Genomic DNA, 72,089 nt, shown 5'->3' on the forward strand with positions numbered 1-72,089 from the left:
GAAATCTCCTTTCTCCTTCTGGCTGTTTGTATTTAGTGGCTCCTTCTTGTGACTATGACTCTAACTAATTTTGCCTTGCCAATTTCTAGTATTTATAACTATCCAAAACTAGTTAGAAAGATGGACATATTGTTGAGAACAATAGATTTTGTTGGCAGTCTGTTATCTCTATTCTAGCTTTTAGTGGCCTAGAAGAGGTTAGAAGGGTCAAGTGGCAAAGACATTATTCTGCTTAGCGAAGGCATCTGGCAAATGTAACTGCTGTCACTTACAGAAAAACTATTGTTTTACCGTGAGAAAATTACTGTTGAACTATTAATTGAAATTTGGCAATTGAAGATCAAATCCACGCTATGCCTGCATGAAGCCACTACAAGTGGGATTCTTAGAAGTAGTAGATAGCTTCCATTACCTAAGTAATCAAGTCAGCAGTGGTGGAGGAAGTTCTGAAAGAGTAGTTGAGAGATTAAGTACAGGCTGCACAAACTTTAGAGAATTACTACTTTTGTTGGTGGCAAAGGGCCTCTCCCTAAGAGTGAAAGGCAGATTGTATGATGCCTATGTATGTACAGCCTAGCTACATGGCAATGAAATATGGGCTATGACTACAGAGGATATGTGAAGGCTTGAAAGAGATTAAGCCAGTATGTTCCACTGGATGGGTAATGTCAGTGTGCATTACATGCACACTGGAATTAAGAGAAAAATTGGGTATAAGAAATATCAGTTGTAGTGTTCAAGAGAGAAGACTATGCTGGTATGGCCATGTGATGTTTATGGATGAGGATAGCTGCATAAAGAAGTGCCAATCTCTAATTGTGGAGGGACCCTCTGGAGGGGGAAGATGTGGAATGAAGTAGTAAGAAAAGGTTTTCAGATGTTGGGCCTCACAGAGGAGATGACAAGGAAATGCAACTCCTGGTAGTTTGCTGTGCTTGAGAAGATACATCAAGCTAAGTAAAACTGTAGCTGTCCATATATACAAGTATGCCCTCTATGTTCCTCTCTCAGCCAAGAGGTCCTTCCCTTGAGGGCTTGTGAGGACTGGTGTCACACAGAAAGCACTTGTGCTGGTGTCACATAAAAGCCTCCCATTCCAGTGCAAAGTAAATGCGCCTCTGCCAGTGTCATATAGAAACGTCTGTAGCATACGACTTGAGGGAAATTCCTCTCTCTCTGTTATATATACACAAATACGGACGTAGTAGATAGCAGCTAGCCATAGGCCACCCTTTTGGACCCTGTTGTATCCACTACTCTGATTGGCTGGTATTGGCGCAGTTTGTCTCTTGCTCTATTGCGCACCAATATCCAACCCAATCTCCAACACAGCCTTCTGACAAGGTCATGTGAAACAGTCTCTTCCAAACTTCTGGTGAGCCGACAGCACAGTATAAAACACTAGCTTCACACAGTCTCGAAGTCTTTCAGTTCCAAACCTTTTGAGGTCTAGCCACTGACCACACAGGACACAGCTAGTTCCAGCAACAACACAATAGCAGCCACATGGAGACTTATCAACACTCTTCCAACAGCATACGGCAATCTCTTTCTTCGTCGCCTTCATCTTCTTAACATTGTCAACATCATCTCTCTGTGTACACAGCAACCAGCAACACTCGCACAGGTTCTATCTCAACACTGTTCGTGAATTACTTCCCCTTGGTTAACAGCAAATACAACCTGCGAGAGCCTCCTGTACCAAGTGACCCCAGCAGTAGCATTGTAGCCACAACTTCTTATATAACATGTGCCTCAACCAGCTCTGCATTACTGCCACAACTTCTTGTTATAGCACTTCAGCTATTGTGTACCTTGACTACGAACTGGTATTTATCATCCTTGTGTCTGAAGATTCTTCTAACATCCTATTATAGACTCTTTCAATGCTCTGTACTTAATGCACACACATACACTTTGTATACATGACGGCCTGTCTATTATTATGTATATATGATGCATACACACATGTTAACATATAAATATAATCTTCTCTTAAACATTCTATCTGGTTGTGTCTCTCTTTTCCTTCTGGCATTTATATGCATTTATTCTTTTCGTATTTATTGTATGTACTGTGCGATGTACTAAAGGAGCTATTCTCGTCACCACCCCTTGCACGGTTGTTTACACATCCATGCTGGGGCCATATAAAAGAGCCCATGCTGGTGCCATGTAAAAAGCACTTAGTACACTTTGTAAAGTGGTTGGCGTTAGAAAGGGCAATCAGCCATGCTGAAATAGACAAATGGAACCTGGGTAGCTAGTTCGTGTCAAACCGTCCAACCCATGCCAGCATGGAAAATGGCCATTAAATGATGATGTATATAAGTATATATGAATATAAGTACAAATACATATATATGTTTTTCTTAGCATACTTTTCTTGGCTTAAGGATTCTTAGACGGTTATATATATATATATATATATATTCATATATATATATTCATATATGTATATTCATATATGTATGTGTGTATGTATATGAGTATATATATATTATATATATATATATACATATATATAAATATGCATATATATATATATATATAAATATACATACATATATATATAAATATAATATATATATATATAAATATAATATATATATATATACACATACATAAAAGTAAATATATATATATATATATATATAAATATATATATACATATATATATATATATACTCATATACTACATAGATACACACACACATATATTCATATATGTATGTGTGTGTATCTATGTATGAGTATATATATATATATAATATACATACATATATATAAATATGCATATATATATATAAATATACATACATATATATATAAATATACATATATATATATATACATATACTCATATACTACATAGATACACACACATACATATATATATATATAAATATATATATATATATAAATATAATATATATAAATGTATATTTATTTATATATATATATATATATATATATATATATATATATATATATATATGTGTGTGTGTGTGTGTATGCATATTTAAACGGAGGGAGATAGGTCTCTATATTCTCTCGACAGGAAATTATAAATTCGTCAGCGAATAATAAATAACTATCATCTATGATAAACTGTCTTAAGCTTTTTAATTTTGGACTGTCAATTCCTTGCATCTCTCCCTTCTTACTCTTTGCATTGACTGTAGTTTAACAACACGATGACGGTGGGATAACGTTTTTCTCATTATATCTCATATACGTTGGCATGTCGTGCCAATATCCTCTCTACCACTGTCACTTCAATACGTCACAACCACTTCGAAAAATCGCTGTTTGTCTGAAAGCGACTGAGTTAATGTTTGGCTAATTACATTGTATTTTAAATTTCTTCCTTCTAGTTCTGAGATGAGAAGGAGAAGCAACAAACAAACGTTGTATAATGATAAGACTTGCTGAACACTGAACAGATGTCGGAAAGTGTTGAAGAGAAAACAAGAAATGTGGCCGATAACTTCCGGTATCTGCCATCTTCTCGGTTAGGAAAATAATAGGAGAGTCGCTCGAAGCAAAATAGAAGTAGCAGCTTGGATATTTGAGCGTAAAAAAGAAGCATTAGAAGATACGTTTGAGAAATGAGGTGAGACTTCATCTATCGAAGAAAGCTGCACAAGTGAACGTATTCTCTTTACACGGGGTGAAAGTATTTTCTTAAAAGGAGACAGAATATGGCTGGCAACGGACTACACATGTCATATGGAAATGATAAACCTCCATCCTCGACCGGCAGTGGCGAAGCTGACATAGCTAATGATCCTGCCAGTAGTGGATTCTTTACGAACGATTTTAAAAAGTAAGTTTTTTTCAAGTATTATATACCATAATTTGATATGATTGTTTTACATTTTACTCGATTATAAGGTGCCATGTTTTGTCGTGGTGACAAGGGAAAAAATGGGAGGGTCGACCAGAACTGATGTTTCTTATTCTTATGGCTGTAAGCTTAATTAAATCAGTTGGACCAAGGAAATAAATTTTGTTACGGGAATCGCATGAACGATGTTTGGGTTAGCTTTCAATGTAGTGCTACCCGAAGTAGATATGGAAGTTATGAAGTTATTGTCCCCCTAAAGCCTGTTCTGTATCCTTTTTGCCACCTGATGGCTTTAGAAGTCTGCTAAACTGTAAACAATGATTTTCAATAGTACTTAGTGTTTGTGTGTGTATATATATATAATAATAAATATTAATTTAATATTATATATATATATATATATATAGGATGGGTGTTTCTTTTTTATGTATAGTTATATATAAAAAAATTAAAACATTAATTAAAGGATTACAGATTTATTTTCACAGGGAAAAGGTTCTCAGTGACTTTCAAGTTTCGACTTTTCGTCAGTCTAACGAAGGTAACTGAGCTAAAGCCTTCGAAGTCACTGTCAACATTTTTCCGTGTGCATATCCATATTTCCCCCCTCGTAATTTAAAAACATTTTTTAGGGAGAACCTTTTTCTTCTTATAATTCACAAGACATAATTCCACAGTATTTTTGTGTCATAAAATTAATTTTAGCTACCAAACCTATTAAACTGACATCTCCAGTTTCAAATGAACCGAAGAAAAAAAAAAAATAATGTTTAAATGTTCCAAGCTGTAACCGTATGTCTCTCTCCAAATCTAAACTATTGATGTCACTAAATATCATGAATTGTGACTTCATTGATTTCCTATACAGGAACATGATATCAGATTGGAAAGAAATGGGAATGTGACGCCTATACCTTTTTCAAAGTCATTAAGGATGGAAGTGAAATGGCTACAGTTGGGAATCGAAACCAAATTGTCCTCAGCTTAAAGGCTTTACATTCCACTAGTTTTCCTAATAGCCATATGTATTGAAATTGGTTCTTTGGAATGACTATAAAAAAAAAAAGAAAAAAAACTTTGTTGAATTAATATTAATCCGGTTTATTTCTTAAAGTGGGGAAACATATTGTGGCATTATAACCAACAGTATTCGTTCAATCAATAGAAATCGATTTGATTGGCAATGCTTTTTCTCGACTAGGGTCGAATTAAATGGGTATCAGCTGTTATCAGTGTATTAACTGTATATATGTTATTAATTTCCTGGCAATACTTTGCGATCACTTAACACTGCCTCTATTCCTACATCTGCTTGAGTTATTATAAAAGAAATGAAATATTTAATTGATGCGTAAACTACAACAACAATAATGCGATTTATGTGTGCATATGTTGTACACATACAGATCTAATTCTCAACATATACATCACATAAACAGTTATGACTGAATCACTCCTGTCTAAGTAGCTCTTACATCGTCCCATATCTCTTCCTTCTCAACTGTTTTACTCCGCCTTCTTTCTATTTCACGTTTTAACTATCCCCTCCATTTGTTTGTAATCTGTAACCCCCCACCCCCCACCGAACAGATTCAGTTTCGATTCTGGGTTGAAACTAGTTATGCCTCCTAACGCCCTTCAAAGATTGCTCCCATTTCCTTCAAGCGATGAATCTGACACCGTGTTCTTGTATAAAAACTAATACCTAGCACCAGTGGAGTAGTGGTAATTTGCTGACAGTCCAAGTTTGTTGCCAGATTTTGATTTCTGGTTAATATCCCTTACATAGTTAATATTGGGGTAACCTTGACTGTCACACAAAATCTTGGCCCTTTTTTTTTTTATGTAAGAAACTATTAACCTCCTTCCCAATAAGTACAGACTGGATAATGTAGCTGTAGATATATATGAAAACAAAAGATGGTCACAGCTTGTATGCTTTTCATCACTTTCTCTATTAGGACTGGCGAATCCTAATAACGTTACAACTTAGGTTTGTTTATCATTTATTGAATAGATGTACTCTTACCCTGCAGACATAATTTGTTCAAATAGGTTCAAATGTTTCTCTTATATTTATAATCCACTGTTCATAAAGGAAATAATAAACTGTGTGATATACTCCTTTTGATGAGGTAGTGGAGATCTAAATTTCAGCAATGGGAAAGAAAATTGTGTGTAAATGAAATGAAGATTGAACTGGGGATTGAAACTGCACTGTAGAGATGCTGCTTACAAAATTGTTTTGGTTGAGATATGAGGCTGGGCTGAAAAGTTAACAGGCCGATTATGAAGGAGTGATGCTAGAGCTGTGAAATCTTGCATGCATTAATTTTAACTCTTATGAAAAACTGCATTATTTCTCTCCAGATAAACTGACATTTGACTCTTCAAAGAAAACTTCTAAAGTAACTAGTAGCAACTTCTCTTGAAAATGGACAAAATTTGGCATCGTGGTGTTATCAAGTACCTGCAGAAATAGGGTTTAGCCCACAAAGGCATTCATGCTAACATGGTTGCTACATTAGGGGATGATGCACCAGATTTATCAACAGTACAAAAGTGGACAACTGAATTTAGGAAATGAAAGGAGAGTCTTGAAGATGACACAAGGTCTGGACTCCTGCAACTACCACTACCGAGGAAAACATTGTGTTCACCACATGGTAATGGATGACAGGTGATTGACTATAAATCAAATAGCCAATGCTATTAGCATGTCCTGTGGGAGAGTTGAGAATATTCTGCACGACAAACTTGGCATGATGAAGGTTTGTGTTTGGTGGGTGCCATGTCTTCTAACACCTGATCAAAAGCACACCAGGGTTATCACCTCATGGGAAAATCTGACATTATTTCATCTATATTCAGTTGGTTTCCTTAAACTTTTCCCTAACTCAGGTTGAGTGTTGGCTTCATTACTTTGAGTCAGAGACAAAGAGACAGTCCACACCTACTCCAAAGAAGGCCAAGGTTGTTTCATCTGCAGGGAAGGTGATGACCTCAGTTTTTGGGAAGCAAAAAGAATAGTATTTATTGACCATCTTCAAAAGGGCCACGCCATCAATTGAGAGTACTGTACCAACTTGCTGAGGTAGTTACGACGGACTATCAGGACCAGATGCTTAGGAAAATTGACAAAAAGGGCCTTGTTTTATCAGGACAGTGTACCAGCACACAAGTCCTTAGCTTCAATGGCTGCAGTGTGTGACTGTAGGTTTGAACTGGTTGATCACCCTTCCTAATCTTCTGATTTTGCCCCATCTAATTATTATCTATTCCCCAATATCAAAAAAAGAATACACCTGATTGTGAACCAGTATTGCAGTGATGATGACATCATATCTGCTCTGGATAACTTTTTTGAACAAACGGGATGAAAGCTTCTTCATCAATGGAATCCAAGCACTGCAACACCATTGGAAGAAGTGTGTGGTCTGCAAGGGGGATTATGTTGAAAAATAAACCTCATTTGGTCACATTCCATGGGAGTATCTTGGTCAGCCTATGAACTTTTCAGCCAACTCTCATATGCTGGAAATGAGGATTCTGCAAAGTGGGTAGAGATTTGTGATGGATGAAAAGGGTTCACTGCACTATGGGAAGGGGTATGTTGTCTGCTGTGCTATGTGCAATGGCATCCTTCATGGTTCAGTTGATGGGCTTGCACAGGCTGCAATGCTGAGTAAATGCCATTCAGTTGACAGTAGATTTTCTTCAAAGTGTTCTAGGTTGTGTTTTTGCCTGAAGTATTGCAATGCAGTTGTTAGTGGACAATATAAGGAACTTGGGATTGTGAATAATTCATGACTAAAAGGATGGTTTCAGTCATCTAGCTGGCTATTTCTAATGGGTCTTAGGTGCTGTCAGGGTAGTTAGCATAGAACTAGCAAAGTTCTAAACAGTCAACTGATTTGAAGTATTATAGTGTCTGAGATGTAGCAAGGTGCTTTATACATGTGTGTTGAGTAGTCTTGATTATAAGTTGGGTGACCTGATAAGTGCAAAGATAGTGATGGTTTGGTAGAGGTTGGGTTTGGAGGTGAGAAAGAGATCAAGGATGTTTGGAGTTTCTGTGTGTTGACTATAGATGCAAGTAGATGATGAAACTAGTTGATGTAGAGATTTGAAGATTATAAAAGATCCAGTTTCTGCACAGGTAGCATCAGTATGAGAAAAGTGTGAGAGCCACAAGGAATTGTGAGTATTAATGTCACCAAGAATGACCACTACAGAGAATAGTGAAGTAAGACAGATATTTTTGATATAAAAAAATGTATGAGGAGGGTTAATCTTAGTTTTAGGCTACTTGAGAATTGTAGATGGTTTTGGTGTATCATGAAGTTACAATAATACCCTTCCAGGAAACTGATCTGAGTAATTGCAGCAGAGTGAAGTCTGCTAAAGGCACACAATAATGTCTTGTAATCAATTTAACCTACAGTCTCTTTTTCTGTAATCAGTTCGTTTTTTTTTTTTTTTTTTGTTATTGTTAAATCAGTTGAAAAGAGCAGTGTCTGTGACCATTGCAGTTCCCCAGGAGCTGGTGAGATTGATATGTTCAGTACTCAGTTTGAACATCTGTAAAGTGACGTCTGTAGATAAAGCATATGCAAGGAGGGAAATGTGGAGGTACGTGGCCTAGTGGTTAGAGCAGCGGACTCGCAGTCGAGGGATCACGGGTTTGAATCTCAGACCAGGCAATGTGTGTGCTTATGAGCGAAACACGTAAGCCCCATGCAGCTCTGGCAGAAGGTAATGGCAAACTTCTGCTGACTCTTTCGCCACAACTTTCTCTCACTCTTTCCTCCTGCATCTTGCAGCTCCCCTGCGACGGACCAGTGTCCCATCCAGGTGGGGAACCTATACGCCAAGGAAACTGGAAACCGGCCCTTACGAGCCAGGCGTGGCTCAAGAAGGAAAAGGAGGGAAGTCCTGAGGATTGACATTTAGGAAGCAAAGATTTTGGGATAATGATCAGTGTGAAATGTAGATGGCAAAAAAGTATGTGATGAAATAGATGGACCTGGGTAGAAGTAGCAGGAAGCTAGGAGAGTTAAGTTTATAATCAAAGGAAATCATTATTTCTTGACTTTATATAATCTTCCAAAGAGGTGAAATTGTCACAAATAATAGTGGAAGAGCTGGATATTCTAGTGGCAGTTAGTTCTATGTTTTAGAATACACAATTCAGATTTAACCAGGTTTGACTATCCTATCTCTTATTCAACTAAAATTAATAAAGCCAATACCAGTATATACTTAGATCAGTTCAATCAACTGAATAAAGTAATTTCTAACACACAATTTGCAATTCATGGTTATAAACCAATAAAGGAGCCTCAACCTGCTAGCCAACCCTTAACTCACACCTTTAGTGTCTTTTGGTAGCTACGTTTCTGACCCACACCATCTGTGTCATAGATACAACATTACTTTCATGTTACTACTTCAAAAAAAAAATACCTACAGAACAAAGGCCATACTTATCCACAGAACTTACATCTAAAACCACATTAGACAATATAGTCTTAGAAATATAAGAAAAACAAATGGTCACTTCTTGAATGCATTTGATCATAGGTCTGCTTTGTCAGGGCTGACCTGTGGCAAAACAACATTAACTCATAATAAATATATACCAACTTGTGCAGATCAACCTTGTTTTATCACCTTGTCATTTTCTTTATGGAGCCTAATTTTCTAATCTGTAGTATCACTATTTCATTTTGAGAATTATCTCTTATATATTTGTATGTGTGTGTATATGCAGCATGCATGCATGTTTATGTACACAGACAGACATGTACACAGCTACTCATTTATGAAAGAAATGCATTCTTAATTCAACTCTCTTATTGCAGACATGAAGATCTCAAAGCTATGCTGGATGGCAACAAAGATAACCTGAAGTTGGAGGCAATGAAGCGTATTATAGGGGTATGATGAAAAAAGTTTTTTGCCTTTAAACTTATCAGATCTGTAATTTTAGCTGTCATATCTTTCTTTCTATATCATTCATTTAAAAAAAAAACTGATTAGGATTGGTTGGCTAAGTAATACAAGTGCTCAGGTGACCAGGCTATTTTGTGTTTAACAGAATACACTACAGTGATTCAAAATTAATTGGCTTTCTGTCTCTTTGTTCACCATTATATTTAGTTTGAAATGCTTGCTGGGAATATACACAATATATTAGTATTGCCTTTGGTAAAAAAGAACCTTCATATCTCAGCTAGCCGTAGCTCTTGAAAAATCTGTTACCATCAAATAGTAAATATATATTTTAGTACAATATTTTCAAGACAATAAATTAACTGAATTTAGAATCAAAAGTCAAAAACTCATTCTACATGATAAATATGAGTTGCAGGGAAAAAAAGAACTGTATATATATTTCTTACTTTCTGTTGCTTTTCTTTCTTTTTTTTCAGTAAATTTCACATTTTGATTACTTATTACAATATTACATGTTGTGGCCACATTTTTGTAGGATCTGTTATTATTGCCCTATTGTAACAGAAATTTATTGACATCTTTCACTACTTTAATGTGTTAATTAGATATATATGTGTGTGTGTTTGTGTTTACCCCCCCATTACCACTTGACAACCAGTGTTGGTGTGTTTACATTCCTGTAACTTAGTGTTTCAGCAAAAGAGACCAGTAGAATAAGTACCAGGCTTTATAAGTAAGTCCTGGGGTTGATTTGTTTGACTAAAACCCTTCAAGGTGGTGATCCAGCTTGGCTGCAGTCTAATGAGTGAAACAAATAAAAGATAAAGTTTAGGAAAATAAAACTAAAAATCAATTAGGAGTGGCTGTGTGGTAAGTAGCTTGCTTCCCAATCACATAGTTCCAAGTTCAGTCCCACCATGAGGCACCTTGGTCAAGTATCTTCTATATCCTCGGGCTGACCAAAGCCTTGTGAGTGGATTTGGTAGATGGAAACTGTAAAAAGCCCATCGTGTATATATATGTGTGTGTGTATATGTATGTCTGTATTTGTGTATCTGTTTGTCCCCCTCCCCATCATCTCCTGACAACTGATGTTGGTATGTTTATGTCCCCGTAACTTAGCGGTTTGGCAAAAGAGACTGATAGAATAAGTACTGGGCTTACAAAGAATAAGTCCTGAGGTTGATTTGTTCAACTAAAGGTGGTGCTCCAGCATGGTTGCAGTCAAGTAACTGAAACAAGTAAAAGAGTAATATTTAGAAACCTTGGTTACCTATCAGTATCAATAAACATGCAGGATTCCACTTCAGAATAAGTATTTCTTACAAAGGAACAAAGCCACAAATTTCTGCAAGAGTGTTGATTAAATTGACTGTATGTTAGTGATTGTACATATCTTATCATTAGGAGCAAAAGGCAAAGTTGGCTCCAATAAGATTTGAATGCAGAATATAAAGAATCTACTAAATACTGCAGTGTTCTGTGCTTCCTCCATAATTTACTGATTCTGCTTCAGAATAATGCTTACATATGATCTGCCTGAGATTAATTCAATCATAAAGTGAGAAGGTCATATCAAACTCTCAAGACCATGTTAGTGAGGATATTATGGGATAACTAGTTTATTCTTATCATTAAATCTATGTACTTTCTTGTAAAATGAGAAGTCTTTATAGATAAGAATTGCAGTTATTTATTTTATCTATAGCTGTGTCATTGATTTAATCTTTACTTCATTTGTTTTTTAAAAAGAAAAATTACTTCCCCATACTGGCATTGTTTGACCTAGTTTATTTATTTAATGTAATGCAATGAAGGCTAAGAGAAGTTTGGAAATAATTATATTTGTGAAATCTTTGATTTGGTCAGTTTAGGCATTTGATAATAACTCTCATTTGCATAACTTCTTTATTTTCTGGCATAAAAAGTAGGTTTTTTTCCCACCCTGCAAGACTTATCTATAATTAGAACTGAGGGTTGAAGTGGAATTAATGCATATCAGATATTAGAGATGTGGTACATTGGAATCCAAAGACCCAGTGGTCAGTTTTGCAATAGTGCTAAGAATAAATAGCAATCTTTGGTTGTAATTCTGTAGATATGAAAAATACTTCTACATTACATGTGCTATTGTTGTTGCTTTAATATTAGTTTCATTTTCTCTGCTTAAGGTTAATTTTTGTAGAAGTGAGTTACAGCCAATCAAGTGTAGCTTTTTTTTTTTGCTCTTAAAAGGTTAAACAATGGAATAAGTTAATTTGCCTCTTAGTTGGAGAAAGAAAACAAAAACCTAGTCATGACTGATGGAAGTTTTATGTTGACCCAGATGATCAGCTGTATTGTCAATACTTAGTATAAAATCAGTATTCTCACACTCTTACTTTACCTGCTCATACCATATCTCAGGATATATATTACACTGTTGATTGTTGTATTGAGGTAAATCCATTTTATTTCAGATGGTTGCCAAAGGAAAAGATGCTTCAGATTTGTTCCCAGCTGTTGTCAAAAATGTGGTGTCAAAAAATCTTGAGGTGAGTTAAAAAGAACATATGTGTTTGTAAATGTGTGTATATAATAATTAACATTAAATTGATGAATATTTATTTAAATTACCATTCAATACTTGCTTTATATCGACACCAGGAAATGGTAGACTGTATCACAAATTTTTGTAAAATTTTCATGTTTAACATTTTAGAGAAAATTATTTCTCAAGAATTCTGGCAGTTTGCTATTAAAAGAAAAACATGTAATTCTTAAACATACTATTGACAAAAATGGAACATGTAAGTGAAATGTGGACTCTGCATGGTGCAGAGTTCACATATCACTACTTGCTAAGGCATACAACTTTGAATAAGCCTCTTAAGTTCTCATGCATGGGAGAACCTTACTAGTGTTACTGGTACAGTGAAATACTGTTCATTCTGTAAGACAGATACATCAACAAAGTTGGACTGTTTTTTTTTCTGTTCTGTGTGCTAGATGATACAGCCCACAACCAGTGACAAATGATGATGAATTTGAAATATTTCATATTTTTCTTTCATCTTTTCTAGAATCTGTAAGCAGTATCCTTACATATAGTAGAATGTATATACTATACCAAATTCTTTACTTTTGATGTCTTGTATTCGAAAGATACCATACCAGGCATTATATGCTATCTTTTTATTGTTGTTTAGCTCCTGATCAGCTCTGATTGAGCTGATGTATGATCAAAGGCTTTTAGCCATGACCATCCTTCAAAAAAAAATTTTTTTTATTTCACCCTACATTATTCAATATGCCCTTCCTTTTTTTTTTTTTAAAAGAGCAGTGTTATCTGATGGAGATTCAGCTACTATTTCTAGTGGGTCAATTAGCTATGTAGAGTAGTCATAAGTAAAGTGCAGCCAACAGGACTTTCTGAATGCCAGATCTAATGAAAAATTACCATGGATTTATTTAGTAGTGTGGTTTGCCTGGTGATAAGCCATTTCTCATGCAGCCTGCTTCTTGAAAAAGGTTGCCCATGCCTAATGTAGAGGATTCCATATTGGTTTACAATATTTTATTATAAGGAACTCCTTTGGAATATTTTCCCCATGTGTTCTCATTCTAACTTTTAACTTTTCTAGTATCAATATTCTGGTACACCCACCCACCACCATCACTGCAAGTTGGGATTGAAAACCTTTCGCTTCACATTTTCTTTCAAATTTTAGCAATCTAGAACCTACGTGTTTTTCTAACTAACCACATCTTTTAAGATGAAGATAAAGAAAAGTCAAAAGATTTAGCTCAAGTTATTTTAGTTCAACTATTAATTACAGTTCGGTGATTACTTTGGATCAATTGTCAATTATTGTATAATGGCTATACAGTTAAATTGCTCAACAATTGACCGTATGTTGTACCCCCAGTCAAAATAATTTAGTCACTGACTTGCATTTCAATGTAAGTCAGCTTACTTCAGCTTACCTAAATGACTAGAGTTTCCACTTCTACTTTATAGGTGATTAGTTAACAACAGGCTTGCTCAAATTATTTCATTTATGCTTATAAATAAACATATACGAAATAGTAAAATTACATCTTCTGATGCTTCCAAGACAATTATAACTCTCAATAGTAGTAGGATTTTTGGAAAAGATTATTTGTGAAGAAGGAAAAAAAATTGATGGCAATTAATTTGGAAATTTATTTTTAGAATAAGAAATAAAACTTAAGAAGGAAATTACAAGGTGATCATCACTAGTGTTGGTGCCATGAAAAATGCACCTAGTACACTGTAAAATGGTTGGCATTGGGAAAGGACACTCAGCTGTAGAAACCATGCAAAACTAGACATTGGAGCATGACCCAGTCTTCTGATTTATCAGGTCCTTTTAAACCATATAGCCCATGCCAGCATGGAAGCTGGGTGTTAAATGATGATTTAGCTAAGACTGGCTGTGAGGGTTGCCTTTCACCTTCAGAACCAAATTGTGCTTCAGTCCTGTGCTAGGTCCCATGCTACTAGTCCCATGCCAAGCATAAATCCATCCTCAACTGTTAGTTATGTAATATCAGCCACCATTTATGTGCACACATATGCACTACACATGCACACACACCTATAATTACTTCAAATGATTTAAACTTTTACAGTTTTGACTGACTTCCAGTCATTCTCCAAGTTCTACTCTTGGTCCAGTAACTGTAATTTAAAAAGCTTTACGTTGCTTTTCCTCTGAAAAGTATATTGGAGATGATTTCTAAATACATTGTCTACAAAATATAATAAGAATTTGCAAATTATTAGTATTATATATAATATTACTTTTATTTGTTTTTCATACAATAACACAAAAGTGCTCAGTATGTTTCTATGTTAGAAATATGTAGTGTCTGTTATAATTTGACAGCTATGGCTAGTTGTGAAGTTGATTGTACAAAATCCTTAATTATGTTTAAACTAATCCTATTTATTCACAAACAGTTACACACACACACACATTCACACCACCATCATCATGTTACATTTGTTTTTCTATGCTGGCTTGGGTTGGATGGGCTGTCGCAATTTATGTTAATGTGCATATATATAGCAACAGAGAAAAACCAGTCAACCTTGTGTATGTCTTACAGTACTAAAGAGAGAGAGAGTCCCTTCTATCATGTCATAGTTCATAGCTGAAGTTATTTCTTTTTAGATGGATAACATCCAATGGAGCTTGCAGAGTCCATATCTTGCTCTCATGTTCTATTTGTGGATTGGATTTAGCTATCAAGAAGTTCACATTGTCTGAATAAGTCTGCTGGGTACAAAGGTTGCTTTGTTCTGTAGGTAAATGAGGCTAGAGAGATTTTTTTATAGTGGTATCCTAAAAATGACATTGTATCCATAGCAGGAGAAGCTTAGTTACCAAGTGGGCTCAACCAAACAATAGAAAATATTTGTGAGTTTGGTGGTGGTGGGGTGGTTGAGAGTATCCCATCAAAAATAAATAGCTTGTACATTAGAACAAGCTGAAACCTTTGTGTAATTTTCATACAATGAAAAACTTGCAGAAAACATCAGACTGTATTTATAATCATAGCACATGACAGCAATTTATACTTTGCTAATTAATTACTAGCTTCATGTACTTATTCTTCTACATCTTCACATCTGGCATGATATGTTTAGGTGAGGAAGCAGTTGTCACATGGTATCAGTGACAATTGAGTGACAATGAATTTCTATGGTATGCATGACATTTTTATCTTTTTCATCAGAAGAGTCAAATGAGTAAAAATGAATGAATGAATAAATAAATAAATAAATAAATAAATAAAATTTTGTTCTAATGTTACAATAGTTAGCAGTGTGGAAAGACATACTCTTCAAGTTTTGAAGATATATATATATATCATGGAGATGCCATGATAGATCATTAGCCACTACACACATTTTTTTCTCTCCCTTGTTTCTCTCCTTTCTGTGTCCCTTTCTGTAGAAGAGCGTAGGCTCGAAACATAAAAGACTTTTTCTATTCCTGAGCATTATACTAATACATCTGTTTGTTTTGTACACCACCTGTTTTCGTCTTTTTTTTTTTTTTATAAACTCTCCCTATATATATATATCTATATATAAAATATTTGTAACTGGTTTATACAACTAAGAGTATTTTTGCCAATATGGCAAACAGAGCTAATAAACATACTGTTTTTTCATTAGTTTATCTGAGAAGGGAGGGGGTTACTTTAGATATTAAACTTGATGTTTTAAAATTGCTTGATGCAGAAATAAAACTTCTATTGCTAAAACATTAAACCTTACGATGTCTACAGTAGGAACAATACATGACAACAGAGAAAATTCTGCCAAGTGTTCAGGAAGCCACTTAACTGTCTGGACCATATTTTTCCATAGTTCTTAAAGTAGTCACCATCATCATCATTTAACGTCCACTTTCCATGCTAGCATGGGTTGGACGATTTTGACTGAGGGCTGGCAAACCAGATGGCTGCACCAGGCTCCAATCTTGATCTGGCAGAGTTTCTACAGCTGGATGCTCTTCCTAACGCCAACCACTCCAAGAGTGTAGTGGGTGCTTTTATGTGCCACCGGTATGAGGGCCAGTCAGGCGGTACTGGCAACGACCATGCTCAAATGGTGCTTTATATGTGCCACCTGCACAGGTGCCAGTAAGGCGACGCTGGTAACGATCACGCTCGAATGGTGCCTTTTATGTGCCACCTGCATGTAAGCCAGTTAGCTGCTCTGGCTGCCTTTTACGTGCCACCGGCATGTAAGCCAAAGTAGTACTTTAAGTAATTAAGTAATGCTTAATATGGAACAATTCTTGAGTGTATAGATCAAGGGTCAGAATTGACATAATATACCAATAAATATGATGGTAATTAAAAAAAAAAAGAGCCAAAAGTTTATCTGATGATTTGCCAAAAAAATGAAGGTGAAACTTATAATGAAAAATCCTTTTTGGCTTGTAATGATGAGTTTGAAAGGTTTAAGAAGTGCATAAATTTGCATAATAAAAAAAATGACTGTTGAAACTGCAAGTGCTGATACAGAGACAGCTACTAATTATCTTGGGTAATGTTAATGAGACTGCACTTTTGTTGAAGAGTATGTTTGCTAAATCTTTTATTTCTTGAGAAGAGTAATCACCATCAAGATTTAAAGCTTCTAAAAACCATCTGACACATTCTTTTGAAAGAAAATACCACAGGTGGTATTAACTCAAAGCCCTTACATGTGTATCATTCTGAAAATCTAAGGGCTTTTAAGGGTTACACAAAGTTTAATCCACCTCTGATTTGGCATTCAAATAAAAAGGCATGGATGACTTAGAGCCTTTTCAAAGAGTGATTTGCAAACCGTCATTTTATTTTTTTGTCCTTCAATAGAAAGGTACAGTGCTAGACATAATATTTCCAACAAAGCATTGTTTCTTTTAGACAATGCACCAAGCCACTCAGCAAGCAAGTTTTATTCAAGCAAAGAGTCTACATTAAAGTCTTGCAAAGAATGTAAGATTTGAAGAAGTTATAGATGATGATGTGATTGAGTTGCTAGAGCCTGAGAGAGAAAGTTGATCTAATGAGGAGCTGATGCTGTTAGAAAAAGAACAAGCTGAGAATACAAATGAGACAATGGAAGTTCTTCTTACACCACTTAAATTGACTACAAAAATTGACAAAGGGCTGGCACTTATAGAAGAAGTTCTGCAGGTTTTTGTTGATAATGATCCTAATCTTTATATATAAAACTGAAGTTGTGTGTGTGAGAGTCTGTCTCCTCCGATTTAGATTCCTAACTACTCCCACATTTTGTGGTGCAGTTTAACCAAAAGCGGGTATCTTATAGTCGTGATTCATATCGAGCCCTTCTGGGTATTAGTGCGCGTCTACGATGATAAAAAAATTTACCATCATTTTTTCGCATGTTTAATGCATTTTTTGCTTGGTTTATATAAGGGAAGTAACTCTCTAAAAATACTTATATAGTTATTTCCCTTACAAACCCGAGCAACGCTGGGCGATACTACTAGTCATGAATATAACATAAAAATTACAAGAATTTACAATGAGCTCGGTTCCTATGCTGAGCTGTGCAAAAGAGATGATGTGCCATAAGCAACAAACAACCTTGGGCAAGGTTTTCACCCCTCAAGCTGATGTTCATGATAATGAACAATAAGATAGTAAATATTTCCCTCATCCTCCTAGTAACACTCATTCCAGCACAACCCCTCACACAGTAGCCAACATCTTTTGTGGTAAGAACATACTCTTACGATATTACAATTCTTATTAATTCCCTAATTTATTCCTCTTGAAATGTTTTTGTGTTTTTATGTATCTATATTGTATTGTGTATATTTAGAAATAATTATATTTATTTATGTATGTTTGTGTTGCTTGTTCTTTGTTGTTTTCTTGTACTTTAAAAAAAATATCTATAGGAACACAATAACACTTGATAATATGAAAATCAATGGGAAAATTAATTTCATGAATGCATTATTTCCATAAAGTAAGGGATTCTTGTTCTCAAGTATGCTTTGAAAAAGTTAAAAAACAGAAGTTACAAATGAAAATAGATATTTCTTCAAATAAATCATATTAAATTTTGTTCATATATGTATGTTATTTTTTCAAGGTGAAGAAACTTGTCTATGTGTATTTAACCCGTTATGCAGAAGAACAACAAGATCTGGCATTGTTGTCAATAAGTACGTTCCAAAGAGCCCTGAAGGTAAAAACTAAATTTTGCTGTCATTAGTATAGGGTCAATGCCCATAGCCTTTCAGGGATTTTCATACCGAGAAGGAAGTGTTACTGAGTGAAGTTAGTGTTGCAAATTTTCAGTTTAAATTATTAGTTGTTTGAAGGATCATTGATTGGGATTCCAGTATTCTAGAGGGATGAATTTCTAGAAAGAATGATTGGAGAAGGTTAAGTATAGCATCTGGTTGATGAGACAACAGAAATGAGTTATTTGGATGGATGTAATTTATAAATTTAGCTTACCTGAAATATATTTTACAGTTTATAGTTTTTTGAATTACAGTAATCCCTCGCTATATTGTGGTTCACCTGTCATGGTTTATTAAGCTTACGATGATTCCTCTGTGGTGGTGTTTTGCATTTATAATAACATAAATATATACAAATTATAAAAATAATGAAAACGAAATATACAGTACAGTACTGTTTCTACTTTGCGGATTTTCACCTATCGCGGGTGGCTTTTGGAACATAACACCCGCGATAGTCGATGGGATTTATCATTTTTAAAGTAATTTCTAATTCAAAGATGAATTTCTGTAAGTTGATGACTGTAGAGTCAGTTTAATAGGGACGGGTTTCAGAGGGTGACATAGAGATGCAGGATTGAGTGAAATGTTTGAAGAGTAAAACAGCGGGTACAATGGGAAGAACCGGAGTTGCACAAAGCTTTACTGGTCCAAAGGTGCAAGATCCATTGTAGTAATGAAGGAATAGACAGAGAGGGCACATAGCATGTCAGATGGGTTGTAGTTGAGTGTATTTGTGAAAGTTTCTTCATGAATTTAAACAAGTTAGCAGTGTTGATAGACTCTTTTTCAGCTTGGGAGGGTTTGCAAGGTTATGGGTACTGTTCTTGTGCCTCTGACTATCTTATAAAATGTAAAATAGCTAATATGATGGTTAGCATATGATTTAGTTGAGTAAATGTTTTCACACAAGTATGTATCTTATGTATCTTAACATGGTAGTGTGTAGGATATTTTGTACTGTTGACTTTGTGATTAGTAGTTCACTCCTTTAGCCTTCATAGAAAGGAAGAAAAACAATAACATTAAAATAAACATTATACCAACCCTTACCTAAACATTTGATTTATAGTTGCTTAACGATGGCTTCTTTAATTTCAGGACCCTAACCAGCTAATCCGAGCCAGTGCTTTACGTGTCTTATCTAGTATCCGTGTTACAGTTATTGTTCCCATTATGATGTTAGCTATTAAAGAGGCTGTAATGGATATGTCACCTTATGTGCGCAAGACTGCAGCACATGCTATTCCTAAACTCTACAGGTGAGCAAGCAAGATTTTTCATTTTTATTTGAAATAAAAAATTTTAAGTACAAAAAGCCTGATTAATAATCAAAGGATTAACAAATGTTCTTGTTAGTGTTAATTAACTGAGTCACTGAAATTTCTTCTTAATTTTTAATATCTTTAAACTTTCTCTCTGTTATATATCACAACATCTGCTCTGTTAACAGTTTGGATCCAGAACAGAAAGACCAACTGATTGAAGTTATTGAGAAACTCTTGGCTGATAAGACCACAGTGAGTTATTGGCTTTTATCTGATTCAGTATAAGTTTTATTGTTTCTGGTTCATTTACCAGCAGAGTGCATCTGTATTTTATTTCACTGAATTTTGCATCTTCATTGACGAAGGACATCATGTATTGTTTTAAAAAATAGATATTATTTTAGACATCATACTGTTTATTGATTAAATTTTTTTTCATGTTATTTTTTCAGCTTGTTGCTGGAAGTGCTATTCAAGCCTTTGAGGAAGTTTGCCCAGAAAGGATAGACTTGATACACAAGAACTATCGAAAACTTTGTAATCTGCTGGTAGATGTTGAAGAATGGGGCCAGGTTGTCATCATCAACATGCTGACACGATATTGTCGGACACAGTTTACTAATCCAAATCAAACTGTAAGTATGATTTTTTTTGTTTTTTTATCAATTTCATTTCAGTTTATTTTATTTTTGGCTATTACAAAGATTTCACATTTTTATAATTAACTTCATTATTTGTGCTTGCTAATTAGATAAATAGAATTCTAAACACAGGTATCTGAGAGGAAAAGTTGATGTTACTGAAGTAGGTGCCTGTTTTATAGCGTATGAACATCTTGTTTGCTATAACAATTAATTACATACTGAGCAACTGCTATAGTATCTTAGCTCTGAACAAATGCTTCTAATCAAAATAACTTTGAAAATTCATCATTTTTATTAAGGTTGATATCAAGCTAGCTAAGTGGTTCAAATATTTTTAGTAAACTTCTGGAATGGAATATAAGAAGCAGAAACTTTCATGCAAATATTATAGATGATAAAAATAGCTGATAAATTGTTAATAAGGAAGACAATAAGCGTTCATAAATGCATTTCTAAATAATTAAAAAATAATTTGAAATATACAGAGACACTTTATTTCTTAATAACACTTAATAATTAATTTTGGACTAAAATCATCATCATCATCGTTTAATGTCTGCTTTCCATGCTGGCATGGGTTGGACGGTTTGACTGAGGGCTGGCGAACCAGAAGGCTGCACCAGGCTCCAATCTGATCTGGCAATGTTTCTACAGCTGGATGCCCTTCCTAATGTCAACCACTCTGAGAGTGTAGTGGGTGTTTTTATGTGCTACTGGCACGAGGGCCAGTCAGGTGGTACTGGCATCGGTCATGTTCAAATGGTGCTTTTTATGTGCACAGGAGCCAGTCCTGTGGCACTGGCAATGACCATGATAGAACAGCTGAGATTTACTTCTGTTCAATCAATATTTATCTAAAGAAATGCACTACTTTGTAATAATGAATTATTAAACATTCCTTTGTTAGAAGATATCATGTTTAGGAACTACATTTTACTTGAATAAATATTTTCTTGTCTGACCAGGAAACAAATGATGAATCTGAACAGCATTTTTATGATGATTCTGATAAAGAAGAGGAAAAAGAAGATAGTAAATCTGTGAAGAAAGTGTACAGCATGGATTCAGATCACCGCCTGTTGCTACGGCAAACTAAGCCCTTGCTCAATAGTAGGAATGCTGCGGTAGGTTACTCTTTTAATGAGTATTTTATCTTTTCTTTCACATCTTTATTGTATCACAAGCTAGCAACAGTAACTTTTTTCATCTCAGGAGGATCAGGATGACAACAAAATTATTGTAGTTGATATTTTTTTCATCTGAATTTTTGCAAATTTAAACAAAATAACAAGATGAAAAAAAAAAACTGAAAAAGTTAAGATTACAGATAAAGTAAAAACAAAATGACATAAGCAAATGGTATAAAATAATTTTTTATGAAAATAATTAAACGGGGGACAAGAGATTGTGTTCAGCAACAATAAACTTCTACATGAAGTCAACAAGGTCACAAAAACGTGATGGAAAGCATTTGAACTTTCAAGAATTTTACTCATACATCAGACATCAGCCGCACCTCAATATACTTTCCAGCATATTAATCTGTGGTAAAAGAAATGCATATATACATACTGATAAATATAAATGTGTGTGTGTATTTATATTAGTGTGTATATATTCTTCTATGTGTGTTCACACACACACACACACAATCATCATTGTTGTCATCATTTAACATCCATCTCCCACATTGACATTGGTTGGATGGTTTAACAGGATCTGACAAGCTAGAGGACTGCATCAAACAACAATGTCTGTCTTGACATTGTTTAGACTAATGGTATTATCAACTATGCAGCTATACCCGCACCAGAAAATTAAAGACCAGACTTGGTGAGATTTCGTGTTCTCATGAAACTTGGGTGGTGACAGCCATTATTCTGTTTTCAGAAATCAATAGATTACATACCAGTAATTATACTGCTTCCTGTTGGATGTTGTTAACTATATTTCTTCCCTCTTGTTCCAAAGAAAGAAAGTATTATTTATGCAGTCTCTTCTGTTTATATATTTCAACAGGTTGTAATGTCAGTTGCTCAGCTTTATTTCCACTGTGCTCCAAAAGCTGAGGTTGGAATTGTTGGCAAGGCATTGATTCGACTTTTGCGGAGTCACAAGTAAGAATTTGGTTGTTTCTATCACTGAAATTTATATTGAAATACTGATAGGTCACTGGATGAAGACTCAGAAGTACTAAATAAATAAGGTATTATAATTAAAGAACTGTGAATACTTATTATTTTACCTGGGCAGTGTTGTTGCCTGGATTGATTTAGGTAAAATGAAAGCAGTCTTTTGATATAGAGCAGCTGAATCATTAATGCTTGTGTAACACTGAGAAATGTCTTTTACTCACTATCAGGAAGGCTTTTGAAAATTTCAGCATATGCATATAAAAATCTTAATTTAGGTGTTTGTAGAAGTGACACATATTTTCAACAAGGTAAATTTGGATGAGCAAAATAATGCTTCTTTGAGTTACACCACACCTTGTGGTTGAGCCAAAACGGCAGCCTTTAAATGGTTGCTTGACATGCTAGATCTCGAAGCCAAATTTTACTCAAAGCATTAGCATTGTACAATAATGGAAGGATGCATATGTAAACATAGTCCAAGATAGACAACAACTGAATAAAAAGACAGATATAACATGTTCAGTTATAGATTTGTTCAGTCATAGCCAGCTTGGCACTAAATAACAACACTACTAATGGCAGAGTTTAAATTTGTATTTCATTTTGTAGTGTTTTAATCTCACATCATCTGTATCTTGTTTGTTGAAAATTGTTCTTTATTGACCAAGTAGAAGTCTCTGGAGAGGAAACACAGCAAAAATAAACACTTGTAAATTTAGTGATATCTTTCTGCCATTCTCTTTGATTACTAATCCCTTTGATTTATCATTTTTATGTTTCTACTTTCAGAGAGGTACAGTATGTGGTGCTAAGCAACATTGCCACAATGACCATATACAGAAAGGTAAAAAATTAACAGAATATTATTTCATTCTTCCATTCACATTGATAAAAATATCGCTAATTTTTCTCTTAAACATTAAATCAAATATTGAATATTTTTACAGTTCATAAAGAAAATGGATTTCTTTGTTGTCTAAACCACTAGGTTATATTTGTAACATTATCACTTGCAACTGATGCTTAATAATATGAAGTAATTGTTAGCAAATATCTCTTTGGGTACACTAATGGTATAGGACTAAAAATTGAATGAATGTGCAGTAACAAACCAAAGATCCATACCATTTCAGTTTGCTTCAATTTTGTCTGGGATTGCACTGAATACTTAATCTTGCAGTGTTTGTCTGTATTAGGTGCAGTCTTCATCCACTCTCCTGTTTCACATCATCATTAGTGCTGTATTCAATTAGTTGGTCTTGTCTGTGATGATAATCACAGATTTTGATGTAATTTTGAGTTATAACAAATACTTAATAAAAAAATGAAATAATGCATACTTAAAAAGAAAAAACCTTAGCACTGGTCTCTAGATATTAAGTTCGTGTTTCTTAAATTTAACCTAATAAATAAAAAAATGTATTATTGGCATAAATGGGAAAGTGCCAGGTTAAAATATTAGAGTTATTTCACTTAACACTTTTCTCTTTAAACATTGAATTTAGAGTAAATAACAGTTTATGATAACAGACATTGTAAAATAAGGTGAACTATCTGTAATTTATATCTTGGAAATATTTCTTGTACTTAAAGGAAATCACTATTTATTATGAGTTTTGTAGATTATGTAAGTGGATTAAACTACAAATAGTTACTATTAGGGAATTTTTCTGTTTATTAGGGAATTATTTTCTGTTAAAGGGTCTGTGGGGTTTAACATGCAGGATTGCTAAATACAAGGTTCATTATTCAAATCTTACTTTAGCTAGCCAGTTTGTTTTGTCACTCAGCAAGGCACATAAGCTGACAAAAAGTTTCCCCATTTTTATTGCGCAGATGTTAAAAATGGCCTTGAACTTTCAGAGGAAACTTGTATTTTGTGGTTTTGAAGAATAAAGTAACTATATAAGAAAATAAATATAACAAATATTTCTAAAACAAAGATAATTAAAAACCCAGAATTCAAAATGTTATTTATGATATTTAAAAAAATTTATTGTCTATATTTATCCAACAGGGAATGTTTGAGCCCTATCTAAAAAGTTTCTATGTGCGTTCAAATGACCCAACGCACGTTAAATTATTAAAGGTAAGACAAGAACTTAATATCTATTCACTTAAGTTTATTTTTGTTTTTAGAAATTATGATCAGTTTCTTATGGGTAACTGATAGCATATATGATATATAGCTATGAAATCACAGTTAAAGTTTGATTATATTGATTATATTGTTAGGAATTCGAACTTTGTGTAGCCATTATATTAATGAAACATATAATTTTATTTGTTTGCCTGACAATCAGTCTTCTCACTTCATTGTTGACTGGTTAATAGAAAGAAAGGCTCTAAAAACTGCTACTTGAAGAAAGATTTCACTCTTGCTACCATGGAAAAAATGGATGTTGAACATTGGATACAAAGCTTGTGGTATTTGCTTTGGCTTAAGTTCAAATCTCAATCCCACATAAGTCAATTTTGTCTTTCATATTTTTAGGGTCAATAAAGTATCAATTCAGGGTATTGGATTGTTAAAATTGTTAGAGCATCGGACAAGATGCTTTGTGTTACCTGTTCTCACTCTTTGTGTTCTGAGTTGAAATTTTGCCTCCTATCATTCACAGTAGGAAATAGGTCCTTTGAACCTGTTAATTGTGATAGAACTTCCAGTGTCAGTTGGATCAACATGTTTATTGGAGAAATGTCCCTGTCAAAAACATGTTGACCCTGCACTGAAACTAGACAAAAAAAAAAAAAAAAAATGGAGAAAAGTGAATTGTACAAAGTTACTTTCATATATCAGTAAATTATAAAGCTTAACTTTAGTGTTAAATCAAAGATAATACTTTAGCTATTTTGATATGAAGAATTTTTTTTACATTTCAAGAGGTAGGAGTATAGAAAATTCCAGCAAGATATATTTTTGATTTCAACATGTCATTTTGTTTTTCTGACATTTTAAGATGAAAGAATCATATAGCATTCTGTGTGTTAATATTTTTTAATAATGAATGGCTCATAAATTTTGACAGTTTTGAGTTAGAAATGTTAACTTATAAAAACCATATTCCTCACATACACACTTTTTAAATATAAACTTTTTCAGACAATCAAAATTTGTTATTTTCTTATTTTAATGTTATATTTCAGATTTCTGTTTGTAATTTTTGTACACACACACACACACACACACACACACACACACACACAAACATATGCATTTAAATATATATACATATGTATTAGTATGTGTGTACATATGTATATGTGTGTGTACACATACATATATAATTTTGGTTGTAAATATTTTTGCAGCTAGAAATCTTGACTAGTCTTGCCACAGAGACAAACATATCCACTATTCTTCGAGAGTTTCAGGTAAAGTTACTGCTGTTTTTTTTTCTATTTCTTTGAAAATTATTTTGCATAACTGTAAAAACTTCTGTAAATTTCTTTTTAGTAAAACACTAAACATCTATGAATTTTTTAAATATAAAATGGTTTTAAAGTACTTAGTAAACTGAAAGCCTTTTTACATAGTTAAGAGCTTTATTCATATTTTAAACAATTATTAATCATAACTTCAGAAGGCATTTGCCAAATCAAATAAACTGATGGGCATAAAAATAATTTCCACAAGCAGATTATTTCCATTTCACAGATGGAAATAATTTTTATTACATTGGTATTGATAACATCTGATTATTTTATTTATATCATGTTGTAAATGAAGTGTAAATTAAAACATTAAATTCTAATTGAGGTTTTATGTAATAAATTTATAGATTGTGCCAACTGAGGAAAAAGTATGGTGTGTTTTTCTGTACCTTAGGAATATCTTCTGTTAGAAACAAAGAATGCAGATACTGTTTGGTCTCAAAACAGAGTATTCATCTTCTTATGTATTCAGATGGGTATATCACATGATATATATATCATTATATTATGTATCTGACCCAGGTGACTACCTCAAAGTAGATGATGGTGTTTTAATAAATTTTTTATCTCAATATACCTTACTGGTGACTCAGTGCCAATCTGTATGTAGAAACTAATTGGTAGACTCTTATTTTACATGAAGCTTCACATGGAGACTGGAGTGAAGTGTGTGCCACATCTGGTAACATGGTATTGTGTAAAATAATGATAATAATAGTAAGCTGTGATTATGTTCTGTAGAGTAATGATTTCATGTGTTTTTACATTATGCTCCCAAGGAAGTCATGTTATTTCGCAAGTCTCAGCTTGCTTAACAGTGGATACCATTCTCACTTTAACTGTTGAAAGTTCTAGTGTAAGAAGGACATCTTGGCATTAAAAAACCTCCCAGAAAATCTCTTAATCCAATAATATACAGATATCCAAGAGAGTATTGTAGTTCACTAGAAGCATTGTGTTTTGTTTGTAAGCAATAATAATAATTAGCAATAATGTATTTTGAATGGCACAACAATGCACTATAATAACTGGTGTAATTTAATCATCCATAGTCTGATATAATATTTCAGAATCTAAAAATTCCTTCTTCAGATAACCCTAGGAATTGATTGATCAATCCCTAGGGATGTCTGAAGAAAGAATCCATAGTCTGATATATATTTCAGAATCCATAGTCTGATATAATATTTCGGAATTTAAAAATTCCTTCTTCAGACATCCCTAGGGATTATTCAATCAATCCCTAGGGATATCTGAAGAAAGAATTTTTATATTCTGAAAAATTATATCAGACTATGGATGATTAAATTACACCAATTATTATAGTCCATTATTGTTATTATAGTGCATTATTGTGCTATTCAAAACACATTATTACTGATATCCAAATTTTCAAAATGTCTCCCATTTGAGTTGACTATATTATTATAGTAAAAAGTTGAGGGAAAGAAATTGCAATGAGAAGTTGTCAAAATATGAAATCCTGTCACTGAAATCATAACTTTTTAGTGTTATAGTGAAAAATTTTTAATAGTTTTCTTGAGAATTTTTGGTATTTGAAGAATTGTCCATCCACGGACACTTCTCTCACAAACTCGGCCATCATTTTGTTGGCTTTTTGCTCCCTGTTAATCTATTGTAAAGGTACTATAGTTGTAAGGTTCTAGATATAGAAAGAACAAAAATTCGAACTAAGCTATACCTGAAATATAGGTGTTAGTTGTATATCAAAGTTTAGCAGTCAATATTTGAAAGAAATCAAATTTTAATTTTCAACTTTTGATATAAAATTGATAATTGAAAGAATTTGAAGAAGATGGGCCATTCTCATATCTCTTTTCAGTTCTTTGTAGAATAAAGGATAGGAATAAATGGATCGGGTTAATGAAGCTAATATTTAGTTTGACCTCTTTTAGTTTAGCAGCTGAAAGATAACCAGGAAGAGAAAGTATGTTCTGCATACATCATACATGCAGTTCTGATTAAAGAAAGTAGTGAGATATGGTGCAGTGGTATAGCAGTAGAGGTAGGACAGAAGATACAGCTACAGCACCAAAGATTAAAAAATATCCAACTGAAAATCCAAATTGGTAGAACTTTTATAAAACTCCTGAATTTAAATGTTAAATTCTCTAATTTTATATTTGTAGACCTATGTAACCAGTGCAGACAAAGCATTTGCTGCAGCCACAATTCAGGCAATTGGTCGTTGTGCTAGCAATATTGCTGAGATCACAGATGCTTGTCTCAATGGATTGGTCCACCTTATGTCAAATAGAGATGGTAAATAGCCCTTTTCCAAGATTTCTTTATTGTAAAATAAATGTTTTAACACCATATTTTATGTTGCAGTTGGTCAAGTTAGTTGTATGTGTTGGTATGCTGGTTGCTATTTCTAGGCCTTCATTTCATATTTTAACAAGAGAAATATATGGTGTTTCTAGAAAGGATACTAAATTCTTAATAAGCCAAACCACATAGTTGTAAATGAATTTCTAAGTGAGATACAATTTGTTGTCCTTTCATGAGTGTTTTAATCTAGGCAAGGAAATATCACCTAATTATGAAAACTGCTCATTTACATTGCTTATCCAAAAGCCTCTTATAGTTAGCACCTTCATGACTTTTTCTTTTTACTATCACAAGGGAAGAGATGTCTGTTATTTTAACACTTTTTCCCAATGATGTTTTGGTTGATGCAGTTTCTCTAGTTTAATTAAAACTTGTGGCTTATGTTGTGTTGCAGAAGCTGTTGTTGCTGAAAGTGTTGTTGTTATTAAGAAATTGCTTCAGATGCAGGTAAGCTTCTTTTTTAATTCATATCCATACTAAAAGAGTGTGTTTAATGTTGCTAACAAAGATTTCAATAGAAATTCTGCTGACATCTACCTAATCTCAGTAGGGAGGTATTATATATGTTACCTTAAGAAACAAAACTTGTAAAGTGACTGCATTCTTCTTATTTCGTTGCCTTAATGGGTTTAAATATCTCTAAATGCTACATGTGTTAGATCTCTAAATTTCTTGCATCAGTGATATTTGGTTTCTGGATCTGGACTTAGTTTGATCTGAGAAGTTACTGCGCATGATACAAGATACAGATAATCAACATTGTAGACTATAGCTTCATTGTCTTTTGTCTTGTTTAACCATTTCAAGACCATTCACTATAGCTGGCTTTAACTTTCCACTGTTGGTATTTTTTTCCTTTACATAAGCCTATAAAGGAGCCTCTCTGCAGACTGTAGCTTATTATAAACAAAGATTAAATCTTCAAATCACTCTTTACATGCTTAAAAAGCACAGGTCACACTGGATACACTATATATGAACGAAGGCTGGCATTAATATAGTTGGAACATATTTGATTGTAGGTTTGTGTGATCAGAGTTAAATAACATCTGTATTATAAGAACCTGCAATAAACAACTTTCAAAATTATTTGTTTTAGAAACCGTATTTGGATCTGCATAAGAGCTAGTTTAGTTAGTGATGTTTGTAAAACTGAACTGACAATCATGAAACAGCCATAGCATGTAAATACTGTTCTGTTTATCAGTTACTGATTTAAGGGGGAAAAAAAAACATTGCCTCAATTACTTGAAAGATCTTTGGTTTCTTTTTAAAGTTTGAGGAGATTTGAGATTTCCAAGTTGCTATCAACAGTCCACTCCATATTTTGTGACATCTTACTGTGCATTCTTTCCTCATAACTGTCACTAAATGGTTAAGATTGAGACTGTTTAGTAATTCCTGTTGTTAACTGGTATTAGTGAAAATTGAAACTAATTCATTAAGGCTTCAAATTATTGTTATTAAAATAGAAAGATACCTATTCTCACTCAGGTAATTCATATACATTATTCATATTGTGGTTTTGAAATAATTCATCTAAGAAACTGTTTTTTATAAATTAGTTATCAAAAAGCTGTATTATTAGAAACTAATCTTGTTGAATCCTCACTCTGATTTTTCTATGCTAAAGAAATCAATATTCTTAGGAATAATACAGTATGTTAATTTTTTTTACAGCCATTGATGACATGGATTAAATTTTAGATAAACATTTGTACAATACCTGTTCATTTACTTCGTATTATTAGACTGTATACTTGATGTTCTATCATAACGAGGTCTTGCACATTGTCATTTTCAGGTAACTTGTAAGCAAAAGGTACGAAACCTGAAGCACTTTCATTTATTTACTTATTCATTTTTTCTAAATTTATTCTTTTTAAAGCTTTCACAATGTCTCTGCTTGCTTATATTTTCCATTATATAGATATACTATTTTTGATGTTAGTTCATACATGAAAATTGGAATTTCTTTAACTGTTATTTTTTTTCTTATTCATCATATCTATACATTTTATTGCTTTCTAAAAGCACCTTCACTTTTATCAGGTGTCACAAATGATATGCTGATTTATTTTGGGTTGAGCTGGGAAAAAACAGTTTTTAATTGTTGAACAAGATTTTGCAATGCAAATATTTCATATCTCACATTAAGGGGTCTCTTTGACTACCTTATTGTGTACTATCCTACCTATCTTTTCTCATGTGAAAATTATCTTGTGATTGCCTATAAATTACAGTTATTTTAACTTTAAGTTGTCTCTTCCAACCTATCTTGGCATACATATGTACACATACATTTGTATTTGTGTGTTATACATGTGTGTATGTGTGTGTGTATAATTGTGCTTACACAACTACACGTTTATAATTTCACAGCCTTATGCCTGTATCCATTCATTCACAACTGTAATGCTTATGCATTGCTCCTCTCTTTTCTTGACAATTAACCACTATCATTCCTTCTATTTTTCTGACCTGTGATAAATTAAACTGTTGAGAAGCAATCCACATCACCTAAGATATGGCATATTTCAGTTCAATGTGAGACCTAACTGTAAAGTATGTCATATAATTGAGTACATGTGTCAATTAGGCAATTTGTTCATTTTCTTTTTTTGTCACTGTTAAATAAGTCAGTTTTGCTTAAGCAAGCATTTAATATAGGTGTATTAGATGGAACAAAATATTCACTGTGTGTTTTTTAGATATTCCCATTCTGTCTCTATTGTGTCTTGTCCCAAGATTTAGAACTTAAAGCATGAACTCTATTTTTAAAACAAGGAATTTGTTGAGAGATATTCAGTTGCTATATTGACCCAAGTCATAAAAACTACTACATAGTTCGTATACAGAAGATTCTTGTGGTGGTTCAGTGTGTGATAGTTATGACTTCTTGGAGATGATTGTTAATGCAGTTCAGAATTTTGGTCTAATGTGACATTCTATCTTGCATATAGTTTGGAAAGAGATTTTTGTTTGACGAGAATAGCTAATATAGTTGTTTCTTTCTAAGGTAGTGCTGCATTCATTGTTCTAGAATGTTGGTAATGTATTTAGATGTTTGTGTAGGTATCAAGATATAAGGAAGATGTGTAATGTAGTGTCATGAAAATTAAGGTAGAATTTTGTTTGGCTCAGTGTCAAAGGAATTTCATGTTGACATATCTACTACATCCATATTAAACATGTTCTCGGACAGCTGCCCTGATTACTTTGAAACAGTATATATTATAGTACGAACTTATATTATTCTGTTTATTCCATTGATAACATTTTTAAAGGTGAATGTAAGATATTTTGTATCAACAGCTGTTCATTTATTTAGACTGGGAGAATCATTAGAAGATCAGATGCCATGCCTTGTATCATTTAGTTACAGCTTTTTAGATTCTGAGTTCAAATCCTGTTGAGATCAACTTTTCCTTTCATCTTTTTGGGGGTCTGATAAAGTACTAGTCAAATACTGGCGCTCAGTCTAATTGTTCCCACTGATGATTTCTAGCATGGACCTTCTGCTGATATTATTGTGATTGTTATTGTGACTATTAAGGGGTCCATGTAATTATCTTCATCTTCTCAGAATTACTAACCTTGTGCCTGAGACCTTTGGAGATAGGCTGTAATTGAGAAGACCCAGCAAGTAAAGTAGAGATTGCAGCCATGGCCAATGCCAGTGTTACATGATCGGCCCATTTAAAAGTACCTTTGAAGCATCGGGTGATATATGCTTGAGAAGACCTGCTGAGTCAAATATTGGAGTTGATTTAATTAACTAAACCCTTTTATCTCTGGTGTGAGTGGGGATAGAGTCTGGCTTTTGCCAATGTAAGAAATTATTTTCTGGGGTAGTGGAATTGCAAAAATACTGGGATATCAGACCAAAATGGATTGGTGGGATTGGTAAAGAATTGTAGTATTTTGTAACAACCTTTTACATTTTGAGTTCAGATTATGTCAAATTTCATTAAAAATGTTTTTATTTATTTATTTTTAACTATATCATCCTTTGGGATTGATAGAATGAATACGAGTCATATATTAAGACAGTTTAATTGACTACACACACCCCTTGTAAATTTGTACCCTTATGCTTCAGTTAGAAATCATTGATCTTATTGAAGTTGTAGAAATGGTTGAGCATTGGATAGAATGCTTGGAGGTATTTAGTTGTGTTCTGAGTTTAAATCTCACTAGAATCAACTTTACTCATCATCTTCTAAGAGGTTGATAGAATAAGTACCGTCATGTACTGAGATAGATATTAATCAACTATACCCCTGTAGCACATTATTATTGTAAGGTGACAAGCTGGTAGGATCATTAGTACACCAATCAAAATGTTTAGCAGCATTTCTTCTGGCATTATGTTCTGAGTTCAAATGTTGCTGGAGTCGACTTCGTCTTTCATCCTTTCAAGGTGAATAAAAAAGTATTGGTTATCAACTGGGGCTGATATTATCAACTAGCCCTCTCCACCAAAATTGTGCCCTAATTTCTTGTTCCCTATACAATTTTGCAAGCCTCCTAACCATCCACTTCTACTCACCTCAGACCTTGAGGCACCACCCAGCCTCCTCATCTCTGATATCTATCTCTTTGTAGTTCCTACTACTCATTCTCTTCCTTCCTATACGAAATGTGAGTAACTGTATAGCTCTACTATAAGAACCTGCCCTCATCTCTCATAACTTAGCCTCTTATACCCTAGCATAAAGTCAGTCACCCTACTCCCTTAGAGTTTGGAGTCCTGTGCACTGCATGGCAACCTCAGTAGTGCTGGTAGCACGAAAAAAAAAGCACCCAGTACACACTGTAAAGTGGTTGGCATTAAGTAGGGAAACTACATCAAAGCAGATATTGGAGCTTGATATGGTCCTTGGACCCATCAGATCCTCTCAACCCATCCAACTCATGACAGCGTGGAACATGGACATTAAATGATGATTATTTCCCCATCCACACCTAGTTTACTCTTAAATTCTGCTAAATTATCATTACATTCTTCTATTGCATGATACAGACACGCTTCCATGTTTCTCAAACTAGTAGTCTTCACTGTTTTATATTTAACAAACATAAAACACTTTGTGTTCTGCATCATGTTTGTCTCTTTACCAATGTCAGTAAAAGTGAAGTCCAAAACCAGTCCTCATTGTATGTTTTGTATATTAGTAATTATGTTGTATTCATTTATGTACTTTCAGCCAAACTTTATACTTGGTTACTTTCTTCAGCTATACACTTAGTAGGTTTAATTGGAGAATTGTTTCCTGTGACTAGCACAGGCATACAAATACATATTCCACACTCATGCATCTCTACATTCATACACACCCACACAATTACACTTACAATCATATATACCCACAATCACATATGTAATCATTTATACCATCTCTTACATATGCATTCTCACTCACACACACATTTATCCATTGATAATTAGGCCATGAATATAGTCTTTGACGACTAGCTGTATTTGAATTTTACGTCTGTTGAGTAGTCTGAGTTCTGCCCTTTCTGAAATCAGTCATTATATGAATGCTTGAAAATGCTCATTATGAATAAACTATAAAGGAGTAAAACTGTTAAATAAAAGTAATAGGCTTAGGAGTGGCCGTGTGGTAAGTAGCTTGCTTACCAACCCCATGGTTGCGGGTTCAGTCCCATTGCATGGCACTTTGGGCAAGTGTCATCTATTATAGCTTTGGGCTGACCAAAGCCTTGTGAGTGGATTTGGTAGACGGAAACTGAAAGTAAAAATTTATTAAATCCTGGTCATTAGATGTAAAGGTGGGCCAATGAGTTAACAAATTTAATGCATGGAAGTAACTAGAACAATCAGCCTATGGATGCAAAATGAATATTAACCAGACTGATACTATTTTCCATTTTTCTAGTAAGTATGGGAAACAACTCAGGACATGTTTCACTCTAAAGTTCTAATCAATGAAGATTGGGTGAGGAATCTAATGTATAAACTTGCACATATACTTAGTGGGTTCGTTCATCATTGTTTCAGCAAGTACAATGAAAGCCGTGTTTCATTGACAGTCAGAACTGGATGAAAATACATCCATAGTTGTCTCCTTTACTTTCCAGCCCACTAAAGATTATATTTGTTATTGATTAATGTTTTATTTTCCTTGCTACACGATTATTTCTTGGCAGCCTTTTAATATTCAATGCATTAAGTATGTTAGTACTAACTTTTCTAGCAGAAGGTGTTTTATAATTCTGAGTTTGACTTTTACCAAAGTCATACCAGCTCATCATGTCTTTATGGTAGTAAAATAGGTTAAGTGGCTGGAGAATTGACCACAAGAAGTCTGCTGAATACCTGTCACCACTAAATGGTTGATTGGTTACTTCCATGTTGTGAATTAGTTCATGTACAGTTGACTACAAATAACAACTTTGTGCGTGTGCTTGCACATGTGTATGTATGCCTGTATGCATGTGTGTGATTGATATTCATACTAATTAGCAGAAACTGTGTTAAGTAAGACAAAACACAAACTGTTCACTTATTTATTATCTAATTTCACTCCAGTTAGCCTATTAAGTAAATATTAACATATATTTGTCATTTTTAGAATAAATATTGGCTTTATCACGCCTACTAGTACTATCACCTGGCAACGCCGGGTCATAGTGCTAGTGCATGCATATACAGCTGCATGCGTGCGCACATACATGCGAGTACCGTCCAAATCTCTGACCAATCACATACAGCTAGCTGGCATTCAATTGTCGTATCAAGTTTCGAGCATTTTGATTGGGTTTTGGATAGAAAATTCACAAAAAAGTCACTTCTATTGATTTTTTAATGGCTTTGTGGGGTGACTGGGGAAATGTGAAGATGTGCACGACCATCCTTGGACGGTTTTGAATGACCATAGAAAGTGCGAGCCCTCTAACTGAAAAATTGTGGATTTGTATAAAGGACACGCACACAGACAGACATTTTGCCGTTTATATATATAGAGATGTTCAAACTATTTTTTAGCATCCTCATAACAGTATGATAATACCTATTACTGTATTTATCTTAGATTAGATGGAAGTGATATAAACTTAGTGTAAGCATTTCAGTTTAACCATATCTTATCTCTTGACATCTACAGCATTTAGATCCTGAAATATTTTGCCTTCCTTGTTATTGGTGGATCAATTCCGTCTGTGGCTTGGTTTCATCTTACACCTAAACCTATTTACTTCACTTCATGGATTAGTCTTCTGACTTTGCTTCCATTCTTACTTGGAACCTATCTTACTTAGGGAGCTGAACTGCTGCAAACTCCTCTTTCTATTAAAAAAAAAAATTTTTTTTAATTATTCAACAATTTTATTTGCTTTCTCTTTCTCCTGATATATATATATATATTTTCGTTTCTTTCTTTATAGTTCAACTATCATTTTAAAAATTCTTTTTGGTTTTGAACAGAAGTTATGTTTATGGTATGCTTTGCTGATTTGTTCTGTTCTTTAAATCAATTATTTTTTCCTTCATGGCCTTTTCCTAGATCTTATTTATATTACTATTATTATTTATAATAATTATAAAATCATTTATCTTCAACAATTGCTGAATTTTATTTTAACACCAAATGACATTTTCTTTCTTCCCTTCCCTCTGCTGGTTTCTTTTGTTGTCCTATGTAATTTTGTTTTTTTCCATAGTTATTTTTTCTTCACAGAATTTTGGAATTTATTATGTGTATATACATATGTGTATGTGTTTGTTTTAACAATCCGCTTTATATCGATTGCTGCTATTTTATTATCATCTTTATACTATAAAACACGTTAGGTTTATATTCTCCATAAATGCACACCACAGAGAAATTCTAAAAGTTTAATCATTGGGTTAGGTTGATGCATAAATATCAAATTTACATGCATGAGTTCAATAGCATGCTTGAGACTTTTGTGCAGGTGCACGCACTCGTACACATCACCACCACCACCACTACCACCACCATCACTACTTAATATTTTTGTCTGGGTTGTCAATATGTAATTAAATTATTTTCAGTCTAGTCTGAATTTTTAATACATATACTGTCTTGTAGAATGCTAGTGTTAAGTTAAAGATTTCTGTTTACGGATAATATTTTCTTGTCTGAATATATAAAGGTTGAGATCTGTAGTAATGCACGTTAGTGTACATCTACATACATATATTTGTGTAATATACGATAATTTGCTTACTGGGCACATGTGCTATCATATACGCTACCCTGGCTTCACAACTTTCCTTCCCAAACTGAAGCACAATTGGTTTTCTATGACATTGAACACCTATATCAATAGCCTTTTTACATGTCTGATGTGGAGTTTGTCACCAACTTCATATGCAGAGTTAGGTGTCTTCAATTAATGATTACCACAGCTGCAGTTCTTGTTTTGGTTGCATATATAAACAAGATTGAACCGACCCCATCCCTATAAATATTTTAATCTCAGTTTGAAAATGGAAATAATTGAATTCAGCGTGATATAAATGATAGCACATCTGCTTACTATGCAAGAGATGTCTGGTTCAATTCCTGACAGTTCTTTATTTAATTATGTTTAACAATCTTAAAATATGGTTTACAATTATACACCATTAAATATGGTTTATATTAAAATCTTAGCTGTTAATTTCATATATATCTATATATATATATATATATATATTTAAAAGTAAGTAACTGGTAAAATTTGTATGTATTATCTGGCAGCTTATCATTTTTAAGAAGTGTAAAATTATTTTGAGAAAACCTTGGTATTAAATTCTTCTGTGCATCTAATTCCCCATAGATGAATGTTCCTTCTTTGGCATTTAGACTTTGTGTATAGTGAATAACAAGGATTAAAACACATGGCATGATAATTAGTTGCTAGGCACTTTCAGTATTATGCACAATGATAGGTAACAGAAGTACTTCTTGTAAGCCAATGTTTCATTTCTGTTCTGAATCTTGTTAGATTGATTAGATGTTTTTGTCTATCTCATGTTAATAGTTATCCATATCTATTTAGTCACACACACGGGCCCACAAGGAACTTCTATACTGTTGGATAATTTACTAGATATAGCAACCACATTTCTCTTAACCTACTGATTTAAGAAGACCCTACTATCTTAAAGAAAAGAAAGACACATTGGTCTTGTACTGTTTGGTAAAAAAACAAAAAAAAACGGGATGAGATGGTGGAGGCTGGAATACCTTTATCCATAGCTTTGCTGGATGCAGAGTAACTGGGAACTAAGCAACCATACACACTATTATTTACATAAATCCTAAAATATTAAACCAATTATAGCAGCGATTCCATCAATTCCTAGGGATATCTGAGGAAGGAATGTTATTCCAAAATATTATCACACTATGGATGGTTAAATTACAACAGATATATCGCCTATTGTTTGTATTATAGTGCATTGTTGTACCATTCAAAGTATTTTATTCTTTACTTATGATATGTATTTTATGATCTACTGAGTTCTGGATAGTTTTGAAGTGAAGAAAAGATTGCAAGAATGAGCTAGAGAAGCAAAAAATTGGACCCCATAAAACAATGTAATACTAATTTTGCGATTCTGGACATTTGCTTAAGTCTGGTATAGTTCTAATCAATGCTGATAAGTCTGAAGGGGTTCTTAACAGAAACGTAGAAACAAATGTCACAGTAGTTTGAATGGTGCCCCAGCATGGCTGCAGCCTTCAGGCTGAAACATTTTTACGGATTTAAGGATTTATACATCATATGTTTGGGTGATACAAACTGGAGGTTTTTTTCCTTTTACAGTTTAATGAAGTTGAAGGGAGCTACACTCATGACCTTCAAATGACTTAAGATTGACTGCAGAAAAAAGCATGAACAGGACAGAAATTCCAGAGGGATTATGTTGTAAAGAAGAAGAATTGGGAACTTGGGTCAGTTTGATATTTTGGGAGGAGAAGTATGAGTAACAAGAAGCAGAGTGACAAATATGTTTGGTGGGAAGTGATTTCTAGCTAGCTCTGACACAAGTTATCACTACTGAGATGCACAATACTCTGTGCTTCTCAGTAGTGATAGAATAAGTAATGAAAAGACAGCATGTATGTGAGCCAGAGATTGAAATATGTTGATGAGTAAGTCTAATCAACCAAATAGTCTTTCTTTGGTTGTGGTCTAAGATGTTTGTTTGTGTTGTAGTAGCAACAGCAGCAACAACAACAATATAGTGTTCCAATTGTGAGTGTAATATTCTATTCTAAGTATCATTTGAACTTTGTAGAGAAACAGCAACTAATTACATCTGATGTTTTAGTTCTGATGAAACCAAGTCAGGTCTTTGTGATAAAGCATTTTTTTCTTTGTTATGAATGTAGTGACTCCAGAAAATCTTAGAAATTGTGTGGCCTAGTATTTGTAGGACTTTGGGGAATTTAATTGCCTGTTGCCCACAGTTAGGGGAGATGAGGTACATGATTGCTTTATTGATATGTGCAATGTATAATATTTGTGTTGTCATGAATACATTGGAGAATGTTTGCAAGGTTTCTGCTTATAGATGTTGTGTAGGTTTGATATGAAGTATCTAGGTTGCATATGGATGTCGTTTACGGTTAAAGAGGAATGAAGAGTTATAGGAATGAGCATTGTTTGAGGTGATAGCCAGCAGGTCATTTTTAAAGTATTTAAGGAAGAATGTGAGGGACATAGTGAAACTTTGCAGAGCAGCAGGATTGATAGTGTGGATCAGAGTGAGTTTCATCAACACATGCACTGTGATGACACAATCTGTTAAAAATTTTTCAACACAAGATGGAGCTTTTCAATGGAAAGTTTAGTCAGGAATGTTTCATGCTAGATATCGTCAAATGCTTTGTTGATGTCATGGACAATGTTGATTTTGTCAGATTTCTTGAGTGTGAGACCAGTTGTGAGTGACATAAGACAGCAGTTCTCCAGTTCCCCATTAAACCATGAGGCCTTTGCAATGCTTCTACAATTATTTATAACAAGGTTTTAATCACAATATGAACAATATATGAAATTATGATGAAAGGATGGGCAACCTCAAGCTTTTTGGAAGAGCTACTTTATTGTCTTGTTTCTTCATTGAAACTAAATTAATGATTGTTGTGCATGTTCCTCCACTCCATTTTCCCACCAAATTTAAGGTATAGAAAAGATTTTAAGCACCAGAATTTAAAAGCAAATAGTGGCAGTTCACATTCACAAATATCAGTCCAATAAATGTCTCTGTTTTCCTAGTTCCTAAACATTTTTTATTTTAAAATGTATTAGCACATTTTTATTTCAATTTTTCTAAATAGACCTCCTTATGTAACGTATTTAAAATTTTATAATAATAATAGTAATGTAAAAAAAAAGTATATGTGGTATATAGGCTCCTTAAAAAACTTTTAGTATGTAGGGTAATGTCCAATTTATTGTCATAATTTGCAATTCACATCTTGTTTTATGCTTAACTTTCAATATTATTTAAATAATTGTAATCAGAATCAATGCTCATTAGAACTTAAGGTACCATGATTTAATTTCAACATTTTATTACAGAATACTGATCTCTAATTTTTCTAAATTAACATAACTATAAGAAATTGAATTAATCCATTCAGATGAATTTTTCTAAACCATTATTATTTTGTTTATATTACTGGAATTTGGACTTGATTTATGTTCACTCAATATTAGTATTGTTAGTAATTACTTTAATCCAGTTTAGATTAGTCTTGCATTTCAGTTCTGTTTGCAATGAGGTGACATTTCCAGGATTAATAAATTGATTTTCAAATTATTTCCAGGTTCTTTATTTAAATTGGTATTTATATTTGATTTTATGGTGTGACACATCTTAGTTTTTTTGTTTTTTTTTAAAATTTATCAACTAAAATATGAGCAAACCCATGCCTTAAGAAGTTTGCTTCCCAACCACTTGCTTTTGGGTGCAGTCCCAATGCTTGGCACCTTGAGCAAGTATCTTCTACAGCCGCAGCTGACCAAAGCTTTATATATGGATTTGGTAGACAAAAACTGAAAAAAGCCTGGATGTGTGTGTGTCTTTGTGTTTGCATCTCTCCTTCCACTGCTTAACAACTGGTGTTGGTTTTTTTACATCCCCCATTACTTAGGGTTTAGCAAAAGAGTCCAATAGAATAAGTACCAGACTTAAAAAATAAGTACTGGGGTTGATTTTTTTGACTAAACCTCTTCAGGGCTGTGCCCTAGCGGTCTGAAGTCCAATGACTTGAAACAAATGAAAAATAATTATTTAAGGAATCTGCTAAAATCTGTTTAAAAAAAATTTGAAATTAGTCTGACTTTATTTCAGCCAAAATAGTTTGATTTATAGTTCATTTATAGGTACAGACATGGCTGTATGGTTAAGAAGCTCACTTGTCAACCATGTGGTTTTCAGATCAGTCTCACTGTGCAGTGGCTTAGGCATGTGTCTTCTGGTTTAGTCCCAGACCAGGGAATTTGGTAGCTGTAAAGAGAAGGAAGCTGGTCATGTGTATTTGTGTGTGTGTGTGTGTATATATCATTGTCATCATCGCCATTTAATGTCTGTTTTCCATGCTGGCAGCTTGATGAGATACAAGCTGCAGGGCTATACCAAGCTCTGGTTTTAGCTTTGACATGGTTTCTATGGTTAGATGCCCTTCCTAATGCCAACCATTTAACAGTGAGTACTGGGTACACTTTTTTGTGAGGTTGCTAAGTAATTTGCAAGACTGAAAAAGAGAACAGGGAAAAACGAAAAAGCTCTCGCTACTAGGTAAAGGGGTATATTCAAACATGTCTGGTTAGTTCACTGTCATCAGTTCACTGTAGGGTCTCCACTACTTTTGTATTTTTTCAATAAAAGACTTTTAACTATTAATGGTGAGATACTATATATTTTCTTTGTGAACGTTCTTCACGCCGAACACTCTTCACGCCGAACACTCTTCATGCCGAACGCTCTTCACACTGAACTTCCTTCACAGTGAATTAATGGTGGTGAACTCTCCTGCGATGAACTGATGGTTGTGAACTTACTTGTAATAATATTCAAGGTGGGAGGAGGTGACTTTATATCAAGGCTAAGTATGATGGAGGGGTAAGCATAGATGTCTTGCTACAGGGGTACCACACATTGTACAGAAGTAGATAGGAGTAGTTTGGAGTATATATATATACACACACACACACACACAAAGGCTAACAAGCCAAATCTTCAAAGTCACTGTCAACTTTTTCCTTATAAAAGTTTAATAAACATGTACTTTACTAAAAATATTCAGTTTAATGTTAAAATGTTTCTAATTTATATATTTATGTATGTATGTAAGTATGTATATGCATGTTTACAGTTTACCCTAATTTTTGGCTATAAGCTGTGACATTATTGTTTGAAGCCAAACTACAAATGGTGATGTCAATGTTTGTGGTTGGGCTATGGCTGGCACCTTTATTGACATTTCCTATCAACAATCACCCTAGATCTGCACTTTCAAATTCCTCTGGAGCAAAAAAAAAATCTCTTACTTGAAAAACAGGTAAGAGTTGATGATGGGTTGAGCATTCAGTTATGAAATCCTGTGTTAAATAATTATTGAAGCCATACTATCATGTGGAAGGCGCATGGATGTGGAAGGCGCATGGCTCAGTGGTTAGAGCGTCGAGCTTACGATCGTGAGGTTGTGAGCTCGAATCCCGGACCGGGCTGCGTGTTGTGTTCTTGAGCAAGACACTTTATTTCACGTTACTCCAGTTCACTCAGCTGTAGAAATGAGTTGCGACGTCACAGGTGCCAAGTTGTATCGACCTTTGTCTTTCCCTTGGATAACACTGGTGGCGTGGAGAGGGGAGGCCGGTATGCATGGGCGACTACTGGTCTTCCATAAAAACAACCTTGCCCAGACTTGTGCCTCAGAGGGTAACTCTCTAGGTGCAAACCCATGGTCACTCATGACCGAAGGGGGTCTTTACCCCTTTTACTATCATGAAAATTAGATATTAAACAAATGTACATATGAAGAATTACACAAGTGTGAAATAGGGCCAAGCACAAAAGAAAGTTTATATTTTTACTTCACTACTCAGAATATCTGTCAATGGATGATTTGTTCTCGTGTACTAAGGGAGAAGTAAAGAAATGCCTGCAAATGATTATTAAACATCTATAAGACAGCCAGCTTTTGAGGCAGTGGGTCCAAGGATAGTCTTGTTATAATTGTGCTACTCTAAATTTATGAGAGATTTTTAATGGCTAAATGAACCCTCATATGACAGAACACTAATTTCCCTTCAATATAATGTTAAAACTAAAGAAATATCATTATTGTGTACTATTAAAAGGAGTTGTATCCTGACAAATCTTGTGAAATTGTCACCTTGCTGACGTATTAGAATGTTTCTCTAAATCTGTGTTTGTGTTGAAGTAATTGGACATTCTGTATTATAAGATCAATAAATTGAATTTCCCCTGTTGAAATTTAATTTTGGTATTTCTCTGTTTAATCAAAATATTTCATTTCAGGACTGAAAATTAAAAAAAAATATATAAAATAATCTTTTGATATTTCTAATTTCTTTTCAGTTTGTTACATAAATTTTTATATTGAAATTGTATTGCCCCTACACTAATCTCCACACTATTTGCTATTTTCAGCCCTCTGAACATAAAGATATTATTATACACATGGCTAAAATGGTGGACAATATTACTATACCTATGGCTCGAGCAAGTATACTTTGGTTAATTGGAGAATATAGTGAAAGAGTTCCAAAAATTGCTCCAGATGTTCTTCGTAAAATGGCGAAGGGATTTACTGGAGAGGTAATTAGCTTTCATATCTTTTCTGTATCTATTTTCTCATCTAGTCAAATATATATATATACACACACACACACACACATATATAAAAACATACACACATCATCATCATCATCATTTAACGTCCGTTTTCCATGCTAGCATGGGTTGGACGGTTCGACCGGGGTCTGGGAAGCCAGGAGGCTGCACCAGGCTCCAGTCTGATCTGGCAGTGTTTCTACAGCTGGATGCCCTTCCTAACACCAACCACTCTGTGAGTGTAGTGGGTGCTTTTTACGTGCCACCGGCACAGGTGCCAGGGGAGTCTGGCAGCGGCCACACATATACATATTGTAAACAAAAGTCTAAAATAACAGCAAAAAGAAAAGTTTGTTTTCTATTTTCTATGACACCCCCAACTCTAAACAAAAGAAAAACAATTCACTTCAGTTTGCAATGATATAGGACTCACAAAACACCCATTCATAAAATGCCTGCTCCTACAAAACAGCTTACTCCATCACTTAGAGAACAGTTCTGTATTCTCAAAATATATCTCAAATTTGAAGATAAAGGGAAAAAAAAACCTAAGCATTTTAGGGACTGCCCTGGACAATAGCCTCAGCATTATGAATAAGTGAAAGTGCTGTAACTTCTGTCCTGAAGAAAAGCTCCATATCATTCTGTCACATCATAACACCATCTTGTAGGATGATATGGGTGAGTGGCCAGTTGGTACAACTGCATACTAAATACATATATAGTAGGCTTTCACTTATGTTTTTAAATTTTAAAACTCAAGAATTTGTTTTTGTCTATTGACTGTGTGGATATTCTCAAGTAATCAGATTTTCATGTCACTATAATTTTTAAGTGAGATTGTCCCATATGTGTATTTAGTATGCAGAACATTCTGTTGTGTTTTTCCATCAATCATGCTATTATTTTTATATTCAGTTATATTCTAGATTGACTTCATACTTTTGGCTGTCAGTTTTTGATTCAGATTTCTGCTATTTAAGTTGATATCTACATGCTCATGTATATTTGTATATGCAAACATACTCATATAAATACAATAACATGTACACAGTTTTATTGGACTACATATTTAACCCTTTCTCTTTGCAGGAAGATATTGTGAAATTGCAAATACTTAACTTAGCAGCCAAGATGTGCATTACCAACCCTAAACAAACCAAATTGTTATGCCAATATGTCCTCAATTTAGCTAAATATGATCAGAATTATGACATTCGTGATCGATCTCGGTTTCTACGACAATTAGTCTTACCAACTGGGGAGAAGCCTGGTTTCCTTTCCAAATATATAAAGAAAATCTTTCTTTCCACAAAACCTGCTCCAGTATTAGAATCTAAATTCAAAGGTATATGATTTTTATTCCTTTTTTTTTAACCTTTTCTTTGGGTTGGAGAATAAGAATTCATGATTGAGCCCCACTTTTACTGAAATTGTCGTTTAGCTCCAACTTGAGCCTGATTGAACAAAGCTCTAACTAAAGGCATTCCCTCTTTGGTAAGAGTTACTGTTAAGGATCATTGGGAAAATAGAATCTGTTTGAATCATTAAAATAAATATGTAGAACTGATGCTTATATTTTAAGAAATATATTTGAATCATTATTGAAATATGTATAACTAATCCTACTACATTAAGAACTTGATCAGTATTTAGAACAAACTAGTTTAGGTGGATTTTCTCATAATACTGGACTGGATTATTCCTGTGTCTGTTGTATGTGTTGGAAAACCTCAGGGCTACAACAAACCACAGGTTTGCTAATTGAATTTCTCTTTGCTAATCAAACCGCTGATGTGGTCATTTTTCACACTTATATTTAGTCTTCAATATCATATATTATTGTCATTATTATCATTCAGCATCTATTTTCCATGCCGGCATGGGTTGGATAGTTTGACAAGAGCTAGCAAACCAGAGAACAAAGGACTATTGCTAGGTGCTATTTTTGTGGCACCAGCATTGGTGGGGTCACCAAGTAACTTGCAAGACAAAGATCCCCCAACTGGAATGGGGAGTAGTATTGAAGGAGGTGGCTTTGTGCCAGTTGATGAGAGGTTAAAAAGAATAATAGAAGGATAGTGGTTGGTATCTTGCTGTAGAAGAGATTCAAGGATACCTAGTTGGAAAAAAAAAGAAAGATAGAAAGGGAGGGATTGAGAGAGAGATGATGTGTATCAAAGTTTTCAATTAATATATTATTTATTTTTTTGTATCAAGACAATTAGAATTTTTTTTGGTTGTGAGTAGAATTTATTTAAAAAATAGTCAAGTTAAATGTGATGTTAAAATGAGTAAGAAAATCTACTAATTTCATTAAGAGACAGCAATGTTTCAAAATTGTTAATTTCTTTTTTTTTTTTTTCATTCCTTATTTTCTTGGTTTGTCAAGATTTTTGGTGATAATAAAATATAATGGAAAAAAGTGGGAAGCTCTAAATAAACTCTTCTCTGTCTTTTGTTAAGTTTCTAATGTGTTTCAATTTCTAGATCGGGACCAATATCAGTTAGGAACTTTATCTCATTTACTGAATACAAAAGCTCATGGCTACCAAGAACTTCCAGATTTCCCTGAATCAGCCCCAGATCCAACAGTAAGAAATGTTGAGGTTCCTTTACCCTGGTCAGATTTGACTCGTAAGAAAACTGGGAAAAATAAGACAATAACTTCAGAACACTTTTATTCTGATGAAGAAAGCAGTGAAGATGGTAAATTCATTTAAACTTTCAATCATTTATTTTTTGTTTACATATGAATGTTTCTTATAAACTTGTATTTTAGATCACTTTTAAGATGGTGGGGTATAATTTAAGTGAGATTTAGCAGTCATTTCTTACAGGTTGAAGAATGATATAGAGGCTTCTTTATTAGTTATTAGTGTAATCCAAAGGAAAAAACTGTAATTAGATCTTGTTTAGCCTGCTTCTCCTTAATAACCACCAGCTTGTATGATGCCTCATAATTATAAAATTCATTAAGATGATCTAAATCTTCAAATTAACCTTGCTTTGGAGATCAGTGGTAGCTTTTCACTTAATCACTGTGAACAATTAGGCTAGTAAAGAAATGTTGTTCCTTCTTCATAGCAGATTGTATATCAATCAAGTCACTTGCTTAAAATAGAGAACTGATTGAATGGATTAGGCAGGTATTGGAGTGTTGGATCAGAAGTCATCAGTTCAACTCCAGTATGGGTGTTTTTGTATTTCTAAAGCAGTACACTCAATTCTGCATTGTCTCAGTTCATCAAATGCTTTATTTCTTGAAGTTGTTGTTTAGCTCCAAGTTGGTCCTAATTGAAAAGACAAAAGGTACTCTCTCAGCATAAGGTACTCAGAAAGGTGATGGAAAAAGAAGAATATCTTTGAGTCAGTGAGTTGGCAGAATCAATAGAGCAGAATCAATAGAGCAGTGACGTTCATTCCACCTCTTGACATTTTAAGTTCAAATTCTGCTGATTTTAACTTAGCCTTTTATCCATCCAAGGTTAGTAAAATAAAGTATCAATCAATAGTATCAACTAACCCTACTTCCTTTACTGACCTTGTGCCTAAATCAAAAGCCTATAATTAAAATGAATATGTAAATCCAATCTCACAATTGCCTCTTAAATTTATTTTAAAAGTTACATAAAGAGAAACAGCCACATGTGAAAATTTGGTATTTGGTTGTTCTTTTTAAATCTATTGTCTGTTTTCTTGTTTTCAGAGGAATCAAGTAAATCTAGCAATGAGAGCAGTGATGACGAGGATGATGATGAGGAGGACGAGGATAGTGAAGAGGAGAGCTCTAGTGATGAATACTCTGAAGTATCTGGTGATAGTCATGCAGTAAATAATGCTGTTGCCAGCAGTGCAAATGATGATGGTGATGGAGATGATGATGAAGAGGATGAGGATAGTACATCAGATGAATCTGAGGAGGAGAGTTCAACAGAATCCTCTTCTGATGAAAGTGTTAAACATGTAAAAAAGACGAAGAAGGTAAGAAGTCTTTTTGTAGAGGTTTCATAACTTGTCTTTTCCTTTTAGTCCGTGGCAGTTCTTAGTTCCTGCTATCATTTAGTATTAATCTTTAATCTATGTCTATACTGTTAATCAGTAATCTCTGTTATCTAAAACCACACACATCTAAAACACTCAGGGTTTTTACATGCTTCACAATTTGTCATGATCTTTCCTAGCAAATTCTTATCTATAGCATTGCTAAACTGCATAACAAAGTCTTCTCTGATCATCTGGCACTTTACAAAGTACAAGTGTGAGTTACAGAATTCATATATCTAAAATGTCGGTGCATTTATTGGCCATGCCTGCTACTCTGTTGCTTTTCCCAAACACAAGCAAAGCTTGTCTTTACATTCCAGTTGTTCAGATTCTTTTATTTAAGGATTACCTAAATGTACATACATGTATTCTTATAAGGACAGAACCAAGAGAAATTAGTCAAGACATTAGAGAGACTGACTGGATAATGAAGTTTAAAAAGCAAAAAAGATGGTCATGAGATATCTGGTTACAGAGATCAAATTTAGTAAAGTCCTCCAAAAAGAACATCTTCCCAATGGTATTCTGGCAGATTCTGCAATTTTAGAATTCATACTACTGACTTCCATGTCTAATTTGTTCTCATATTACCCATTTCCAGTAGATTTGTAAGGGTTATTCTACCTTACAGAATTCTTTGGTGGGAGAGTTCTTTCCTTTGTGTAATCTAGCTGAGTTGTATTATACACTCAGTCTATAACCCCTTTATCTGTTCTTTAATTCTTTGTTGTCTATACAGCTGATCTATAATTTCTATGACGTTAGTTTTTAATACTTGTTGTCAGAGGTTTAGTCTTCAATTTATGTTGTTTATGTAATTGGTCTGTAATCAATGTTGTATATGCTGTCAGTTTTTAATCTTTGTTTATGAAATCAGTTTGAAATTTTAATCATCCTTTGTCATACAAAGAATGTTGCTGACTTTCTGTTGTATTTTTACCCAGTCAAAACCCACTACAAATAATAAATCAGCAACTCCTGCTTCCAAAGACAATACAAACCTTCTTTTGGACCTTGATGACTGTGAGTATTAAGATCAAACTTGTTAAAGCATTTATATATTTGTTGAGGTATAGCTGAAAGAAAACTAAATGTACTGTCAATTTACTAAGAATGAAAGGGAATTGGTTGTAGCACAGTTCTGCCCATTGTGATGAAGAGTGACTGTTAACACTGTAGATTGATTGGTATTTGTACTTTTTTGTGTATGTGTGCATCTGTATACATGTATATGTATGTTATAGTCTTTAACAAAGATGAGATAGTTTTGGACCAATTGTTTTTGATCATCCCACCACTAACCACACAACTGAAATGGGATAAGAAACTGTTAACCAACCAGTGTGTTGCATGCTCAACTCTATGGTTCAGATCTTGTTCATATCAACTTGGTCTCCTCTTTTTAGTCCTGTATAAATAAAATAATTAGAACTGTGTATTGCAAGAATTTTCATACAAAACATCAGTCAAAATTGAGGTATAATATTATAGAAGTGTAAGAAAAAATTTGAAAGAGGCTAAATGTCTTGTTGATTTTTAGGTAGAGTGGGAATCACATGTTTGAGGTTGCACTGTACTTGTGTAAATACATTAGATTGGTTATGTTTTGATTTGAAACCTCTCAGATTTTGGGCAAGTGAATAAAATGGAAAGAGGAACTATTGAAGTCAACTATCAAGAATATTTCTCCATAAAACCATCACTGTATGCTTGTCGTAATAATTTCAGATAATAAAAGAACCTCTCTATGGTTGCTTGATCTGCTAGCAGTAACAGCCAGATCTCCTTCAAACACAGATTGGATAATGTAATCAGGAGTGCGCTATTCATAAAAAAAAGAATGGGTTGTTATCAGTTGAATGCATTTGATCTAAAATTTGCTTGACTTGGGGCCATCTTGAGACTAAACAATAACTCCAAATATTGTGAATTTGTAAGTGTGTTGGGTGATTGATGACTGGAAAACACAGTGGAAAAAACTTCTTGTAATTGTTGAATTCTGTTTTCTGATACACCTATATTTCTATGATATGTGCAAGGCCTTCAAAGCAGGTGAGATTGATGCAGCTAATGCCTAACCTGAACATCTGAAATCAATTTCTGCAGGAAAAAACGTAGATGGGGGAGAGAATTGGAGATTTTGGTCTGCAAATTTGCAAAAGAATGAACTTCACTGAAGGCAACTAAGGACTCAGATAGTAGTATTAAATTAGGGTGCCTGTTAACTCTGCAACCTATTAGGGTGACTATGTATTCAAATATCTTATAATCTTGGAGAGAAAAATGTCTTTAAAGCCAACTTCATCTCTTTTCTCCAATAGAATTGCTACATATTTTCTCTCTAGGTTCAGTCAAGTGAGTTTGCCCAAAATATTTGGTATGTTTGTTTGTTTGGATAGTAAATGATAAGAGGTTGTATGTGCATTTATGCATTGCAGAAATGTTGCATTCCTAAAAATCTTGCCATTACATGGAATTTCATAACACAAAAGTCAAAAGGAAATAGGTTTCATGCTCCAGAATTCCTGATTTTCAGGAATGCAATGTTTCTGTAAAGTGTGGGATACCTGTATAAAATTATTTACATATCAGGTTTAATTTCATTTTTCATCATTTTGAATTGATAAAATATGTATTTATAATATACTGAGATTGATTCAGTTAATTATTTATCTTCTTCATGTCTAAATGTCTAAGATAAGTTGCTCTTAAACTCTTAACAGTTAATTCATAATGATTTATACAGTTCTATATTTAAGAGATGTGGAATTATGTACATTATTTACATTTGACGGATATTTGTCCTCATCTTGTTTGTTGTTAACACATATATAATATATTATATATATATACCCTCCAGCCTTCATCAGGTGTCTTGATATACCCTCCAGCCTTCATCAGGTGTCTTGGGGAACTTTCAAACCTGTGTTCTCATTCCTAAGGCATTTTTCAAAAAATACCTTAGGAATGAGAAACCAGGTTCGAAATTTCCCTAAGACATCTGATGAAGGCTGGAGGGTGTATCAGCCAAAATGTGTTAACAACAAACAAGATGAGGACAAATATCCATCAAATGTAAATAATGTTCATAATGATTTGCTTTTAAATTTATGATTTTCTTAATTGTTAATCTCTTCTCTAGGATATATGTTTATAATATATCTATGTTTTGATTGCTTTAATCTTTGATCATCATCAGATGTCTTATTCCTGGATATAGAGCAGCTCACTGGATAAGACTATGACTAGTCTTAGGTCAAAATCTAAGTGTCGCATTCAAATCCAGCCTGAGACCATATATATATCCAACAAAAAGTTACATTATAGCACTTAGAAATCCAAGCAATCAAAATGTAGTGTTGATATAATTATTGTAAATAGTTGCATTAGAGATTAATAGTCAAAATATTGAATTTTTATATAATTTTTCTAAATAAATATCCTTTTATGTAATCAAGACAATTATTTTTGCTATTCATGTTAATGTTAATGCTAATAATGTTAATGTCCTAAATATTTCAGTGACCCCACAAAACACAAATGCTGTGATGACACCAGCTGCCAGACCTGTGCAAGACATCCTCACACCTATGATTGCTTCTTTGGATCTATATAGCACACCTGTTTCAGAAAATTCTCCTGCCAATTATGTTAGTAGAATCTTTTACTGTTTTACTTTGTCTTTCATCCTTCTGCTATTGGTGGCAGTTAAACTTCTACAATTGCTTCCCATGCCTATCCCAATAAAACTGCAGCATTGCACTAAATTTAGAAATTGTTATTATGAGTAGGTAATGAGAGATGGAGAGAATGAGAAAGAAATGTTTGTGTTTGTATATAGGCATATATATCTTATAAGTGATCTTTTGGCAGTGTATGTTGATGGAAGATGTAAAAGTCTGCAAGAAAACTGATGACCTGGTGCTTTTAGGTTCTTTGTGATACTTGTGCCAGAGATGCACATGCAATCTCTTGTCACGGTTACCATCCTAAATGCAATGATCCAGTGATTGGCACATTGGAAACATGTAACCAACAATGTTGCTGTTCATTAAAAGTGATAAAAAAAAGATAGTGATCTTTTAATGTCTGTATATTTCACTTTGAAATCTACTTTTTTTAGTCAACGGACTGTAGCTATGCTGGGGTGCTACTTTGAGGGGTTTGGGAGAACAAATTGCCCCCACTACTTAATTTTAACTCTGGTACTTTTGCCAAACCTCTAAGTTATGGAGATGTAAACCAAGTTGTCATGCATTGATGGGGGACAAACACACACACACGCACACAAGTTTCTGCACAGTTTCCATCTACTAAATTCACTCCCTAGGCATTAATTGGGCTGGGACTATAGTAGAAGATACTTGCCCAAGTTGCTCTGTATTGGGACTGAACTTGAAACCATTTGGTTGCAAAGCAAACTATGCTTGTGTGAGTACATATTCACAGATCAATTTTATGTTTACAAAAAATAAATAAATAAAATAAGAGCATATGTGTCTTTGAGATAAAAGAAACCCAAAAATATTTATGCCATTATATTTATTCCAACATCAATCTGGCAGAAGTTTAAGTAAAGAGAATTTTTCCATGCGTCTCAAAACCTGTGTTATGTTTTCCCTGCTAGAGCTATTTCAGTTTGTCCACAATATTTCAAAGAAAGGCTCAAATGTTACAAACTCCTGACGACTATTTCACTTATATGTTAAATGAATTACTGTTTGTTTGTTTATTTTATCTATGGCTATATATGTAGGAAGCATTATATCAACTTGCTTCCAAACAATGTTTTTTATCAGCCTGTTTATGGTTGTTCTCCATCTGTTTCTAATTTTCTGAAAAATCTTTTTCTTTTTTTTAGACACTAAATTTCCCAGTTGTCAATAACAAATCTTATGAACTATTAAATCGTATGACAGCAAAAGGTTTGTCAGTGAAGTACTGTTTCACCAGGACCATATCAATTTTCAACCCTAAGATGACCTCAATTGAGTTGACCTTTACAAACGAGTGTGATAAACCTATGAACAGTATAAAAATTGGGAATAAGGTATGTCTTTGACTTTCAAGTGGCTCTAGTGATGCTGCTATTACATGTATTACGTGTGTACTCTCACACATATAAATTATGAAATATACAAAGAACCACTAAAGTTTAAGACTAGCTATTGATACACACACACATATATAAACCAGGATTTGTGTAAATCTCCTGTGTTCAACACACTCTCATGAAGAGTTATTATTGTATTATATAAAACTCCATTCAACTCATGCCAGCATGGAAAACGGAGGTTAAATGATGAGGATATAATTATATAATGTATTATATATGTTGAGTACCTGTTGTTACTTCATTACTATGGTTTCATACCGGCATCGAGATTTTTGGCCACAGCACCTTGCACATTCACACTAGTTCTTCAACTTTTGTGAATCATTACTTAAGATCACTAAATACCTGGATGTTAGTGTGAAACTATGGTATAGAAATAGCAACCAACACTAGATTCCTGTTTGTATGAGTGTAATGGGGTATCTAAAAAAAACAATCTCAGTTTGTCTCTTTTGAAGATTTTGTCTTAGTGCACTAAGCCTGTGATGCTCATTTTTTACTATGAATTGCAGACTGCCAGAATGGAGGTCTGCAAAACTTCAGTTTTACAATGTCCTTTCAAACAGGAGGTATCATTCTGTATTACTTGTTTAAGTCTAGATTGTTAGATTTGGCCATTGGAGTTTACATTTTATTTGGTCTCTTGATCACATACACAATAGAGTGTCAGTAACATCAACCTGGTGAAATGTGGTTAAATATATATTTCATCAATTGTGTTGTAGCTCTTTTCCTAACTTTCATGACCTTGTTGGTCCAGTTTAAGGAAAATAAAATTAATGAGAACAGAATTAACTCAGTTAAGATGCAGTTCAACTTTGTGCCACTGTATCATGCAACTGTTTACTGATTTACAACCAATGATGTTGCTGCCATTTCTTTTGTCTTCAAATCATCCACTGGCTTTGTGCCTTTGAGGAACTGTGAAATAAAAGATCTCTTGCTTGAAAAACAGGTAAGAGTAAGCAGTAAGAAGGGCATCTGGTTATAAAATCATGCCATAATAATATATTCATCTAACTCATGCTTGCATGACAAAAATAGATGTAAAAAAAAAACTGATGACATTTATACATGTGTATATGTATTTGCATGAGTGATGCTACAAAAAAATCTACCTTGGGTGCATGATACAGTCCTCTTACCCATCAAACTCTATCAAAACTAATGACAGCATAGAAGCTGGGCATTAAATGATCATGACGATGTATTTGATTGAATATGTATATCACATTCTTTTCTTTAATTATGATTTAACAATGGCAAATCATTAATTGCTTCAAGACTGTCATTATTCTTTACGTTTACCTAGCTAAGTATAAATTTGTTTATTTTTACCTTTCTGACATTTTTCAGAAAACACCACCAGGCATGGAAATACACGATTTTCCAGAAATAAGTAAGTTGGCTACTTCCTTAAACTTTCTTCTTCTCAACTCACATGAATTCATTACGCACTCACACATGTTTATGGTAGTTCTGTTACCTATTAGGATACAGTGGATAGCAGCCAAGCAAAGAGAAGCAACCCTTTAGGCCATTTTTAACTCTGCATTGGCCACTTTACCTTTATATAACTGTTATTGAACTATATTTTCCTAATGGTCCATTCACCTTCTCTGTTCTTCTGTTCTATTTCTTCCTAATATTCACCTTCTTGTACCCTGAAGGTACACTCTGACACCTTATAATCACCATCTTTTTCTTTTTCAAGCCAGAGTAACCATGTATCTCCTCTACAGCAAGACACTTGTTCTTGTCTCTCTCTCATACTTTAACCTCTCATGTGAAGGGTCTTGTCTTGCAAGTTACTTGGTAATCTCACTAGTGCCAGTGCCATGAAAAGAAGCACCAAGTACACCCTGTGAAGTGTGGGCATTAGGAAGGGCATCTAACTATAGAATTATGCCAAAACAGACAGACAGCTTAGCCTTGTCCTTTGGTTTGTTGATTCCTGTCAAACCATTCAACCAATGCCAACATAGAAAATAAATGTTAAATGATGACAATGCTGATGAAATAGCTGTATTGTGCACTTACATATTGTATTTGGTCACATAATTTAAAATAATGTAGTCAAATATAGTAACATATGCAGTAAACTGGTTGTTGTTGGTAACCCCTAGATCAGCCCTGATCAAGCAGATCTATGACTGAAAGACACACCACTCTTGACTGTCACATTTACTTTTGTTTTCCAGATGCAATGTATCTAGATATGTCCCACCCTTTTCCTACAACAAATCACATAATTTCTCCATTGGTTTGTTTTTTACCAGTTTCTGTTTTCGTTTATGCATTGAAATCCATGATTAAAACCTTTGCTTATATTTCTTCTCTTTTTCACAGCTACTCTTGCTCCAGGTGCCACCAGTTCAGTATTAATAGGAATTAACTTTAATGATACCACACAGCCGGCAGTGTTTGACATTATTGTTGATGATATGCAGAATTCTGTGAAAATAAGCGCTCCTGTTGGTGAGCTGCTGCAACCTTACACAATGAATGAGAAGGAATTTAAAGCACAGAAAAGTAAGCCATTCTTTCTCTTTTGCTTTATTATTACAAGGGTTTAAAGGTTACCTGCTGGATTACCATTGACAGATTAGGATATAGAAGGCGGCGAGCTGGCAGAAACTTTAGTACGCCGGGTGAAATGCTTAGTGGTATTTTGTCTGCCACTATGTTCTGAGTTCAAATTCCGCTGAGGTCGACTTTGCCTTTCATCCTTTTGGGGTCGATTAAATAAGTACCAGTTATGCACTGGGGTCGATATAATTGACTTAATCCATTTGTCTGTCCTTGTTTGTCCCCTCTGTGTTAGCCCTTTGTGGGCAATAAAAAAATAAGATTAGGATATAGAACTTGGGAGGTCATTTTTGAATTTAAAAAAATATTTTTCTTTTCAAATTATTGTTATATATGTTTCATAACTTTTCAATATTACTTTGATTTAATATTACTGTGATTATACCAGTTACTTTTTAATTATACAATTCCATAAGAATTTAGTGGATTATGAAGCAAACTCTGTATTCACACAGCTGTGCCTGTGCCTATAATTATGTAAATAAATCATTGCATATTTAGATGTGTGAGAAGTTAAAGCAGTCATGCATCAATGATGTAAGTTTTAATGTTGTAATTTTGTTTTGCTTAAACTTATTTCTTTTCTCTCTCTCATTTTGTGGCTTGCAGGTAAATTAACTGGTATGACAGAAAACACTGGTCAGGTGGAGCTGGCCCATAACCATGGCACTGCTGAATCAATTTGTATGTGTATACATCAAACTGCCAATGTGCTACAGGTTCCATCCAGTGACAGCCAAATTTATTATTTTGCGGGCAAAACACTTGCCACTCAGACTCTTCTGCTCATCACAGTCGAGAATCAGAATAGCGAGAATGCAAAAGTAACAGTAAACTGCGAGAAAATGGTTATTGGTTCCATGATGACTAAAGACATACAACATTCATTAAAGAAATCATAATGATAGGCTTCGGAATGTAGTTACCCCACTATCCTTTGTTTGCCTTTTTTTTTTTAATTGTTGCTTTGTTTGTTTTATTTTTGTTCTTCCTGTCTCATATTATATGTTTATTATTGTTGTTGTTATTGTTTTTATAACTTCTCCTTCCCCACAAAGTAGAAACAAATTGATTTATTAAATAAGTTTAAACAAAGGGATATGTTAAATTTAACAAAAAAGAAAGTATGTTTTAGGTTGGTTGGTTGGTCGGTCGGTCGGTTGGTTTTTGTTATATTTTATAAAAATTAAATTTGGTAAAAAAAAAAACAAACACTTCCTATTCATTGTTTTATTTTATTAATTAAAAAAAAACTTGGTTTATTAATCCCTCTATTACTGTCAATTAGAGGATAAGATGAGAATGAGTTTTTGATATCATTAATCTACACAAAATCATCACAAATGCAAAGGATTAATTATTGAATTGTGCATGTAAGTGTGAATGTATGTCTCTGTATGCTTTTGCATTTGTGCGTGTATGTGTGTATACACACACACACATTCTCACATACATATATATATATATACACACACACATATACATTTATGTCTACATACATAAACACACACACACATACACGTACACAGTTTTCACTTTTCCATCCAATCATGTCTACATCTTTGTTATGTTTAACAGAACAGATTTTCTTTGTTTTGTTCTGTTCCTGCCAATTTCACTCATTTCTTCAGCTGATGTTTATTAACTTGTTATAACTTATCATTATTAGGTTGAATATAAGTTGAATGGAACATTCCACATCTAAACAAAGTCTAACTTTTCCAAGATATTTGGAATGTTTTGGCATAAAAAAAATACCTCTTCTCTCTGTTTTTATCAAAATACTTGGATATATATATATATATATATATATATATATATATATATATATATATATATATATTATATATATATATATATTTATTTATATACATACACACACACACACACACACATACATGCATATATATATATATAAAGTTTTTCTCTTAAATTTGGTAACTGACAATGATTAATCTTTTATTTATTTATAAAGGAACTTACAAAGATTTTGTGATTGCACTGGCTATTTTTTTTCTGGAAGATTCCCTCTTTTTTTTTTTATTCACTACGTGACCTTTTAGTTCTTCACATTGTCACTGTACGTAAAAATACCAAGGATATATATTGGCTTACATGATGGATGACAAACCCAGCTGTATAAACCTTGCTTCTAATCAAACATGATCAAAGTTTCTAAATCTCTGTCTCTCTTTCTCTCTCTCTGTCTATCTATCTCTCCATGAATAGCATTATTCTCCTTCACACCACTACTGTGCACATTCTGGTTCTGTGATGACTAGCCGAAGGAACCTGTCTAAACTATGCCAAAAAAAAATAATAACTTTAAAAAATGGGCACTAAAAATGATGATTCATTGCTACACAAATCTACTGTTGTATTTTTTTTTTTTCAAATCTAATTTTTATTTTATTCAACACATATCAAAGTACGTAAGCCAGTAAAAACTTTAATGCTATTTCGTAAAGAATCTTTCTTCACTCCTCTTTGTTCTCTGATATTTCCTTCATATCCTCTTCAAGTGTTCAGTCATCAAACAGAAAATATTTTTACAGAACAATATTTGGAAGGAAAAAGAAAAAAAAACTACAAAATAAAGTTTTCTTTCTCTTTGAGATATTTCGATTGTTTTTTTTTTTTCATTATTGTTTTATAACATAACTGGTTGTCTGATATCTCTATCCATGTGAACAACCAAGCTAAGAGATTTGTGGTTTGTATCCTATCGCATCAGTACTACATCGTGTGCATGGTCAGAATGTTTCTCTCTGAAGTGGTGTGGTACACTTAGCTGTATATAGATAGCAACAAGGCAGAAATAACTTAGCTTTGTCCAAATACCTGCAATAAAGGCCAACTGTTGGTATTAAAACTAGTTGACAATTTAATTTTACTAGCCAAGAACAGATATTTTTTTAAGAATATACAAATAGCACCTAAGGAATTGTTTATTATGTTCCTTTATTATAAAATCAGAAGGAATAATCAAATGAATGCAATGGAAAGCCTCTGTCTATGAGAAAGAGACCCACAGACAAGTATAGATCAAAATTCCTTATCCAAATCAAAGATCCTGAAAACTTTGAATCAAACTTCAACAAGCTGATAAAACAGCTGAGATTTCAACACAGCACCATCTCCTTCCAAAGCACATTGAATAGCTATATGAAACCTTTCAAACAATCCCACAATGCCCATATACTTGCAGGCAAAACAAAAAAAAATACATATGACTATCACCACATGATGATAATAAGGACTTTAAATTCCTGACAAACAACTAAAACATCAAAAAAGTTTTTAAATCCTATTGCAGCCCACGGCATTACCACAGAAATGAAGGAAGTAACTTCCTGACCACAAAACTTATTTCCTCTTTTCTGGGAATAGAATGTAAGCATAAAGCATATTCTTGATGCTACTAACTTCAAAATTAGGAGTACTATGAGACTAAGAACAAAGCTGCAGTATTATCCTCAAGTGGTTTCATGGCATTGAAAATGTACCATTCCAAAGATCTGATATTGTGGAATTTATGTATCTATTATCTCTAAATCTTTCTCCTGAAAACATAGGATCTTAAGAGAGAATTCATTATAATTAGTAATGTTGGTACCAAAATAATAATGAATGCCAAGAAGTCACTTTGTACCAGTCTTATGAGAAAGTACAACATTCTCTGTTGCTTCAGACGACAGTGATGAAATCAATCTCATACAATATGACTGGCCCCACCATGGATGAATTTAGAAAGATTTTAATAGTATTTAAGTTTAAATTAAAGATAACCATTTAACTGAAACACATATGGCCTTCCATTGCATACACTGTCTATCAAGGGATTAACAATTATTTCCAGGACCTCAATGTAGGTGGCGGAGCTCTAAGGCCTTGTGGAAAGAAGTATGGTGGCATCACATGTCCTTCATTGCTGACAACCCCTAAAACCATGACAGTTGCAGGAAATTTTGTATGCATAACTCTTGGAACTTTAGAAGGGTCTGCACATAATCATCTGTCATTTCTTCTGTTAACTTTTTGATCTTGGTTAAAGTTTTTCTTGTTTGAGGTAAACCAAATCAAATCTTTTGCTGGATTTTTCAGTTTGTTTAGGAGCCTTTTAGATCTGATGCAGTGATTTTCTTTTGCTTTTTCTGACAAAGTGACATTTCTTCATCATATAAGACTTGTATCTGATGTCTTTGTGGACAACATTTCTGACTGTTCCTTCTGACACATGGAGATCTTTTGCAATTGACTTCATGAACTTTCTGAGATTGTAATCAATGGCCTGTTGAACTTGCTGGATAAATTCAGGTGTTCTGATGATTTCAGAGCATTTAGAATGCTTTTTATGCTTTGATACTGGTGATACATTCCCATCTTCAGTCTCTAACTCCTTACAAACTTTGTAAATGAAGGATCTGGCAACTTTAAAAAATCAAGATATTTCTAAATTGCGATGCTCAGGATTTATAACCACAATAACAACATGCCTCTTCATTTCTTGAGTAAGCTGAGCGTCTGCCATTATTATTTTCTGAAGCAAAGATTATACAGAGTTAGCAAAAAATGCAGCAATGACCCCAAAAAGGTATTTCCTCAAAAACCTTATGCACCTTGTATATTGCATCTTGGATTACAAGTGGTTAATATTTGTCTAACATGTTTATTGGTAAAAATAGGCTAGTGATTTAAAATTAAAACTCATGCTGATCTAGTGATCAGGAAATCAATCCATGTGCTTCTAAGGAATTTAGCAAGTATTCCCTGTTTATTGGAGATCAAACAGAAAATCTTGGTTTGCAAAGTCTTTGTTTTGAAGACTGGTTCAAGCCTTGCCTGATGTATATAAATTTTATTTAAAAACTGAATTTTTGACAGTGATCTGGATCATCCAACTTGTGTCAAAATGTTGTTGTATTTTTTCTCCTGAATAATACTAACATATTGTTGCATCCAATGCAAATTAGAGGATGATAGCAACAGTTAAGGACAACTAATTGCTTACCCCCCCCCCCCCCCCCGAAGAAAATGCAATTAATGTTATAACTTCAATACTTTTAGCATTTAAACCATCCACATCCAGCCCAAATATTCTACCTGTTTTATATTCAAATTTGCCAGATATGGCCTCCCACCTCAATGACACTACATTGTCGTTTTAAAACTAAATAACCAAATCATCAAAGCTAGAAGATTATGCATGATTAATTTTTAAAAAATGTGAATAAATAAGCATTATATGTGAGAGAGTAATCTGAATGCTAAAGGGTTAATGTTACCAAAAAATATTCTTGAAACATTTGATGAGGTAATGGCCAGTATTATGAGAGCTGTATGTAAAATATAAAATACTTCACTGTACAAATAATTAAGGTGGATTTAAGGCTGAAGTTACAGAGGCAGGTGTGTAAACCACTCAATTTGATTAACACTGATAATGTCTACAGACTGAGCGGTGGTATGTAAAAAGAACCATCTGAAGGTGGTCGATGCCAGTATTGCCTGACTGGCTCCCATGCCGGTGGCATGTAAAAAGTACCCACTACACTCTTGGAGTGGTTGGCGTTAGGAAGGGCATCCAGCTGTAGAAACCTTGCCAGCTCAGATTGGAGCCTGGTGCAGGCTATTGGCTTGCCAGTCCTCAGTCAAACGGTCCAACCCATGCCAGCATGGAAAACAGACGTTAAACGATGATGATGATGATGGTGATAAATGTCTTGAATAAATAGTTGTTTAGAGAATTGCTTGACTCACACAATGTTACCTTCAATGATGATGTTTTAAATATGGAACAACAATGAGTGGTGAAAGGGCTTTTATGACCTTCACAGGCCACATGTACAGCCCTTTCTCTCAGATTAAATAAAGATTGTGAAGAGGATGCTGGCCAAGATGGAAGAGCTGAAATTCAGATGCAAATGAAAGCATTCTCAACTGAAGAGCTTAATAGAATTTTTTTTTTAGAATTTTTGAAAATAGAAAGCAAATGATGCTGGGTACAAACGCTGATGTTAAGAGAGAGAGATACCAATCAGAAAACAAGTTGAAAATGTAATCAACTGCTATAGTATCATGTAAATTATGAAAGGGTTGTGTGAACCATTCACACAGTCCATGGACCCCAAGAAATGGAGGATTGAGTGAAATGAGGTAGCAGCTTCTTATTATCTAGCATACTAATAATAAATGCCCATTTTATAATATTTAAAAAGAGAACAATAGAAGCATTTTTATATAAGCTGATGCAAGTCAATAAATCTATAAAATTTGAAACTGCATGAAATTCATTTATTTTCTTCATTAATCATATAATTTTCTCACACATTTATTTATCTTTTTGTTTTTGCTTGTTTGATATAAAAAAAATTAGAAATTTGCTATTTTCCAAAGTCAAGATATATATCAGAGATTTTACATGTAAAGGATGGCTACTTATATTATTTTGCTGGTTTAGATCATTGAAAAGTGGCTGTGCTGGGAGTATTGCTTTCACTGTTATAGTCTGGTGATGGCAAACCTATGACATACATGTCAGCAGTAACACACCACAAGTTTTTCAGGGATACATGAACTCCTGAAATAATATGTTATGAAAAAAAAAAGCTTATCTATAAGCATTTATCTAAAATTATAATACATCAAAATGAAAATCAAATGGAAATTGTAGTTAAGATACCCGTGCCGGAAACACGTTCAAAGCACCGTCCGAACGCGGCAGATGCCAGCGCCGCCTGACTGGCGTCTGTGTCAGTGACACATAAAAGCACCAACCGATCGTGGCCGTTTGCCAGCCTCGTCTGGACCCTGTGCTGGTGGCACATAAAAAGCACCCACTACACTCATGGAGTGGTTGGTGCTAGGTAGGGCAGTTGTAGAAACACTGCCAGATCAGACTGGAGACTGGTGCAGACCCCAGTCGAACCATCCAACCCATGCTAGCATGGAAAACGGACGTTAAACGATGATGATGATTCATATATATGATATTGTAATAACAGGATTATTAAATAAATTACTTTTTTGATATACCAGGATAAAAAACTTTGTTCTTGTATAGTCAATTATATTAATTCCCAACTAATTTTATCTACAAGGGGTGGATAAAAGGCAAAGTCAGTTTAGGCTGGATTTCAAAAGGGGACACAGCCAAGTACCACTCAGTATTTTGTTCAATACTCTACTGATTTTTCTAGCTGATATCTCTCTCTTCTTAGTTAAGCAGAGGAGAGACATCAGGCAGGACCTCTCAATCTGGTGAATTTGAGATGTTGATATATTCTTTGAATAACTGTAAGGCCAACGTCTGCAACATAAAATGTAGTTGAGTGGGAAATTCTAGAGGGCTATGGCTGAAAGTAGAAAAAATTTGGACAAAGTCTTTAGTGTGGGATTGTTGATGAGACAGAGTCGGGATGTATTGGGTGTCGAGAATATCAGAAGAAACAATGTGTCTGTGAATCATTTGATGTAGCTTGATGGTAGTAATCACTTGAGTGACCTTTTGGATGCAAACTAGAATCAAGATACTTCATTATCTCTGAAATCACCCAGTCTACCTTAGTATAAAGAGGTACTACATTTTGTTAGCAGAAGCAGCAGTATTGAATTCAACACATTTTTATGGATATTTGAAGAAAGCATTGAGAGAAAGAAGTGGTTCCTATATTCAGCTTTATACTACATAATGGACCAAACAAGTATCTAATCAATGGATACCTGCATTTACCTATTGTATAGATCAGTGCTTTTCAAACTTTTTGCTGGAGCGGAACCCCAAGGAAACATTCCACTGGCTCGGGGAACCCCTGTGCAATAATTTAATAGTCTTATGCACACATATCTGCACAGGAAAATTAAAAATTACTGCCGATTTTAGCAGTTTTGTAACTTCTTGCGGAACCCCAGGAGTGTACTGGCGGAACCCTGGTTGAAAACCACTAGTATACTCATTAACTTCCCACATACAAGTGTTATATATATATGCAAACTAGGCAACTCAGGCCATGCATACACTGCCTTTGTCAACAAAGAACTTGTAAACAAACCAAGAGTGCCTTCTGTGTGGTGACTTAGCATGCTAGAAATAGCAATCAAATCTCCCTCATATTACAATCAACTGTCTTAATAAAGAAGGAAAAAATATTTTGCATTAAGTAGTTTCAGATATGCTATTTCTGAAAAGATAGATTGATCACAAGTGATATACTTTTGATCAACAACATCTTTCTAATCTCTCAAATAATATATTTATCTATGTATGTAATATATTGAAAGTCTCAGTGAGTCAATTTTTACATTAAATTTGATATTTTATAATCTGGTTCACTAATGTGTGTATGTGCGTGAGTGTGTAATATATGTATGTATGCATGTATATCCTAATTTTACGATATAAGTACATGTCTCTGTGTTGGAGGTGACTAAAAAAGTTGGCAACTGGGGTCTGGGAAGCCAGAAGGCTGCGCCAGGCTCAGTCTGATCTGGCAATGTTTCTATGGCTGGATGCCCTTCCTAACGCCAACCACTCCATGAGTGTAGTGGGTGCTTTTTACGTGCCACCGGCTATGAAAGTAGATAATGACGGTGACAACAATGATGATGATGATGGTAGTGGTAGTGATGATGATGATAGTAGTGGTAGTTGTAGTGATGGTGATGATGATGGTAGTGGTAGTGGTAGTGATGATGATGATGATGATGACAATGACAACGATGATTATATAAGGCCAATAAAACCAAACAGAATTTTAAGAGAGCTTGTGAAAGCATTGGGCTCTGCAAGTACAAAATAAGAAAAATAAAAAAAAAAGGAAAGGGAGAAAAAAATAATTACATTGAAAAAAACAAAAAAACAAAAAAAAAACAGCCAGTAATGTAATTAGCTAATTGGTGTTTGTCTATTTATTAACTATGGAACTTTATCATCAATTGAAAAACTACCTTTAACCTATAAATATAATCAGACAGTATTATTTGGTGATGCTGGCATGTCTAGTCATGTTAAGTATGTACAAAAACAAAAGAAAAATTTATTTTGAAAGATGCACTGAGCTGAGTTTTATTCTAAATTTAATATTTTATTATTATCCATTTCACTAATGTGCATTGACTGCTAGAGAGCTGTATGGCTAATGAAGAGATAATAATACATTACCTCAGATGGATATTGCAAGCATTGACTAACTTAGAGATATTTGTGATTATTGTAGTCTTACAGCAGTCAACTAGTTTTTAATGTTGTTGTTTTGAGTTGCCTCAAGCAGCTCTTATTTTATAACACAGAGATGGCTACTTTGTATGTTTAAGAGCAACTCACATTTTTTACATATGCCACATTTGGCAGACACCCATAAAATTATTAACCATCTTACAAACAATAACTCTGAGCACCTTTTCAAACTCCATCTGTCTAACACCCGTGGACATGTTTACAAAGTCAGAAAACAGCACAGCTCCCATGACTTTTGGAAACATTTTTTTACGCTAAGAGTTGCTGAAGTATGGAACAAACTGCCGGCATCAGTTGTTAGTTGTTGGAGCACTGCATCCTTCAAAACTTCCATGCTTCCTGAGATTCGCCAACACTACACCTGATTTTCTCCCCTCCATACACACGCAAGCATGTATCTGCCTCATACACTGTTCACTTTCCAGACATTTGTACATTACTGCATATGCTTTATATGCACTTTTGACAAGTTGTGGTGCACCTGAGCACTGCATACAATAATTTCATTATTATTAACATTTCAATCAAGTTTACAATCATGATGTATTTAACTTTGCTGTTGTGTAATCCCAAGTCAACCATGATTGAATAGACTTATGATCACAGTTAGTGAATTGCCAGAGTCAGTAGAGCATTGGGTGAAATGTACTGTGTATTTGGTACCTTGCAGTCTGAGTTCAAATCCCAGACCCAATCACCTTTTTGAAAGTAACATATCATGAAGTACTGCTTTCTGCAGCAATAATACGTGATTTCTCTTCCCACTTGTTTCTACCAGTTTAGGTGGCCTGTGAATGGGTCAGTGACCTTATCTTCTTTTCACTCATCTCCTCATCATTCATCCTCTCTCTGCTATTTATTGTGTTATTTAACTAGTGTAAGTAAAGGAAGCAGTACCTGATATGCAGTACTTCTACATTTTCTGTACTGTCAGTCATCACTCCCTCTCCAATCAGTCCACTAATAAAAGATATTCTATCTCGGATTTGAGATTAGTAATCTTGAAGGGCCCTTTCTGAGCTAAAATAGATAACAGGTGTATTATATTAGGTGGTGGCTATAATAGTCGTAAGAAAAATACCCTGGAAAAAAGTCAAACCTTACTTCAAAAGACACTGAGTTGTCATATGCATGAGGAAGATCCTTTCCATGTGGTTTATTTATCAAAAGTGAAAGTAACTCTGAAATCAGTCTCAATGTTACTAAACTGAAATGTCACAATGTTGCTAAACTGAACGAGTTAGTGGGTCTTTAAAATATTCTTGGTCTATTGTCTAAAAGATTGTTTGTTTTTTTTATATGCCGCAGGAGTGGTTGTATGGTAAGTAGCTTGCTTACGAACCACATGGTTCAGGGTTCAGTCCCACTGCGTGGCACCTTGGGCAAGTGTCTTCTACTATAGCTTCAGGCTGACCAAAGCCTTGTGAGTGGATTTGGTAGACGGGAACTGAAAGAAGCCTGTTGTATATATGTATATGTATGTATATATATATATGTGTGTGTGTGTGTTTGTGTGTCTGTGTTTGTCCCCCCTAACATCGCTTGACGACTGATGCTGGTGTGTTTACGTCTCCGTAACTTAGCGGTTCGGCAAAAAGAGACCGATAGAATAAGTACTTGGCTTCCAAAGAATAAGTCCTGGGGTTGATTTGCTCGACTAAAGGCGGTGCTCCAGCATGGCCACAGTCAAATAACTGAAACAAGTAAAAGAGTAAAAAAGATTAAGAGTATGCCATTGTATATGTAATACAGCAAGTTAGAAATTTTTGAGTTGTCTCCCTCTTCTCTTTTGATAGTAATTAGTTCTTTATATAATATGTTTTCATCATTAAGTGAGTAATTTGATAAAAATTTCTTGGTTGACTGCATTGAGTATGCCAGCTCTTTCTAGAATACTATGCTACACAGTGTGTCTGACATTATCCCAAAACAGCTCTTCTATGGTGAACTCGGCCAGGGCAGGCGCAAAGTTGGAGGGCAGAAGAAGCGCTACAAGGATAGTCTCAAGGTCTCTCTCAAAGACTTCTCCATCGGAACAGAGACCTGGGAGACACTTGCTGCCAACCGCTCATCCTAGCGCAGCGCAATCACCGTGGGAGCAAGGACAGCCGAGGAGGGACGGATTCGGTCAGCGGAGCAGAAACGTCAGATGCGTAAAGCCAGAGCCGCCTGCACCAGTAGCACGGCCCCTACCCACTTCTACCCCACCTGTGGGAGGGGCTTCCTTGCCCGGATTGGCCTCACCAGCCACCTCCGGTCTCATGGCGCCAGTTCCATCAGATGATGTCAGTTGGTCATCTTCGAACCGAAGGACGAACATTATTATATAACCCTCAATAACTGTAAATATAAATACCATGTGAGAGGGATATGGCTCACCACTGTAATCTGGGATGGGTTTCCATGTAACCGTCAAGTGCTTCCTTAGTATGATATAAAGGGCTGTATTTACATCCTCCCATGGACAAAACATGCAGTAAAGACTATCAAGGAAAAATAGTCTTCATTTGAATAAAAGTTCATTCACATTGTCGTACTATCCAGTAAGTGAAAGCCACTAAAAATTAAATTTAAAACCATTACCAAACTGTCAGATTGTCAGTGAAATGAAGAGTGAGTTCTTCATTGATGAAAGACATTTCTATCTAGTGCAAGCTGATAATATTAAAATAGACAAACTGGACATACATACATACAAAATAAGGTGTCCAAAGCGACAGATTTATATGACAAGCTGCCATCACCAACCATTTTTATTTTTGCATTTTTATTTTTACTCCGTTAAATGGACAAATCCTTTTGAAGGATAAAATGAATTCAGATTGAGCCACGAAAGTAGATTGTAGTTAAGAGGCTTTGGGTTATTGCATGCACGAGAAATGAGATGACGGTATCAGTTCAGACATGGAAGAAATTAAGCAGACATAAAAGCTATTGAAAAATACAGAAATAGAGAAAAATGTAACAGCAATAGAAAAATAGAAAAAAAAATAGTAAAAAGAAAGAGAGAGGGAGAGAAAGAACAGAAAATTAAATAAAAAAAAACTGCAAAAAGTTTATGAAAAAAAGGAAAGAAAACCGAAGAAGTTGGGAAATGGTATTTGGTTGGTTTGTTGATTAGTGGTTGTTGGGTTAGGCATGAAGAAATGAAGATGTGTTGGTGGAGTTTTAGGTTTGATTTAAGAGAATTAAACCTTGAAGATGAAACGATAAAGGATAGTGTTATGTGGCTGTGAATACACATATACACATACACACACACACACATATACATGCATGTGCACACATGTACATCCACATGAAGAGAGATGGGGGGAGAGAGAGGAGAGGAGGGGAGGGAGAGTGAGGGGGAGAGTGAGGGAGAGAGGGGGAGAGACAGACAGAGAAAGAGAGAAAGAAACAGAGAGAGCATCAGAGAGAGAAACGGAGAGAGAGAGAGGAGAAGGAGGGAGAGAGGGGAGGGAGGGGGGAGAGAGGAGAGACAGACAGAGAAACAGAGAAAGAAACAGAGAGAGCATCAGAGAGAGAAACGGAGAGAGGGAGAGAAGTGGAAAGAGAGAGAGAAAGAGAGAGAGAGAGAGAGAGAGAGAGAGAGAGAAACAGATAGATAGAGAGAAAGATAAAGGATGTGTTGCAAATCTACTCAAACCATGCCAGTATGAAACTTTTGTTGATAATGATGATAATAACAACAATTATGATGACGATAATGATGATGATGATGTTAATGATTACAACAATTATGAGGGTGATGGCAATGGTAAAAGAGATCTTGGTGTTGATATGGTGATGAAAGTGATGACAATGACGATGATAACAAAGTAAAAAGTTGACAAAGATGAGAAAGTATGGGTGTGTGATATTTACAGGATGAAAAACTAGCAAAAAACACTCACAAAAATTAAGACTAAATTTATGTAAAGTAATCTAACAAAATAACATGTGTTTAGATTTCTAATTATTTCACCAGTGTATTTTTCTTTTTTTCTCACATCAAAGAAAATTACATAAATTAGAGGGTGGTGGGGAAGAGGACAATTTTTCTTTTTCTTTCTTTTTTTTTTTAGCTTGGTTCACTTTTTTTGTTGTTATATTTTCTGACTTTATATTTTAAAATGCTTCAAATCATAATTTTTGTTATTATGAAGAGTAGTGAAAGGAAGAATCAGTAGAGCATCAGAACAAAATGCTTTGTAATATTTTGATATATCCTGTTACATTCTAAGCTCAAATCTCACTGAAGCTAACTTTGCTTTTCAACTTTCTGGGGGTAGGCGTAGGAGTGGAGATCAAAAGTATGTCACAGTCAAGTACTTATTTTAATATCAAAATAAAATAAGAAATGGTGTTGTTTAAATTGACTACACTCCTCATTCCGAAATTCGTGATCTTGTGTCAACATTGGCAATCCTTATCGAACAGAAGATGAAAGGCTGTATCAGTGAGATGTTGGACAAAATAGAATATATAAAATTTAATTACTATCCTTTAGAATATAAGTTCAAATGCTGCCATGATCAACTTTGATTTTCATCATTTTAGGCTCAATAAAATAAAGTACCAGTCAAGTACTAGGGTTGCCATCAACTAGCTCCCTACTTACTTACTTAAGCCCTTTGCTCCATGTGTCATTAACAACAACTTTTCTCCAATGTTCTGAACTCTAGGCTATACTGTACTTCCCGTTGCATTCATCCCAGGTCTTGTTAGTTTTGAATTGTCATCAATGCTTCAGTAACTTTGCCTTTTCTAGGAAGGGGTGTTGGTCCTATGCAAACCCACATTTATTTCTGGGAAGAGATGGTCCTTATTAGTCTGATATAGCTTAGATTAGAGTGTTCAGTAGAAGTTCCAACATTGTGCAGTGAGTTCAGATCCTACCAAAATCAACTTTATTTTTCATTTTGCTGGAGAAAAAGTCTCCTTTTGTAATTTTCCAGGTTTTAGAGCCATACATTGGAACTGTCTTTACCAAAGTTTTGAACACTTTCATTTTGGTACTAGAGCAGTCACAGGTGTTGCCATCAGAGTCATTGAGGCACACAATACAACAAGGACTGGACCTTATGGTGGATCTAGCGCCCTGCATCCCCTCAAAGTTTCAGTATCTTGTGACTATATTTTCCTCTTAATTTGGCATTGCAGCAGAAGGATTTCTTGAAGTAGTTAGATATAACATAATTAAATGTAGATTGTGTATGTGTGCAAGACTGGGAAGCTTTTCTTTCAAAGACTAGCAGTTGTCTATGCATGCAAGTTTCTTCTCTCTATGTCACTGATGTTTTCCAAAGAAAAAGCATGGCTGATATAGCTTGGTATAGGTGCTGTCTAAGGTTTAAAAAATTCAGACAATTTACAACCCTGGATTATTACTTTTTCTCCTCTTTCCACTTTGTGTTAGGTGGCACAGTAGAAAATGAAGAGAAAAGCAACAGTGGGAAGTTCACCAGCAATGCAGCGCAGCCAAAGGCAGAGAGGCTGGTGAAGAATGGACCGCACACAGGCTTGAAAGGTGAATACCAGGAAGTGCAAGATCCTGAAAAGGAATTCCAAAAATGCAGACACCATCTTGATGAATGGAATGACATTGGAAGAAGTCTACAAGTTTGAATACCAAGGAGCCTTTGTCCCTCACATTGGAAGTGGTACCATGGACCTGGAGAACAAACTGGCTAAAGCCTGAACCACATTCAATCTCAAGAGCTTCTGTGGATCCAACATTAGAATACCAAACTGTTCAAAACTTTGGTAAAGACAGTTCCGATGTATGGCTCTAAAACCTGGAAAATTACAAAAGGAGACTTTTTCTCCAGCAAAATGAAAAATAAAGTTGATTTTTGTAGGATCTGAACTCACTGCACAATGTTGGAACTTCTACTGAATACTCTAATCATTCTGTCAATTCACCATTTGTCAGTATATCAGGGTATCTATATATAGTTGCTATTGTCTAAATATACATATGTGTCTATGTATGTTTGAATGTGTTTATAAATGTTTGTGTGTGTCTGCATATGCATGTGTGTGTCAATATATGAGGGTGGGCCAAAAAGTTCATAGGCTGACTATGAAGGAGTGATGCTAGAGCTGTGAAATCTTGCATGCATTAATTTCAGCATTTCTTATTAATAATTGTATAGTTCATGTCTCATTAAACTGGCATCTCGTTGTTCAATGAAGACTTCAAAAGTAATTAGTAACAACTTCCCTTGAAAATGGACAAAATTTGGCATCCTGGTGTTATCAAGTATCTGCAGAAAAAAGGTTTATACTCCCATGACATTCTTGCTGACAAGGTTGCTACTTTAGGGGATGGCACTTCAGCTTTATCAACAGTGCAAAAGTGGGCAGCTGAATTTAGGAGGGGTATGTAGAGTCTTGAAGATGTCTCAAGATCTAGACATCCTGCAACTGCCAGTATATGGTGATGGACGACTGGTTATAGACTATAAATCAAAAGGCCAATACTGTTAGCATATCCTGTGAGAGAGTTGAGAATATTCTGCACAATGAACTTGGTATGACGAAGGTTTGTTTGGTGGGTGCCACATCTGCTGACACCTGATCAAAAGCACACCAGGCTTATCACATCACTGGGAAATCTGACATTATTTCATGCAGGTCTAGCTGGTTTCTTTACCCAGGATGAGTGTTGGTTTTATCACTTTGAGTGAGACCAAATAAACCTCATTTGGTCACATTCCATGAGAGTATCTTGATCAGCCTATGAACTTTTCAGCTGACCCTGGCATGCCTGTGTATATCTATATATGCTTGTGTAAGCTTATATGTTTGCGTGTCTATATATGCATGTGTGTGCCTATGTATGCTTGTGTGTATGTGTAAATATGCTTGTGTGTGTCCAAATATTCATGTGTATGTCTATATGCATGTGTGGGTCAATATATGCAATTGCATGCCTGTAAATACATATGTCTAGATATGCTTGAGCATGTCTATATTGCATATGTGTGCCTATATATGTTTATGTGTCTCTATGTATATGTTTAAGTATTATAAAGTCACTTAAATAAACATGGTGATGAAATACAGTGTTAATTGTGCTGATTTCATATTCAGAGATCTGAAGAGATGACTATCACTCATATAACACATGAATGATCTGCTGTAATTTAAGTGTTTTATAAGCCTATTGAAGACCATGAATAATAAATATTTTTTAATGAAATTGCTACTTAATATTGGTTTTAAAATATGTATTTTCTCTATTGTATTAGATTAAATTTTGTTTATGTCAAACCACTTTGCATCACAAATGTAATGTTAATTTACTATTTTTTAAAAAAATTTTGATAATTTTGTTTCATAAATTATATTTTAAAGCATGCAACAACAATGACAGCAACAATGATAATTCATTGTTACAGACAAAACAATTCATTACTATATTTTAAAATAAGATTATTAGAGGAGGAAATACAATATCCATAACCTTTGAAGGTTCTCATAGACTGAATTGGCGTAACCACTGACAAACACGAATATCAACAGATTAAGGGTTATAGGAAAAAACATGGGTTGGGATTAAACTGATAGTCTGGTTAGAAAGCTTGTGGTAAAGTTGAACTCCATTAAAGGCACTTAAGGATCAGGTTATGGGGTTAAACAGAATGATGTGTTAGGTCCATTACAAGTTAGATCTATCATCTAATGTTATGAAGTAGTCTAACCTTTTAGCGTTCAGATTAATTTGTCAAATGTAATGCTTATCTGTTCACATTAATTTTGATTTATTCAGGTTCAAGTGGGGTGTCCACAATATTTGCTTGTAACTTTGTTAATTTTCTACA

At 34.2% G+C, this 72,089-nt stretch overlaps 1 protein-coding gene across 2 annotated transcripts; it reads left to right on the plus strand.

Moving 5' to 3' along the window:
• Positions 1-3,171: 3,171 nt before the first annotated feature.
• Positions 3,172-56,783, plus strand: LOC115224385 (AP-3 complex subunit beta-2). 2 transcript variants are annotated; one of them, XM_029795274.2, is made up of 25 exons: positions 3,172-3,829; positions 9,715-9,790; positions 12,268-12,342; positions 18,447-18,542; positions 19,705-19,865; positions 20,057-20,123; positions 20,324-20,506; positions 21,481-21,639; positions 22,535-22,632; positions 23,440-23,494; positions 24,668-24,739; positions 25,963-26,025; positions 28,236-28,368; positions 28,832-28,884; positions 30,242-30,259; positions 43,109-43,276; positions 44,384-44,639; positions 45,782-46,000; positions 47,001-47,275; positions 48,283-48,361; positions 50,861-50,988; positions 52,200-52,388; positions 53,811-53,853; positions 54,804-54,986; positions 55,653-56,783. In XM_029795274.2, the coding sequence occupies exons 1-25, from the start codon at positions 3,705-3,707 to the stop codon at positions 55,943-55,945; spliced, it is 3,267 nt and encodes a 1,088-aa protein (XP_029651134.1). In that variant the 5' UTR covers positions 3,172-3,704; the 3' UTR covers positions 55,946-56,783. The 2 variants fall into 2 exon arrangements, with proteins under 2 accessions (XP_029651134.1, XP_029651145.1); XM_029795285.2 differs by lacking the exon at positions 30,242-30,259 and having other exon boundaries at positions 3,176-3,829.
• Positions 56,784-72,089: the final 15,306 nt, after the last annotated feature.

The sequence above is a fragment of the Octopus sinensis genome, linkage group LG2 (genome assembly GCF_006345805.1).
Source record: "Octopus sinensis linkage group LG2, ASM634580v1, whole genome shotgun sequence".
In the NCBI taxonomy this organism is placed as follows: Eukaryota; Metazoa; Mollusca; class Cephalopoda; order Octopoda; family Octopodidae; genus Octopus; species Octopus sinensis.

Excerpts from the sequence above, each read along its gene's own strand:
- LOC115224385 (XM_029795274.2), top strand. The coding sequence starts at position 3,705 with ATGGCTGGCAACGGACTACACATGTCATATGGAAATGATAAACCTCCA. Across the intron at positions 12,343-18,446 it reads TGGTGTCAAAAAATCTTGAG|GTGAAGAAACTTGTCTATGT; the intron begins GTGAGTTAAAAA and ends TATTTTTTCAAG. Across the intron at positions 23,495-24,667 it reads CAATGACCATATACAGAAAG|GGAATGTTTGAGCCCTATCT; the intron begins GTAAAAAATTAA and ends TTTATCCAACAG.